The sequence below is a fragment of the Bubalus bubalis genome, chromosome 2, assembly GCF_019923935.1.
Source record: "Bubalus bubalis isolate 160015118507 breed Murrah chromosome 2, NDDB_SH_1, whole genome shotgun sequence".
Taxonomy (NCBI): domain Eukaryota; kingdom Metazoa; phylum Chordata; class Mammalia; order Artiodactyla; family Bovidae; genus Bubalus; species Bubalus bubalis.
In genome coordinates this window covers 179,919,328-179,991,416 of record NC_059158.1, presented here as the reverse complement: position 1 = coordinate 179,991,416, position 72,089 = coordinate 179,919,328, and positions in this window count along the sequence as shown.

The window sequence follows — 72,089 nt, the reverse complement described above, 5'->3', positions numbered from 1 at the left end:
GTTCCTCCAGCTCAGTGAGGGGCTCTTCTACTTGGAGGGGGTGGTACCTCAAACCCACTTGGCAGGGTGAGTAGCTGAGGAGTATTGATGACTAATCTTGGCCTGACCAGCACTGCCCAGAAAGCCAAGGTCAGCCTGTGGTTGGGGTCAGAGGTCAGCCCGTGGCTGGGATCAGAGATCAGCCTGTGGTTGAGATCAGAGGTCAGTCTGGGTCTGAGGTTTGTGGTTGGATCAGGGGTCAGTCTGTAGCTGGGCTCAATCTGTAGCTGGGATCAAAAGTCAGTTGGTGGCCAGGTCAAGAGTCAGTATACGGTTTGGGGTCAGTCTGAGACAGGGATAGAGTCAGCCTGTGTTCAGATCAAGACTCCATTCATCACCAAGGTCAAAGACCAGATGGGCCAAGGTCAGGGCTCAATCATGGCCAGAGCTGGGAGGGCAGGTCTGTGAAACAAAGCTGCCAATGGAGCTGCATTGAGCCCAAGGCTGACCTAAGAGCTGCTGCAGCTGCTGCTAAGTCGCTTCAGTCATGTCCGACTCTGTGCAACCCCATAGATGGCAGCCCACCAGGTTCCCCATCCCTGGGATTCTCCAGGCAAGAACACTGGAGTGGGTTGCCATTTCCTTCTCCAATGCATGAAAGTGAAGTCGCTCAGTCGTGTCCAACTCTTAGCGACCCCATGGACTGCAGCCCACCAGGCTCCTCAGTCCATGGGATTTTCCAGGCAAGAGTACTGGAGTGGGGTGCCATTGCCTTCTCCGGACCTAAGAGCTAGGCAGGGGCAAATCACTGGGTGCTTTGACCACTGAGCCCCAGCCACGCCAAGTGGAGTACTGAACAGAGGGAATGAATCAGTCCCTTCCAGCCCCCATGACAGCCTCAGCGAGTCTGGGCAGTCCAGCCTAAAGCCTCCCCCTCATCCTAACAGCTTGAGGGACTTGGCTGATCTTACACACCTACCCCTATCCAACAGATGAAGAAACGGAGCTCAGAGGTGGCCAGCATCTGTCCAAAGTCGTTCTGAGCAGAAAGATACAGCAAGGACCAGAACCCAACCTCCTGACACCCCTGGGCTTTCCTCATCCGAGCCTGGGGATGAGTCACCGCCTGCCCAGTCACTGCCTGGGGTGGGGTGGGGACAGATTCAAGTCACTGTGCAGGCTCCGTGGGGAGGCATCTGGGCAGAAAGGGGAAAAGCAAAAGCCACAATGAGGAATCAGGGGGTCTTGGGGTCTGTCCTTAAAGACTGACTCAATCTATGACTTCAGAGAGGTCTGTTTATTTGCTTGTTCTTGATTGGCTTCTTCAACAAATTAAAAACCGCAGAGAACTTCGCTGGACCTCAATTTCCTCATCTGTAAAATGGGCAGAATGCCCTTTCCAGGACTGTTGCGGGAATCACATGAGAAAACAGGTGGGCCACACAATTACTGAGCACACAGTGTGGAGGCTGTGGTGGGTACCGCCAATGCCCTCTCCACTTCCCCACTCTGAGCATGCCAACCTGACAGTCTTTAAGGCCCCACCTGACAGCTTTCCCTAATCACAGGTGGGGGCCAGGCCAGAGTGTCTGGCAGTTAGCGCGCCCCTGGGCGTGGCTCTTATTCGATGATTGGCAGAATCAGGTCCCGCCTCCCCGGCTGGGTGGATCTAAGGCTTGCCCTGCGCTGTCCCCAGACTCCCTGGCAGGCTCAGCCCTGTCGCCTCCAGCAGTAACTTGTTGGGTGATGCCCTCCTTGGTGACAGTCCCTTGCTCTTACTTCCTAACTCCCCTGCAAGGGCTCCCCGGGGCCCTGGCTTATGGCAGCCACCTGCACCTCAAGTTCTAGTTTCAGAGCCCGCGGCTGGATCAGCCGTCACAGACTGAGAGGTCCTTCTCGCTGCCCCATTCTACAGAAACCGACGCTCAGAAAGGTTAAGCCAGTACATGGCAGATCTGGGATTCCTCCCCAGGACTGTCTGTCTCCAGAGCCAACACTCAATCGCATTGTGATGCAGAGGCCTCCCTAATAGTGGAAGGACTCAGTATAGATGGAGGGAAGTGACAATGTTATCATACAGGTAATGGTCCCTCAGCAAGCTGAGGAGGCTTCACTGGGGACACGAGATTTGAGCTGGGTGCTGAAGAATACGTAGCAGTTGCCCAGGGGCTGATAAAAGAGAATACACTCCAGGCAGGATGAAGGGCATGCGCAAAGGCTCAGAGGCATGGGGGAGGACGTCATGCTTAGAGAATGCCAAAAAGCTACCGTGCCACCGCATCCAGGGGAGTGGTAGGAACCTTTGCTGCAGGGTGGGGACCTGCACGATAGGTGGTGAACTGAGGGTCACTGTGCTCAGAAGGCATGAGAAGGCCAGCAGGGGCTTGCATCAGGAGAAGGATCTGGTCGGATAAGTGGCTGGAGGAGGAAACGGCAAACCACCCCAGTCTTCTTGCCTAGAGAATTCCACAGACAGAGGAACCTGGCTGGCTACTGTCCATGGGGTCCCAAAGAGCTGGACATGACTGAAGTGACTTAGCATGCAGACATGTACTAACAAAAGTACCTTGATTCATAGTATATGCTCAACACAGATGTATGCTCCACACAGAAGATTAACTGTTAATGTTTATTTTATGATTCAAGCTTTTATATATTAGGGGTTTCCCTAGTAGCTCAGTTGGTAAGGAATCTGCCTGCAATGCAGGAGACCTGGGTTGGATCCCTGGGTCAGGAAGATCCCCTGGAGAAGGGAATGGCAACCCACTCCAGTATTCTTGCCTGGGGAATCCCATGGACAGAGGAGCCTGGCGGGCTACAGTCCACGGGGTCGCAAAGAGTTGGGCAACTGCAACCAACTTGCCTGCCTTGAGCTTTTATATATTGTTGTGAAAACCTCTACTGCAATGTCATGGATGAACATTTTCTTTTAAAAATTTCAAATTTTGTTCTTTCATATTTAAGACTTTATATCATCTGAAATTTATGTTTGTGTTTGGTGTGAGGTAGGGCTCTCACTTTACCTTTTCTATCTAAAGATTCAAGTGACCTAACACCATTTCTTTATTAAACAGCTTGCTCTGTAAATTTCTGCCATTTATTCAGTCCCGTTTGTAAGCAGATGTATTTGTAGGCTTGCTCTTCCATATGGAGTAATCATCCTTCTTTAGTTACTATAGCTTTATAATGTCATAATATCTAAAAAAAAAAACCAAGTCCTTCTTTATTCTTCAAAGCTGTGTTAGTGCATTGGTTTCCTATTGCTGATATAACAAATTTTCACAAACATAGTGCCTTAAACAACACAAATTTCTTCACTTGATGTCCAGGAGGTCAGAAGTCTGAAATCACTAATAAGAACCTACTGTATGGTACAGGGAGCTCTACACAGTACTCTGGAGTGACCTATATGAGAATCAGTTCAGTTGCTCAGTCGTGTCCGACTCTTTGTGACCCCATGGACTGCAGCACTCCAGGCCTCCCTGTCCATCACCAACTCCTGGAGCTTGCTCAGACTCATGTCCATTGAGTCGGTGATGCCATCCAACCATCTCATCCTCTGTCGTTCCCTTCTCCTCCCACCTTCAATCTTTCCCAACATCAGGGTCTTTTCAAGTGAGTCAGTTCTTTGCATCAGGTAGCCAAATTGTTGGAGTTTCAGCTTCAGCATCAGTCCTTCCAATGAATATTCAGGACTGATTTCCTTTAGGATGGACTGGTTGGATCTCCTTGCAGTCCAAGGGACTCTCAAGAGTCTTCTCCAACACCACAGTTCAAAAGCATCAATTCTTCGGTGCTCAGCTTTCTTTATAGTCCAGCTCTCACATCCATACACGACTGCTGGAAAAACCATAGCTCTGACTAGACGGACCTTTGTTGGTAAAGTAATGTCTCTGCTTTTTAATAGTCTGTCTAGATTGATCATAGCTTTAGAATCTATAAAAGAGTGCATATATGTGTATGTATAACTGATTCACTTTGTTGTACACCTGAGACTAACACAGCATTATAAATCAGCTATACTCTGATAAAAATTAACTAAAAGAAAAGAAATTAGAGGTGAGATTGAAGTGGGTGGAGGCTAGGCAGGCCATTAAGAGCGCTCAGCTCTGTGCTCTGTGATGACTGTAGGGGGTGAGAAGGAGGCTCAAGAGGGAGGATACACATGTACATGTATAGCTGATTCATGAAACAGTACAGTAGAAACTAACACAACATGTAAAGCGATTATACTCCAATTTTAAAAAAGAAAAAGACGAGAGGGGCTCCTCAACCCCATCAAGACCAGTCCCCTCTCAGGGTCTTTGGGAGGCTGGGCTCGTTGCCTAAGAAGTTCCTTCTGGAGGTATCAATCCACAGGGCTAACTTCCTCTCCAAGATGTTAGTGGTGGTCATGGTTTAGTCGCTAAGTCGTGTCTGACTCTTGTGACTCCATGGACTGTAGACCGGCAGGCTCCTCTGTCCATGAGATTCTCCAGGCAAGAATAGTGGAATAGGTTGTCATTTCCTTCTCCAGGGGATCTTCCTGACCCAGGGATCGAACCCAGGTCTCCTGCATTGCAGGCAGATTCTTTACCAACTGTGCTACAGGGGAAGCCCCTAAGATGTCGGCACATCCTGCCATCTGTGATGTAACTCCAGGTCACAGTGCAGAAGGTCAGTGGTCCTATACTTAGCTGGCACAACTATTGTGTTATCTTATAAAAATGCATTCATACAACATACTGGAAAAGCTGGCTAGCAGTCCAAACATACGGTTTCTAGTTATTGTCCTTTCTCCAACTCATGTGATTGTTTTTGGATTTTTTGGTTAACTTTTCTGGGTTCCTTTGAAAAATCAAGGGCTCTAAATGTATGATTTTGAAGATGTTTTTTTTAAAGTCTGAAATCAGTTTCACTGGAGTAAAGGCAAGGTGTCTCAGGACTACATTCCATTTTGGAGGCTCTGAAGAAGAATCCAGTCTCTTGCATTTTTAAGGTTCTAATGACCCCCTCTATTCCTTGGCTTGTGGTCCCTTCCTCCATCCTTAAAGGGCATCACTCCCATTTTTGCTTCCATCATCACATCACCTTTTCCTCTAATTTGACTCCTCCTGTATCCCTCTTATAAGAATAATCCAGGATAATCTCCCCACCTCAAGATCCCTAATCACATCTGCAAAGTTCTCAGGTATAGGTGGGACTCTGGATGGAATCCCTCCTGGGGCAAAATTCCCTCCATCTGTAAAAGTGGAAAACAAGTTCTCTGCTTCTCAAACACAAAATATGTGGTTACAGGCATACGATTCAGGGCTATTATAGACATTCCCATTGAAAATGGGAGAAAATGGAAGGAGATAAAGAGTTACTGAAGAACTAAAGAGCCTCTTACTCCTTGGAAGAAAAGTTATGACCTACCTAGATGGCATATTAAAAACCAAAGACATTACTTTGTCAACAAAGGTCCATCTAGTCAAGGCTATGGTTTTTTCCAGCGGTCATGTATGGATGTGAGAGTTGGACTGTGAAGAAAGCTGAGCGCCGAAGAATTGATGCTTGTGAACTGTGGTGTTGGAGAAGACTCTTGAGAGTCCCTTGGACTGCAAGGAGAGCCAACCAGTCCATCCTAAAGGAAATCAGTCCAGAATTTTCATTGGAAGGACTGATGCTGAAGCTGAAACTCTAATACTCTGGCCACCTGATGTGAAGAACTGACTCATTGGAAAAGACCCTGATGCTGGAAAGATTGAAGGCAGGAGGAGAAGGGGACAACAGAGGATGAGATGGTTGGATGACATCATTGAATCGATGGACATGAGTCTGAGCAAGCTCCGGGAGCTGGTGATGGACAGGGAGGCCTGGAGTGCTGCAGTCCATGGGGTCGCAAAGAGTTAGACACAACTGAGCGACTGAACTAAACTGAACTGAAAGAGTTACTAGTCTACCAATTTCAAAATCCAATGAGGCAAACTCCATTTGGCACCAAGGCCTGGGGAGAAAAAACCCTCTATGGTTTTCAGTTCTGCAAACTTTACCATATATGTATATATCTCCTCAAAATGAATTATAGACCTAAACAAGCATTGCTAAATGAAAAAGCAGACACAAAAGCGTATACATAGTGTCTGAGTCAACGTGCATGGTATTCTAGAAAGGACAAAGCTGTAGGGACAGAAAGCAGATCAGTGATTATCAGTGGCTGAGAAATGGGCGAAGGGATCTGACTGATTACAAAGAGAGGGAGACACCTTTGTGGGGTGTTGGAAATGTCCTGTATCTTGATTGGGGGTGATGCTTCACGACCGTAGGAAGAAAGAAAGAAGAAGAGAGGGAAGGAGAGAGGAAGGAAGAAAAGAAAGAAGGGAAGGTGAGGGAGGGAGGGAGGAAGGGAAGAGAGAAGAGAAGGAGGGGGAAGGAAGGGAGATGACGGAGGCAAGAGTCAAGTCTAACAGGCCCAGGGTGGGGGTGGCCTCCATCAGCCAGGAGTTTTAGCCCTGAACGTCTGGGATAGCCACCTTCTGCTCCCACTTTTCTAGAACAGAAAAGTGATCAGAACAGCTGGATGTGTGTCCCCGGACGTCTCATCAGGCAGTGGAGTCCCCTTGGCAAGCACTTCCCTCCTTCTTCGCCTCTGTTTCCTTGTGAGGACGGGAACTTACTGTAGTCTGGGACTTCACTGCTGGGCCCAACTCCAGCTGCGCCTGGGACATAGCACGTGCTCTGTGCACATAAGTGGTTCACGTTCTTCTCGTTTGGGGCACCCAGCCCGGCTCACTCAGGGGAGGGGCAGAACCACAGTCCAGCCTCAAACCATTTGTCCCCAAAGCCCAGCTGTCCAACCATCACATGGGCTGCCCCAGGTAGGGTCCCTGGGGGCTCAGCTCAGGCCGTCACCTGCAGAGAGGCAGGCCTTCGGTGGGCATTAACCCACAGCGGTGGCCGGTGGCTTCTGACTGACTGGTCAAGAGTTGCCCCTTCTCACCACAGACAGGCCTCTCGTGGGCCCTCATTTCCCCTCCAAGCAGGCGCCAACAGCTCAGGCCCTGGAGCCTGGCGGCCTGGGTTCAAATCCTGTCTCTGCTTTTTCCTGTCTGTGTGTCTTTGGGCAGGGACCTCAATCCATGCTTCCATTTCCTGGCTGTGGAAAAGGGAGAATGGTATTACCTAGTTCAAGAATCATCAGGATTCAGTGAGTGAAGCCGAGTAAAACGCTAGAGCAGCGTGTGGGCCCGATAAGTAAGTGTTGGCCGTTGTCACCGTTAATCACCAGCACAGGCGTCTGGTCCATGGTTTCCTCTGGTCCTTCCAAAGGCCCAGCCCGCCTCCCACCGACTGCAGGGCTCAGCGGAGCGTGAGTGCTTTCCCGGAGGGGTGGCCGGGCCCCTCCCGCCCCATCTCGGAGCCCTACCCACACAGGGGGCTCAGGCACGGTCCTCAATCAATACACCCAGCCTATTGTGGCTTTGGGGTCTCAACCACCAGCCATGGGAGCCCAGCTGGTCCAGACCACAGGTCCAGCCGGGCCTGGGAGCTGGAGGATGTCGCGGTGTGGAGTGTATGAGTTGGGTCCCCAGGTGGCCCAGGGCCACTGCTGCGGGGCCAGTAAGACTGGGCCTTACTCTCTTGACACCAGCCCCCACCCTGGGGGTGAGCGGAAGGGGACAAGGCAAGGATGGGGGCAGGCAGAGGGCGGGGTCCCACGACCAGTCTCTGCTGCACCAAAGCCTTGCTGGGCAGTCTTTGCCAGGCCACCTCTCTTTGTGTCTCCTTTCCTTCTGTAAAATGGGTGGATGGGAGTGGTGATTTTGAAATCCCAGGCCCCTCAGCCTCAAGCACTATTATGAGAGAAAAGGATCAGGGCTCTCTCTGGTGCTGAGAGCAGGGCCTTGCGCTACATACTTTACATGTACTGTCTCCTGACAGCCCATTTGGCAGATGAGGAAACTGAGGCTAATATGTTCCTAAGAGCTTTCTCTTTGAGGAAGTCAGTGACACTCTGAGACTCATTTCACAAGGCTTGGGAAAGTGACCGGCCTGGCCTACAGGCTCCTGGAAGAAGGTCCCAGTTTCAGGAAGAAATTACTTGGTTCTCAGGCCAACCTCAGCAAAGACTTTGCCCTGCTCAAGCCCCTTTCTTCACCTGGAAATCAATGTGGGGCTCACACCTGACAGCAAAGCAGCAATCCAGGATGTTCCGTGGAGTGTGTGGGCACCCACAGCCCACCTCTGCTGCGGCTGCACAGTTCTGCTCCCATCTGGTCTCCCACCGACCCTGGTATCAGGGGTAGGGGTTGTTTATAGACACCCTTGCCCAGCTTGAGCATCCCTCAGGGCAGCCACTTCTTGGCAAAGGCTTGACCCCTGCAGATTGTTTGGGAAAGGGGCTACAGAGCCCCCTGACCCCAGGGCTGGAGCAGGTTATTCAACATCACAACCTCAGCCCCTGAGCAAGGCTAGCTCTCACCCCAGCCCCGCTCTGACTACCTCCTGCAGTCCTGCACACGCCTCCAAACCTCGTCCAGAGTGACACCGGCAGGTCCCAGACCCAAACCCACAGCAACATGGCTTCCTGGGGCATGCAGCATTTCCTGGGCACCAGTTCTTCAGAGGACACTTTCAAAGTCCCCTCCCGGCATGAACCCCCGTCATCCCAACTTAGACCCCTGTGTGGCCACACATTTCTGAGAGACAACCCATAATACTAACATGGATAAGGGTGGGGGAGGCACGGCTATTTTTTCAGCCCTTAATAAAAATCAGTGCTGCACTAAGTGCTTTAAATGCATGGTCTTATTTTAATCCCAAATGAGCCTATGAGAGAGGTACTGCTACTCACCCCATTTTACAGATGATGAAAACTGAGACTCAGAAAGGTTAAGTAACTCATTCAACATTACTCAGTTAGAAAGAGGAGGGGCCAGGATTAGAACTCACTTGCTATAAGACCTTGACCCCTCCAGGCAGAGCCCATTGCCGCCCTTTTTAGAGCTCTCCCTGCACACAGTTCATCCTGCCCCCAAGAGACCTGTCCGGAGCAGCTGTGGCCACACTGGAGGGCACACATGGCCAGCGGTGCGGGGGGTGGTCACCTCTCCACCCAGCCCTGCCAGCCCTTCCTCCTCCCCTTTCCTTCCTCAGACCAGGACTCCCCGCTCCTAGAATAGGGCTATCTGGGTCCCCTCTTCACCCTCAAATCCCCAGCATCCATCCTGCCACTCCTAACTGGGCTGTCCATCCCAAGGTCCCCTCGGGATTCTGTTTGCTTCCAATTCCCAGGCCACCAGCAGATCTATTACTCATTGCATTCCTATGATTCATTTATTCAGTGGGTTTAGGGGCAGTCAGGAGGCCCTGGGGACTTGGGAGTCAATGGATCGGCTGAGGGGCAGGCCCAGCCTCTGTGTGGACACTAATGCCTCATCAGGGCTCCAGAAAGGTCAGCATTGTGGAGGCCTTAGGCTGCACGTGCCTTCTGTGGTCAGTCCTGGGGCAGGAGCCAGTGTCCAAGGCCATGTCTGCCTGCCCTGGCATTACCCCTGGTCATCAGAAAAGGCTGGGAGAGGAGGAGGAGGAGCTGGGAGTAGGTAGGTTCCTTGAGGGTCCTCTAGTTACCCAGAAACCCCAGAGACAGGCAGAAACATCCCACTGGAGAAATCCCCACATATGTATACATCCCTCCTTTCTTGGCCTCTGAATCATGGAAGTAGCAGGAAGGGTGGCAGAAGGACCCAAGATGTGACGTTCAACTGAGAACGGTCAGCCCCAGGCACCCCAGGACCATGACCATCTCTGAGGCCCATGGGCACCCACACCCCAGCTTGCTGCCCTGGCTGTTTTAATTTGCCACTCACCACCCACTCTCAGGGTCCCTATGTCTTGAAGGCAACCCAAACGTTGGGGGTTAGGAGTGACAGCCCCCGTCACGCCCTCCCTGCAAGTCCTTTTCCCTCCTCGGTGACCCCTGTGAGCAGCTCGGCATCTATTCTGCGGATCATTATCTGTGCATTTATAAAGCTCATGCAGGTATTATTCAGCTCTTCACATGCAAGGCTGACTTTACGGACCGTACCATATGTAGTTTTCTCTGACCTGCTCTTTTATGGGGTGGTGTGGCTGTCTTCCCGTATTTGTGCACACAGATCTACCATCATCATGACTAGCTGCTGCAGATTTTATACTGAAATCAAAACAAGACAGAAAGGCAAAAGCATCCATACACCATCGGTTCTTTCTGAAGCACATAAATTAAGAAGTAAAAGCCCCCGTGGTATGACTTGGGTATCCTTTTCCTAAAATTATTGAGGCACTGCTGTCCAGGAGGTATCCGCTCCTGCAGACTTGCACACACGCTTCCTTACAAAACAGAACCATGCTGGTCCCATGCCTCTGTGATTAGCTTCTCTATGTATCAGCGTGTCTTGGAGGTTTCTCCAGATCGGCGTGTTTCAATGTTACTTGCTGTATGGATATACCATGTCCTACCCACTATTTCCCTCTTGATGGGCATTTCAGTCAGTTCCCGGCCTTTGCTATTGCTGAGATGAATAGCCTCCCATGGATGTTGCCTCTGTGTCCTCCTTCTGAGGTCTGAAGTCTGAGGAGCTAGGGATGACTTGGGGCGAGAGGTCAGAAGGTCGGAATGTAAGGCCAGATCTCCCATCTCATGCTCATCCATAGCCCTGCCTCCTCTAGGCAGCCTGACTTTTAGCTGGCCAGGGACTCGGCAAAACTCTGGAGTCGACACATGAACAGGAGGGCTCCTGTGTCCACATTTAGCAAGCGTGTTACAGACTGCCTCGCCCACCGTGACAACAGCCCCAGCTTGGGGGCCGCAGAGCAAGTTCCATGACCCTCCTCTGACACTCCCTTCATCCAGCTGGCCCTCACTAAACTCCCTCCAGAAGGGTGGTCATCTAGAGAGAGAAGGGGAGCCACAGGCCCTGTATTGCCTTGACTACGTCTCAGAGGCCAATCTGACCAGTGTGGGGAGGGCTCCCAGGCATGGTCTCTGGGGTCTGGGCAGCCATTCAGCTGTTTTTCTGTCCAGTTGCGTCAAACTGATGCAAAGCTAAAAAGCTCTAAAATTGAAGCAGGAAAATTGGATCTGCTATTGATCCTCATTGCTGGGTGACTTCTGTGACCCATATCAGCCACAACCCAGCCAACAGCAAAGGCCCGAAGAGTGTGTGTAACGGTGGGGGTGGGGTGGGTGGGGAGGGAAAGAGACGAAGGTAAAGGCCAGGCCAAGGTGGGGAATGAGGGAACCTCTCCTTTGCCCTCAGAAAACTTTGCAGGAAAAGGATTATCTGGCAGGAAAAAGCAGTGGGAGGAGGGCAGCCGTGAGAAACCCTGGGACTTCCATTCCCACGGGTCTTGGGGAAAAGACCTCAGGCCGTTTATGGGGCTGTATCTGCAGTTCCAGCAACCAGCCTACTATGTGTAGGGCTCGGGGTGCTCTTTAAAGGGTATAACGTCCTGTGCATGTTAAAACTCATGTTCCAGAAACAGAATCCAGGACGGTCAAGCAGGGGCCTTGGAGAGTAAACAGGCCAGCAACAATCAAGCTGGCTCTGAGAACTAGGGGTTCCTGAGTCACCCTGGAGACTCTGAATCAGCATGTCTGGGCTGGAGCCTGAGCACATGTGCTGTGAAAAGGTTTCCAAGCTCAAGACCCTTCATTTCCAGCCTGGGTTCCCTGGAGTCTTGGGAGCAGCAGCGGGGTCCAGGGCTCCTGCGAGCGTGAGCAGGTGGGACTCCAGGCTCCTTAACTCTTCAAATGGGGGCCTCTCTCATCTTTCCTCCTATATCCCCCTGGGTGGATGACATCTTCAACTGATTGTAAGACACACCATATTTTTATGTCCCACAAAGAAAAGGATTGCCAGTAAAGCTTAGACAAATGATGGATTATAAAATGCATCTCACCTTCAGAGATATGAAAGGTTAAATGTATATTCTAGAATACACAAAATAGTGGTGTGGGACCACGCCCTTCGGTGACATCCTGCAAGTCTTAGGGAAGTGTTCTTACCTCCTCCAGGTGACCTTCAAGGTCCCAGGTGCTCTGGCCCCACCCACATCTCCAGCCACCTCCCCAAAGCCTTCTCCCCTTCAGCCACCTTCTTTCAGGCCTTTGTATGCTTCTTGTTCCCTCCAAACACAGGGCCTTTGTACAGGCTGTACACGCTTCCCTTAACCTGCTCATTCTGAAAGCAAAGCTCAATGGCCAGTTCCTTAGGAAGGCCTTCCCTGACCATCTCTGCTAGGCCTCCCTCCCACTCACACCCCCCGACTATCGTACTGTCTCAAGGCACCTCCATAGTCCTGGCCTCAGCTGTAATCTCAATTGTTGTGTGTAATTCAGTGATGAATGCCGGACTTCCCTGCCAGACTCTAAGCCCCGTGCAAGTAGGGACTGCCCCAGCTTGACTTGTTATGGAATCCCTTGCATCTAGCCCTCTGCCTGGCACACAGTAGGTTCACCGCACTCGAACAGGCTGCTACCTGTTCATGTTCCAGGTTCAATGCCTTGAAGGGGCAGAATCTTAGGGGGCAGCCTGGGAGAGAGGCTTCACTGTCCCATGCAGGCCTCATCCACTTGGTCATGGGGATGCAGATGCCTGTGTGGGGACCGTCACCCTGGGTCCTCTGTCCCAGCTTCCTTGCTGGGTCTCAGCCCAGCAATCTATGCTCAGCTGCCCTGTGGAGCTCAAGTCTGTTTCCTCATCCCCACCCCCACCTGCTATTCACTCAGGAAACCAAACCAGAGACAGACCAAGGACAGGGGCAAGGACCACCTGCCCATCTGTCCATCCAGCCAGCTGGAGAAGGAGGAACTTAAGACATGACCAAGGAGAGATGATTCTGAGATGCATTTTCAAGAGTCTGGGACTCAGAGTCAGGCTCTCAGGGTTTGAGTCACTGCCCAACGGGAACAAGTTCTTTCAACCTCTCTGAGCCTCAGTTTCTTCATCTGTCAAATGGGGATAATAACAGCAGCTTTGCAGGGTGGTTTTGAGGCTGCAGAAGTGATGGACCTGACAGAGCGCCTCCTCAGTAAAAGCGTCAGTGGCAGGGAAGGGCTGAGCACATGGTCTCACACGGCGGGCAAGCTGTCGCTACCCCATCTGGGGGCCAAGGTCAAGCCCCCAGGGCCTGCTGAGTCTTCATCAACCCGGCTGCCCTCATTGATCTGGCCAGGGCCCCCTCGGGAGCCCTTTCTACATGGACCTGCTACCCTCTGCCCCTGGGGTGGCTGCCCTTTGCCAAGTTCACGGTCTGGAGCAGCCGGCCAGCTGGGCCTCCTGCTAATGAGCCCCTCGCCCTGCCCAGACCAGCTTCCCCCACTCTGCTTCCCTCCCTGACCTTCCTGGGGAAGCTCCCTCCTTCGCTCCTTCCCCTGCTGCGGCTGCTGCCTGCCCTGGGCCCTCTTCCTGTCCTTGTCTCCAGCTGGACCTCCTCTGAAGCCCCTGAACCCTAGCCCCTTGCCATCTGACTGGTATGTTTCAGAGCCAGAGCTGTGGACTGGACCAGTGGTCTGGTTCAGATCTTGGCTCCGCCCCTTCCTAGCTAATGTTTGTGTCTCCTCCCTCCTCCCAACCCAAATTCATATGTTGAAGCCCTAACCCCTGGTGTGGCCATATTTAGAAAGGGGACAACTGAGGAAGTCATGATGGTTAATCGAGGCCCTGAGTTAAGGCCCTGATCCAACAGGATCAGTGCCCTTATAAGGGGAGACCCCAGAGTGCTAGTTCCTCCTCCCTCTCTTTCTCTCTCTCTTTCCCCTTCTCTCCATGCCCCTCCCCAAACACACACACACACACACACACATACACACACACACACAAACACACACACACAAAGCAGAGGCCACGTGAACGCACACAGGATGGCAGGGGCCTGCAGCCAACAGAAGGGGTCTTAGGAGGAAACCCACCTTGCCAGCCCGATCGTCTTGGACCTTCCAGTCTCCAGAACTGGGAGAAACAAGTGTCCTTTGAGGCACCCCGTGTGTGGAATTCTGTTAGAGCAGACTAGGACACTCGCTTTGTGACCTTGGGTTCGTTTCTCAGCCTCCCTGTGCCTCCGTTTCCTCAAAGGTAGCGCGGAGACTGGTGTAGGCCCAGGGGTTGACTGTAAGGTGTGTGATGCACTTGGCCTAGACGGGGACCATGCCAGTGCGTGTTACCCTGCGTCCCCCGGACATACTCTCCCCTCCTCTTGGGGCCCCAGTACACCCCTCCTTCCTGACCCATCTCCGGGGTCCCTCCTTGGCCTCCCGCCCCATCCCTTTCTCCCCAGAACAACTCAAGCCCGCCCCCCTCCACCCTGCATAGCGTGTAACTGAGCCTGAGCCCATGACCTGAAGGGCCTGGGATGTCTCTCTTCCCAGACAGGGGCCTCCTGCCTCTTCTCAACACATATGTGTGTGTGGGTACACACGCGCGTTCTAGGCCGGCCCAAAGTCCCACCGTGAGAAACCCACCCCAGGCTTTTGCACTGCACACGCAGCTGGCCTCTGTAGGGTCTCTGTTCTTGGTGAGAGCCTCTGGCTTTGGCTCTGGGCAGCCCAAAAGCCAGCGACGCTGAGTGCTCGTGGCTGTTTGACCCTACCGTGTGTATTCTTTGACGCGTCCTGTCATGTTCAATCCTGCCAGCATCCTCCTGAGGGCGGTACTGGACGATCCCCAGGGGATGAAGGCAGAAGGACCATGGGCTCAGCAAGGCGAGGTGAGTGGTGGGAAGCAGCAGAGCTGGGATAGGTGTGTGGGGGACGGACTGACCCCAGAGCCCACCTCCCACCACCACATCCCACCCTGCAGCACAGGCATGGAGCCCTGCCTAGGGTCTTCCAGGAGCCAAGCTTTGCCAAGAGCCAGACCAGGAACTGGGCCACTGGCTGGGTTACAACACAGATGCCCTGGACGGAGCGCCGTGCGGCGTAGGCATGCGCAGGAGAGGACGCCCTGCCACACTGTCCTCCAGGCGAGCCTGGCCCACCCAAGGCTCTCAGCACAGGCATCATCTCCCAGCTGCTTTCCAACGTCCCTTTCTCAGCTTTTGCCCATAAATGGAGTGAGAAGCAGCCTTGAGAACTCCTTTAGTGCACCTGTGGAGGGATGCTGAGGACACAAGCCATGCATCACTGAGCGCCCCTCCCCCAGAGAGCTGGACTGTCCCTGAGGAGCTGGTGGGCTTCCTCCTTTCTGACACCAACACTGATGTAACTGACCGGATGTTCCTTTTTGCCTTGGCTGCTGGGAAGCTCAAATTCAGATTTGGAACTCAACCTGAGCAACTATCTTGCCCTTCTCCGGGAGTTTGACCATCTATTTCTGTTTCTATGTTCCTGTTTCCTGACTGTTTCTGCCTTTGCTTCCCTCCCTCCTTCCTTCCTTCTTCCCTTTTTTCCTTCCTCCCTTCCTTCCTCACTGTGTGCTGTGTTCCTGCTCTTAGAGCCTGCTCTAGAGCAAGAAGGATAAACACATGAAATGAAGAATCCCAAACATATTTATATAATAAGATAAGGAGGATTCGGTGGCAGGACCACTACTACGGGCCTCAGGGTTTTAGAAAGGTTTTTGGAGCTGAGGTCTGAGGGGTGTGTAGAAACCCACGGGTAAGGTGTGGGGCACAGAGGGTGACAGCCAGCCCTGTTCTGGGAAGGTGCTAGTTGCCCTGGAGGACTGAAGGGATCAGGCTGGGGGCCTAGAGCACAGACATCCAGGGCAGAGTGGCTACAGAGCGGGGAGGTCAAAGATGTGGGCAGGGCCAACCTCACAGGGCCTGGAAGGGCTTGTGGTTTATCCGGAGAACAGAGGCTACAATGATGTCATCATATGATGCGTGACAAGGTGTGTGCTTTTGTGGTAAATAGCCCACAAAAAAAACAGGTAAAAGCCCCTGTTGAGATGAGGAATCTAGACAGGCAACATGATGCCTATGGGAGTGAGTCTTGTAGATTGCTTTCGTCCTGGGAGAAGCAGAAACCGGGCCTCCTTTGGCGGATGATGAAGACAGCTTGTCTGAGAAGGGTTGGGGTGGGGCTGGGGGAGTATCGCTGGGTGGAGAGAGCAGTCAGGAAGATTCTAGGGCTGCTTGGGGAAGTCCCATCGCCCTCTGAGCCTCAGTTTCCCTCTGTGGATGATGGCAGGGACTCCACAAGCCCCTCACCCCCACCCCCAAAGCTTTATGCCCTGACGGTGAAACTCAGAGCTGGTCAGACAGAGCCCCCTGACAAAAGGCCTCCTCGCCAAGTCCAAGATCAGGGTCCCCAGAGTGTTTCCACCCCAGCCATCCCTCAGCCCCTGACCCGCCCTCCTCAGAAGTGGGGAATGGCGACAGAGAGTCTTGGATAAGCCATTAGGGCCTGGGCTCCATCACAGATTTAATGATGCCGTGTTGCTTTAAAAGCCGGCCTTGCAATCCTGCCCTTGTGCTCCCTGGAGAGAACCCTGCCCAGAGGGGCAGGGCCCCATTTCCCCCACGAATGGGGGGTAGGAGGCCTCTCCAGCTGCCCCAGTCCCCAGGTCGGGTCTCTCCAAATGTGGCTTAAGCTAAGGATCTCTTCTGGGTCAAACACCTCCAGAGTCAGCATTGCTTCTTGAGGAGGCCGTCCTGACATTTGATCTCAATTTTGGATTGAGAGGGTGAAGCAGAGGGAGGAAGTGATGGAAGGAAGAAGTCTGAGTGCTGGAACTGGCTCTAGCTGAAATTTGCTGAGTGCCTTTGGCAAGGTCACTTCCCACTTCTAAGCCTCAGTTTTTCCATCTGTAAAATAAGAGTATGGGCCCAGTGCTATAAGCCCAGCTTCCCAGGTGGTGCTAGAGGTAAAGAATCTGCCTACCAATGCAGGAGACAGAAGAGGTCCAGGTTTGATCCCTAGGTCGGGAAGATATCCTGGAGGAGGAATGGACACCCACTCCAATATTCTTGCCTGGAGAATCCCATGGACAGAGCAGACTGTCCATGAGGTTGCAAAGAGTCAAACATGACTGAAACGATTTAGCACGGCACACATGATAAGCAGAGGCCAGGGGAGGGATTAGATGTGCAAATCTACTAGGGGAAACATCTGGGAAGCCTAACAGGGAGAGGGAGCAATAGGCAGGAAGGACCCTCCGAGCAGAACACAGGTCCGACCCCTCCGCTGGGCTCAGGTATGGTGTAGTGGGATCTGGGGGTCCTGGCCCGGTGCCAATACGGCGGTTGCTCCAGAGAGGTAGCAGCTGAGTCCCTGGGCACTGTGCTCCATGCGGCAGGACCTCCTGAAGGAGAACTGGGTGGGGTACATCTCCACAGCACCCGCAGCAGGGGCCCAGTCCCCGCCTGGCTCTACTGCGGGACTATGGCTGAGACGCCATGTAAACTGGGAAGTGCCGTCTGCACACGAGAAAGTGTGCTGATTATGTCACAGGAGCCAGTGTGGACACAGTCCAAGAGAGAATCCAACAGTGGGGATTTGGGGACAGGGCGGGGGCAGGGGGGCGCAGCCCCGTCATCAGCCTCAGAGAACTCCAGGGCCGGGCCCGGCCTTACACTGCCCATCAGGCCACACCGCGAAGGCACAGGGCGAGTGGAGGTCGGACCAAGGTGGGCTTGGAAGGTCCAGGTGAGGAGCTGGAGGAGGCTCTGCTCTGCGGACACAAGGGAGCCATTGAAAGGCCAGGCCGGCAGAGGTGGCCCTGGGCCTCAGGGAGGTTAGCCTGGCTTCAGTCGACCAGAGGACCCGAGCGGGGAGAGTTGGTGGCCTGGCCTGCAGGGGTGCAGGTGGCCATGCCGGGGCCCGTGCTTCCCACCCCCCAGGCCCCGCTGACCAGAGGGTTTTTCCACCTTGGGCTGAGCCTGTCTGGCCCTTCCGGGGAGACGCCTCTTACTTCTCCATTCCCGGCCGTCTTGCCAGCATGTGGTGGGAGAGTGGCCCCCCAGGCTGGGCTGTGGGATTCACCATCGTGGCCACTTTCTGCTTGCCGAACCCCAAGGCTGGTTCCCCTTCTGGAAGTCACGGCAGAAAGAAGGCCCAACTTCCTGAGTGTTCTCCCTCCTCCTGGGCCTTGGTTCCCCAAACATCCTATAAGCCCCTCAGGCCCTTCTGAGCCCCGCACCCGCACCCGGGAAAGCTCCTTGCTCCTTCTTCCTCATCACGGAAACCCTTGAAGGCGCCCTCACTGTGGGCCAGGGACCAGGTTGAATTGCGGTCCTGAATTAACTCCTTGAATTTCTATGCAACCATGTCAATGGTATCCTTTTCTTTCTATTTTGCAGATGAAGAAACTGAGGTCAGAGACCTGGGACTCTTGCGGCAATGCTGTAATGCCTGCACCTGGGCACATCTCTCTTTGAGCGACAAAATACAAAGAAACTGCATGGGACTAAAAGTAAATGTGCGCAGGCGCAGTTGGGGCAAATTCTGGACCCAAAAGATACAAAGAGACCAAACAACCCAACTGCCAACTTTTGAGGAGCCTGGAGCAAAGACAGGGTGTTGGGAGCAAAAGCAGAGCTCTGAGTGTGCCTCCTGCACAAAACGCCACCTAAGCGGGCGAGCAAAATACCTAAGCCACCCCTGCAGCCTAATCCCTGGACACACCACTCCCCTTACCCTCTGTGAAGAATAAGCTTGCCCCCTGCCTTGGGAAGTAAACAAGCAAGGGAATCTGTTGTTAGTTCTGGCTTCCCCTGAGGCATCAGTGGCCCCAATAAAGCCTTGCCTGAATTTCTTTTTTTAATTAATTTATTTGTTTGTTTTCATCTTCGCTGGGTCTTTGCTGCTGCGCAGGCTTTTCCCTGGTTGTGGTGAGTGGCGGCTGCTCTCTAGTCACAGTGTTCAGGCTTCTCATTGCAGTCGCTTTTCTTGTTGTGGAATCCAAACTCCAGGGCACACGGGTTTCAGTAGTTGAGACACAGGACTCAGTAGTTGTGGCTCCTGGGCTCTTAAGAATAGGCTCAGTAGTTGTGGCATACGAGCTTAGTTGCCCCACGGCACGTGGGATCTTCCCAGACCAGGGATCAAACCCGTGTCTCCTGCACTGTCAGGCAGATTCTTTACCACTGAGCCACCTGGGAAGCCCTTGCTTGAATTTCTTGTCTGGTCTCTAGTCAATTTCTATTGATTGGGGAAGACTGAGAACCCTGGTGGGCAACAAGAGGAGTTCACCCTCTTATCCACAAGTTTACGATCCAAAAGTTTACTAGTAAAGAAAAATTATAACTAGTCCTCAAATCTTTCCCCTCTTGACAGTTCTCAGGGACATTTTATTTCGACCCTAGATCAAGCTGGAGAAGGATATTATTCCCATTTTGCAGGTGAAAAAACTGAGGCTGGAGAAAAGTAATAGCCCAAAACTCACACACGTGATCAGGATTGGACAGGAAAGGCCTGGCCCACTGCCCTTTGCCACCACAGGCCAGCAACAGAAGATGGGGTACCATGACGCCAACCCCTCAGCTGCAGCAGCCCAATGGGTGCTGAGTGCAAAACAAAAAGCAAAGACTTTCCCTGTGACACTTTCGCCTTTCCCTCTGGGTAGGAATAGACCTGAGTCCGCCAGTCTATCACAGCAGAGGTGTCCTCCTGAGTTTGGGAATCCAAACTAGGGGAGGGGCCCTCAAGCCACGTTTTGAAGATTCTTTAATATCTTTTCATTTAAGAAACGTAGGACTTACCTGGGTAAGAATCTGCCTTGCAATGCAGGGGACGTGTGTTCGATCCCTGGTAGGGGAACTAAGATCCCACATGCCGCGGGGAGAGACGCCCAAGTGCTGCATCAAAAGATACCACGTGCTGCGAATAAGACCCATGCAGCCAAATAAATAAATATTTAAAAGCAAAAAAAAAAAAAGTATGCATTAAAAAATGTTTTTTAAAATGTTTCCTGTTTAATTACAAAAAAAGCACATGCTCTTTGTGACTGTTTCCTACTCTTGACCAAGCTGGTTGACCCATCCAACCAGCCCTCATCCCACCCCGCTCATCCTTCCTCTGAGAAACAACCTCAGCAGTTTGGTCTGGAATCTCCCAGCCCTATCAATACTTCGTGAAATGAGCATAATTTGGTTATTACTTTTTTCTCTCTAGTATTAACAATGGGCTTAGGCACGCAGCAGCACATTACTTTTTTCAGTTACTATTTCATTTCCATAGGAAATGTGCAGTTACAGTGAATAAATAGTCTGACCTCACTCTGTCCAACTGCCGGAAGGCTTGTTGGGTTGTTCTGGAGAGTGTGGCTGCTCCTGTCCGTGAGCCGTAACGTGGCTCGTTCTGGCTGTGTTGCTCTTACAAGCAAAGCTTCTGTGAATTTTCCAATACATCTCATCACACTCAGGAGAATATTTTTGAAGGTAGAGGCAGCATGTCATAGCAACTAAGAGCACAGATACAGGAGTTGACTCTGCACTTAGCGGCTGGGTGACCTTGGGCAGGTCAGCTGTCTCTGAGGCTCAGTTTCCCCATCTGGAAAATGGGGATAATAACAGAGCACCTGCTTCAGGGGGTCCTTGCCAGAATTCAGCGAGTGCATAAACATTAGGCTCTTAAAACTGCCTGCCACGGGGACAGTGCCAGTGGCTATTGTTATTTCTAGAGATGGCTGGGTCTCAGACTTTGTGCTTTTTTTTCACTTTTACCAGATTTTGCAAAAGAGGACTGCCCCAGGGGCCTCCTGCTCTCACAGCTTCAAGGATACTAGCCCCTCCCCACCTCCAGACACTAGTACCCCCCAGTCAGGGCAGCCTCTGCCTTCTGGGAGGTTAATCGTTAGAATTACACCCCTCTTTCTCTGGGCCTCCTACTGTAGTTTAGGCTCGCTTGTTCCCTGAGCTGCAGATTCCCGTGCACCTCCAGGCCCTGCATTTAACCAGACTCCACGCGTACGCAGACCCACAGACTCCATCTTTCTTCTTCTAGGGTCATCTCTCCACTCACAGGCCCTCCCTTCAAGTGGAAAGAGTCCCGGCCCAGAGCTCAGGGGAGACTGACCTTGGTGACCAACTCTCTCCCTCCCTGCTGAGAGAGCAGGGCAGGGCTGGTAGCCCCCCTCCTCCCCAGCCTTGATTTAGGGCCAGGGCCAGGGCCAGGGTGGGCCAAGCTAGGCCCACATGGGTGCTGACTCTCCATCCCGCTAGAAGTGCCAGGTTGATGCCAAACCCTGAACTAAACTTTACATTCGGGACACCTGCCTGCCTCACCCTGGTCCTGGCCCTGCTCAGTTTTCTTATCTGCAAAATGGGAGTCCTAGCTGCAGCCTAGAACCTCAGGCACTGACTCAGAGGAGTCAATGAGAGAGAGCTGAGCATACGACGGGCTTTATGAACTCTCGAGTGCTGGATTTAAGATTATCATGCAAGCTGGGTGTGAAGCAGGAGAGGGTGAGTCTGACTGTGGTAACTTGGAAACCCCAATCTAGGACAACTATCCCTGGAGGTAGGAGCATGACTCAGAGAGGATGCTTGAGGAAGTGTGCCCTGATAGAGGGCAAAAGAGATTCACTTGGAACCTCACTCCTTAAGACTTAGGAGAGCATCCTAAGCTCTTTATCTGTGGGGGAGCTGCATCCCTTTGGACATGAAGACCCTGCAGAAACCACAGCCATGGGGATTTCTGTGAGGTTTGAGGCCAAAGGCAGGGAAGTCAGAGATAGTACTGGGGCTCCATGCCCAGCTCCAGACCATGGGCAGGGCAGTCAACTGGGGCAAGCAGAGGTCCGGGCAGGCAGAGGAGGCCATGCCCTTTCTCAGGTAGGAAGCTTGCTCACTCCTCTCCAGCTCAAATTTATCTTTACTGACGTCAAGACAATCTTAGGAAGTCATATTATCACTAGTTCTATTGTAAAGACAAGGAAGCAGGTTCAGAGTGAGGAATTGTCTCCCCAAGGTCCTGGATCAAGAAACTCCAAGGATCTGGGCAGGTTGAATAACTTGTATTTGATTTTTCCAAGGAGATAGCTTAGGGTACCCTAGCTTTTCCTCCACCCCCACCCCCTACCATAAACCCCTGTGCTGACGGAAGCAGACCTGGCCCCTCTGGAGCACTGGGTGTGTGCTGGGCAGGCCAGGCTGCAGGACCCCGTCACCCACCCCACACCTGCCCCTCCCTCGGGCCCCAGCCCTTCTCCTTGATGGTGATGGTCACAGCTGGGCCTGGCCCCATTAGTACCATTTCCACTAACCACTCAGGGGCCTGGGGTGGGAGTGGTGCAGACGGGCTCCCCCGGGGCCCAACCCTCTTTGCTACACAGATTCCACCCTCCCCATCACAGAGGCCACAGTCTCCCCTGCCCCACTCTAAGTCCTCGATCCACCCTGAGGTCCTCAGGGTGGGGCAGCCAGGCTCCCACCTCAAAGCTGCTCCAATGATCTTGGCTTTGAGATTGGGTGTCAGCCCCAAATCACAATATCATCAGTAATAATAAAAGCCATCTCCTAAACTCTGGGAGTTGGTGATGGACAGGGAGGCCTGGCGTGCTGCGATTCATGGGGTCGCAAAGAGTAGGACACGACTGAGCGACTGAACTGAACTGAACTGAACAAGGGAAGGTTTTCAGAGTGGCCGATGGGGACACAGCCAGGCATCTGCAATGTCTCCTTTACAGAGGCTCAGAAAAGGGTAGCTACTTGCTCAAGGTCACACAGCTTGTCAGTAGCAGAGCCAAGATTTGAACCCAGGGTCTGTCCAATCCAAAATTTTAATCCCCATGGTAGGAATGGGACCAAAACCAAGGGTTGGATCTGTGTGATGTGGGCAGTTCAACTCCACCCTCTACCATGCCAAGGAAGACTTGCCCCTTGCCCCGGAAGATGCTGGGAGAGGCAGCAGTAGGCTCCTGTGTCTGAAATCCTACCTTGCCCCCATCCTGGCTCCTGGGATGTTGGGAAGCTCAGACAGGTTCATTCTGCCAGAGGGAGGCCAGAACTTCCTTGGACAAAGAAGGCAGACGATAAAGCCCAGGCCACGAGGGTGAAGGAATGAATACATGATGCAATAAGTCAACAGCATCTCAAAGCTCAAATCCTGTTAGAGTGCTCAGCCTTTCAGCTCCTCCTGCAATGCCACCCACCAGGCCCCACGAAAGACAGCCCCGAAGTCACCACCTACAGCCCACAGACAGCAAATGTGTCATTTTGCTTTGCATATCACCGTGCTATTAAATTTTTCAGTTTTGCCAACATTTAACAGCTGTGGAACCTCACATAAAAGCTCAAATTTTTAGCTTCACTTGAGAAAACAGAAGTTCTGGCAAAATGAGGCCCACCTTCCTGCACAGTGTGGTTGCCTCTTGGGACCAACTTGGGCTCTCAAGGCTGTCAGCCTCCAGAACTCCCTCTGCCCTCCCTGACACTGGAGCCAAAGTCAGTTGCCACTTTGCAGCTAGAGCTATGGCTTTAGTGCTACTTCCATGACCCCTGGAAGCCCAGAAATTTGAAAAGAAACTTTGAACCTGGAGTGCTAGGTTTTAACTTGCTGTGTGACCTCAAGCAAATCCCTCCCCCTCTCTGTGCTTCAGTTTCTTCCTTTGTGAACGGAGGGGCAGACAGATGATCTAACCGCCCTTCTTGCCCACAGCAGCCCAGGCTTGATAAGGGCCTGGGGAGTCAGGCAGGCCTTCCTTGGCACAGGCCCCTGGACAGATGTAGGACACGGTGGCAAAGAGATCAGATGCTGCTGACGCTCCAGAGCTGCGTCCAGGTGCTTGTGACATGGGGTCCACTGAACATTTTCCCTGCAGAGGATTGGGGGAAGGTGGCTGGCCCCTCAGATAAATGGCTGCCCGTGCCCGGGTTTCACAAGCATGTCCAGCAGGCCGGTGGCGGTAGAGGGGTTGGGCACGGTCTCTGTTTCCATGGGCCTTTACTGTCCTAACAGCAGCTGCACCAGAAAGAGCCACCCAGCAGAGTAGAATGGAATACCCAAAGTTGGCTTGAACATGCAGGGACCTATAGAAGGGCTGGGACACCCTGCAGATCAATCCCTGGGAAGCCTTGCAGGGGTTCAGGGCCAGGGATGGGGGCCAGGCCTGGGCCAGGCAGGCACAGAAGGCGGCTTGCTGTCTGGGGAGTCAATTCTGAGTCTAGGAAAATTCATCTCGACCCAGATTCTTCACGTGCCTCCTCTGTACCTTGGCACTGTGCTGTGAGCCCAAGCGCTCACTTCCTAAACAAGAGCAAACATTGCCATCATTTTTGCTATTGCCACTGCCTCTGTGGTTGGTGCTTTCCAAGCATATCTGGGAGACTCCACCTCTGTCGTAGGAATTACCTCCTTCTTGCTAGAGCCATTGTGAAAATCAAACAATAACAAATTTGCGTGGAGAGTTTTGGAGTGACCAAGCTGTTTGAGGTTTTTTTTTTTTTCATGAGACACTGGGCCTGAGAGGGCCCAGTCACCACACTCTAGTGCCCACCCCCCACCCCCCCAACTCACACCCATTTCCACACTCACTCCACCTGCCCGTCCCTGCCCACCCACCCTTCCCTCCCGGGCCTGAGGGGGCCCCAGCCTTGCCCCCACCCTCCTCCCAGTCCCTGTGGCTAGCCGCCTCCCGGCATGCCCTGCGGCCAGCCCCATGGCGCTCAGTTGGGCTCCCAGAAACCACAGCCTGCCCCGACTCCCACAGCCAAATCGAGTCAAAGACCAATTAATATTCTGATACCTGTGGCTGGCTGAAGTGATGTAGAGCTGATGATTTCTTTTTCCATTTTACTCCAACCGTGGTTTCATTTTTTTTCCCAGCCCTCCTTTGGTCAGTGGTTTTAGGGGCACTAAAGTTCACTTTTGTGGGTAACCTGCACTGTTAGCTGTTGATTTAATTAACTCAGCCTTTCTCTTCCTTGACCAGAACAAGGCCAGCCGGGCTGCTTTGCAGACACCCATTTGGACAGCCCACGGCCAGAGGCGTCTGGCGGGAGGGTGTGTGGTCCCTGGCAGACGCTCGCCAGCCCTGGCTGTCCTTCGCTCCACGTTTTCCAAAGCACTTCTGAGCCACTGTCTCATGAGGCTCCCAGGGGGTGGATTTCCACTGGACATGTGGGGAAACTAAGGCTAGGAGATATGAACCCGATACCCTGGGGGCACAAAGCAAGCCACAGGCAGAGCTGGGCTGGCTTGCCAACTTTGTCTATTTCCATGGTCCTCTATTTCAGAGAGACTGTTTATTCCTGCCCAAGGGCCCCCTTGAAGGGGAGGAAGGAAAAGGCTGGAAGACCCAGAGGGGTGCTGGAGAAGAACAGGAGGACAGCAGCAGGGGGCGGGGGAAGGATGCTAGTTGAAATCTCAGTCTCCTGGCCTCACTTCCTGAGGTCCTTTCTCTTGATGGAGCAGACTAGAGTCTTTCATCCTCTGAGAAGTTTCCAGAATCCTAGCACAGATCTCTCAGTGGCCAGGTGAGGGGAACATTCCGCCCTCAGCATTCTGCCCTCAAATTTCCCTGTCCAGAGGATGCCTAGTGTCCCAGCGGGCCATTGGGGGCAGAGAAGCCTGGAGCAGGAGGGAGCGGCAGAGAGCAGAGCAGACATCTGAAGTGGCTCTAGAAGGAGAGCTTTCAACTGCGGGACGTGCCAGCAGCTGAGGCCAGGGAGGGGAGAATTGCCAGGAGACTCCCTGTGTGACTTGACCCAAGCCCCTTCCATCTCTGGTTCTCAGATGTATTCACAGATGTTCACAGCCAGCCGTGCTGCCCTTTCAGTCCGTGCAGCTGGAGTTTTAGGGAACTCTGGCTACTTGACTGCTAGACTAGAGAAGAGAGGTCTCTGGGCTTGCACACAGACCCTCCTCTGCTCACCGTCGTTTGCCGCCTCCTCCAGGAAGCTCCCCACCCCTCACCCACACCCATTCCTCAGTTCTCTGTTCAGGGCTCTGTGGACTTTTTTTTTTTTTTTTTGCCACCAGGGTGAATTGTCAATTGATTTGTTATTTATCCCACTGACAACAAAGAGAGTGAAAAGGTAATAATTCTGGGCCCTGGGGTAATTCAATTCCTGTAGCACCGTCAGCTACATTAACTTACTTCCTGGATCTCAATTCAATTAGAGCAACATTCCCCAGCATTAATAAATCAATACTCATGCCATTTGGATATATTTTGAATGTCTTTCATTATACATTGTAGGTCGGGGATGGCTGTTGAATTGGAAGTTAATGGGACAGGACAGGGCAGGTGGGGCTGCCTGGGGAGAAGCTGCCAGCCGTTGACTCTAATTGCCTCTGCTGCGGAGGAGACCGTTAGTAAAACAGGGGCCTGGTTAACTGAGCGAGCCCACTGGAGTTACTGCGAGCCGCAGCTCCAGTCTGGGTGGGCGGAGGTACGGTGGTGGGAGAGACTGTGTTCACCCATTTTTGTGTGCATTTGTTCGTTAGTCCACTCATCCACCCTCCCATCCTTCCTCCCATCCCTCCTCTCACCCCTGCTCTCAGCCTTCCTCCCCCAGGTCCTCTCACTCTCCTCCCATCTCTCTTCATGCTTCCTCCAGGCTTTCTTTCCATCTTCCTTCCATCCCTCCCTGATCCTCCCCCTGGTTCCTCCCATTGCTCCTTTTATCCCTCCTCCTACTCCTTCTCCCACTCTTCCTCTCATCCTTCCTCCAAATCATCTCCCCATCCCTCCCCTCATCTTCTTCCCATCCTTCCTCCTCCTTCCTTGCAGTCTCCTTTCCATCTTTTTACCAGTCTATCCATCCAGGACCCTGGACTGAGGGCCTCCTGGACACTAGGCTGCAGAAGAGAACACAGGGACCCATAGTGACTTCTGGACTTGTATAGATGTATATCGAGCTTCCCTGGTGGCTTGGCTGGTAAAGTGTCTGCCTGCAATGCAGGAGACCTGGGTTCGATCCTTGGGTTGGGAATATCCCCTGGAGAAGGGAATGGCTCCCTGCTCCAGTATTCTTGTCTGGGAAATTCCATGGACAGAGGAGCCTGGCAGGCTACAGTCCACTGGGTCACAAAGAGTCAGACACGACTGAGCGTCTAACACACACCAACAACATATAGATGTATAGCATGAATGTTCTTCAACCTCAGAGACTCAGAATCTAAAGAAATAACTACAACGCAATGTCCAAGAACCACAGCACGAGCAATCAATAGCACTTTTGTTGCCAAAGAAGCCAGAGCAAGGCTCAGAGGAGAGCCAGTGGACAAAAAGTCTGACTCTTGGGATTGGGGGAGCGTAAGGGAAGGCTCCCCAGAGGAGGTTAAGCCTGGGGCAGACTTTGAGGATGAATAGATCTTGGCTAATTGGCTCTAGGGAGATTAGGAACTGCAGGGAGCCTGAGGAGACTGAGGGCTGCAGGGCAGGGGCGCACAATCTTGTGTATGGATCCAAAGCACCCAGCAGGTAAAGACAAATACAACTCCCAGGATCCTCTCTGGGGAGTCTCATCCAGGAGGTCCAGGAAGGGTCAGGAATCATGGTCAGCAGCCACAGCCTGCACCTCAGGCTGGCCCTATCTGACTGTGCGGCCAAGTCCCAGCCCTCTCTGAACCTTCCTAGGTCTGCAATTAAGTTTCTCATTGGACAATGTCCCTTGAGACAGGCAAGAGAGGTAGTGTTTCCTCCTTTTGACAAAGGAGGATACTGAGAACCAAACAGACAAGGGCAGAGCCCCTGATGGAGTCTCTGCCTTCCTTGCCTGGAGGCCCAGGGCCTGTGCACCTGCTGTCCCCTCTGCTCGGATCACGCTTCTTCTGGGTATCCTTGTGGTTGGCTCCTCCCCTTCTTATTTATTGCTGTGTAACACATTACCCACAAATTTAGTGACTTAAAACAACAAACACTTATTATCACATAGTTTTTGTGGATCAAGAATAAAGGAGTGCAGACTCTCTGAGGAGGTTGCAGCTAGCATGTCAGTAGGGCGGAAAGCTTGACTGGGCACCAGAACTAGAGAATAGCCCCCAGTTGCTGCAGCTGGAGGAAGCCCGCATGCAGCAATGAAGACCCAGCGCAGCCAAAAGCAAATAAATAAAAAAATTAAAAAGTGAGTCACCAAGTCCAGTCCACACTCAAGGGGAGAACAGTTAAGCTGTATTTCTTGAGGGAAGAATATCAGAGAATGTGTGGCCATATTTTAATGTCCCAATATCTTCCTTTGGACCTCACTCAAATGTCACCTTATCAGAGATGCTTTATCTGATACATTTGTCGGTAAAGATGCCCTGCCTCTTGCTCTCTTTCTCTCTCTCTCCCCTCTTGCTCTTTTTTTCCCCCTTCCATGGAATTTCCCACCACCTGTTATCCTATCTATTTTAATTATTAATCTCGCCTGCCTCCCCCCACATAGCCTGCTGCTGCTGCTGCTAAGTCGCTTCAGTCGTGTCCGACTCTGTGCGACCCCAAAGACGGCAGCCCACCAGGCTCCCCCGTTCCTGGGATTCTCCAGGCAAGAACACTGGAGTGGGTTGCCATTTCCTTCTCCAATGCATGAAAGTGAAAGTGAAGTCGCTCAATCGTGTCTGACTCTTAGCAACCCCATGGACTGCAGCCCACCAAGCTTCTCAGTCCATGGGATTTTCCAGGCAAGAGTACTGGAGTGGGGTGCCATTGCCTTCTCCGCCACATAGCCTAGACTCTGTAAAATCAGATACTTGTTTATGGCTGTCACCCCACCACAAGAATGGTCCCCAGCACATAGTAGGCATTTAATAAGTCATTATTGAATACAAGGATGAAGATGGAGCTGAAGGAAGAGAGGGCAGTGTTGACTCATCCTGGGTCTTTCCTGTCCCTGGAACCTGGCCTTGTCAGGTGACTTCCCGGTCACCAGAAACTTCATCCCGTGACAGATTGGGACAGCTTGGTCTGAGCATCAGTTCTGGTCCCAGATCAGCCACTGGCCTTCAGTGTGACGCCAGACATGTCCTCTGCTCGGGCTCAGCCTGGGTTCCTCCCCTCATAGAAGTGTACCGGATTGCTTCCATTTAATGAGTATTGTCCCAACACCTACTAGGTACCACAAGTGTTCTGGGCACCAGACAGACTCAGCACCTGCCCTCACAAGGCTGAACCTCTGGGATAAAACCACTGAGGGTCTTTCCAGCTCCAATATACACCTGTTCTGCCCTCAGGCCACTGGCAGATGCTGCTGTATATTGAATTATGTCCCCACAACTTCATATATTGAAGCCTTCATATATTGGAGCCTTGGGGGGATAATTAGACTTAGGTGAGGGCTGGAGGGTGGGGCCCTTATGGTGCGGTTAGTGGTTTTATAAGAAGAAGAGAGAGATCACTCACTCTTTCCTCTCTCCACCATGTAAGGACTCCATGAGAATGCGGCTGTCTGAAAGCCAGGACAAGGGCCCTCATCAGGGATTTAATCAGATGCCACCTTGGTCTCAGACTTTCCAGAACTGTGGGAGATCAATGTCTGTGATATTTTGTTCTAGCAGCCTGAGCTAACTAATACAGATGCTGATGGCCGATTGCTTGAGTTCAGAGATCCACAGGCTCCATATTATGCTGGGATAGTTAAGAATCCTGGTTTCTAAATAGCCTTTCATAGGAAAGGGTAGAGAGCCACTGAAGGGAGGGGTGTCTTTAAAGCCAGTAAGAGGGGAGCTGTGGAGAACAAGCTTTTGCTCACCACCGGGCCTTTGTACATGCTGTTCTTCCTGGTCTTAGCTTCCATGTCAGCTCCACCGAGAACATGTCTCTAAGTCTGGGTTAGAGGCCCTCTGCTGGTTCCCTGGACATCCTATATGAGTGTGTTCTCACTGGCACTGGCTCCAATTCTTCCTTCATTGCCTGTCTCCACTCAGCATCTTTGGTGAGCACCCCAAAGACAGGACCCCAAGCTGGGATCCTCAATAGTGGCCCCGTTTCTGGATGGGGATCCAGCTTCCACAAGGTTAAGTTCTTTGCCAAGATCACACAGCTGGTGATTCTTCAAGTTGTGGCCCAAACCCAGGCCCACCTGATTCCCCAGTGTGTGAAGCATTGCCCCAAACACTTTCTCCAGTATCTTCATAGAAAAGGAGTCAGCTCACATCTCAGATGGAGAAACTGAGGTCCAGATCTCACCCACCCCCAACCAGCCATGAGCCCAGACCCACTCACCCACAGGACATCTTCGGCCTAGAGATACATCAGCTGTCTTGCAGGAAGATCTTATGCTGTGAGATGCTCAACTGTGCACTTCTGTGCACTCTGCTCAGACACCTGGAGAACGTTGTCGTCAGTCCACTGTCTGGATGAGAAAACATAGGCTCAGAGCCGTGAGGTCCCTGGTTTACTACCCTCAACTAGTGAGTGGCAGAGTGGGGATTTCAACCCTGCTGTGCTTTGTCTCTGAACACTAAGTCACAGGGCCCTTCCGAGTGCAGAGGAAGGCAGGTCAGCGTTCCCTCATTTGTTCATTCACCCACTCACACATTCATTCATTTATTCAATAATAAAAGAGATGCCTGGGGTGCGGGGCAGGCAGATGGATAACACACAAATCAGACACATAAACAAGGTGATTTCAGAGAGGGAAGTAAGGGGGATGAGATGGTTGGGGGGATATCTTTCATTCAGGGCTCCTCTCTGACAGGGTGATGCTTGGGCTACCACCTGAGTGTCCAAGAGCTGGCGCCTCAGAGATTCGGGGGAAAGCCCTGGGGTGGGAAGACGTGCAGCATTTTAATAAAAAGTAAGCAGCTTGGAGGGGCAGAGACTGGGAAGGGGATGAAAGCCCCAGGCCACCTGTCTCATGGGCGGGGGACCCCACGGGGCCGTGGGCTCAGCCAGGCCCTATCAGTGCTGCAGGGGCCTCAATTCAGGGGTTGGGTGGCTCAAGGTGCCAGGGAGAGAAGGGGACCGTGGGCCGCCACGCTGGATGAGGCCTCCAGGGTGAGATTTACTGAACAAAGGCAGCATGTCCGCAAGACAGAGTTGGGCTCTGTGACTGTGCCAGCTGTCTATGCCACTGCTGGCTGCCTCCCTGGGCCTGAAGAGGACGCGAGAGCAACAACACATAGCCATGCCAGCCCTGGCATCCTCATGGGCCACTGGGATGGTGTTGCTCACAGGGCAGGGGCTTGGTTTCAAGGCCACATAACTCAGGCACGAGGCCAGGGACCAAGTGCAGGAATCAGAGGCCTGATTGCCTCCTCCTAGAGTCAGGCCCAGGCCAGACCAATGCCTCTTGTCTTCTCTGCAGGTGCTGGGGAGAGAGGCCTACCCAGGGATGAATTAGATATCCAGAGCTGATACCCTAGGCCTCCCTTCTGCCTGTCTTGGCTGCCCTCTCCCTGGCCACATCCCCTCCCTGCCTCTCCTCCAATCTTTGGACAGAGACCGAGCAATAGCCTCCATCAGTTCAGTTCAGTCATGTCCGACTTTTTGCAACCCCATGGACTGCAGCACACCAGGCTTCCCTGTCCATCACCAATTCCCAGAGCTTACTCAAACTCATGTCCATCAAGTTGGTGATGCCATCCTCTGTCGTCTGCTTTTCCTGCCTTCATCTCATCCTCTGTTGTCCCTTCTCCTGCCTTCAGTCTTTCCCAGCATCAGGGTCTTTTCCAGTGAGTCAGTTCTTCACATCAGGTGGCCAAAATTTTGGTGCTTCAGCTGCAGCATCAGTTCTTCCAATGAATATTCAGGACTGATTTCCTTTAGGATGGACTGGTTGGATCTCCTTGCAGTCCAAGGGACTCTCAAGAGTCTTCTCCAACACCACAGTTCAAAAGCATCAATTCTTTGGTGCTCAGCCTTCTTTATAGTCCAACTCTCACATCCATACATGACTACTAGAAAAACCATACCTTTGACTAGATGGACCTTTGTTGGCAAAGTAATGTCTCTGCTTTTTAATATGCTGCTAGGTTGGTCATTGGAGAAGGCAATGGCACCCCACTCCAGTGTTCTTGCCTGGAGAATCCCAGGGACAGAGGAGCCTGGTGGGCTGCCGTCTATGGGGTCGCACAGAGTCGGACACGACTGAAGCGACTTAGCAGCAGCAGCAGCAGCAGGTTGGTCATAGCTTTTCTTCCAAGGAGCAAGTGTCTTTTAATTTCATGGCTGCAGTCACCATCTGCAGTGATTTTGGAGCCCCCAAATATAAAGTCACTGTTTCCACTGTTTCCTCATCTATTTGCCATAAAGTGATGGAACTGGATGCCTTGATCTTTGTTTTTTGAATGTTGAGTTTTAAGCCAGCTTTTCCACTCTTCTCTTTCACTTTCATCAAGAGGCTCTTTAGTTCTTCTTCACTTTCTGCCATAATGGTGATGTCATCTGCATATCTGAGGTTATTGATATTTCTCCCGGCAATCTTGATTCCAGCTTGTGCTTCAGCAGCCCGGCATTTCGCATGATGTACTCTGCATATAAGTTAAACAAGCAGAGTGACAATATACAGCCTTGACGTACCCCTTGAGAACAAAGGACAGGACCTACCTGGTCACTTGATGACACTGACATGGTCTTTGAGATTCAGCGTGGTGGTTGGACCCCTGGGCTGAGCCAGCCCCGAGGCCCCGGAAGAACCACAGAAGGGGCAGTTGTCCTGTGTCTGCTTACATTTCTCTCTGAGGCCCCTGAAGGGACAACCCAGGACAATGGGAAGCACATAGGCTTTGAGATTTTATTTAAAAACCCAGAGGGATGAGATGGGGAGGGGGTGCAGTCATGTATACCCATGGCTGATTCATGTCAATGTATGGTGAAAATCACCACAATATTGTAAAGTAATTAGCCTCCAATTAAAATAAATAAATTTTTTTTTTTAAAAAAATCTAGGTTTAAATCCTGGGTCCGCCTTGTGTGACCTTGGGCAAGTCACCTCACCTCTAAGTCTTCAGTTTCTCTTGAAAACTGGGGGTGAAGGGGGTACCACCCAGCCTGGTTGGAGATTAAAGGAGAAAATGCAAATAAAGAGACCATTGCCCTAGGCACTCATCAAACATTAACCTCTTCCCATCACCCACTTTTTCTTGTTTAAATTTATTTTTACGTCCCCACTCTCTGTCTACCTGTGTCACTAATTAGCTGTGTGTGATCCAGCATAAGACTCTTCATCTCTCTGGCTTCATAGAATTTGATAGCTGGAGGGACTTCAAGTTTCATGTAACAATCCCATGTTTGTGTGTAATGATAAATCAAGGTCCAAGATCAATGTCAAAGTGGAACTTTGGTCTCCATGAGGCCACAGCTCTACTGTCAGAATCCTAGCCAGGGGCTCTCTGCAGGTCCTGGCCCTCTTCCCCATTACCCAGATGTGAGACCTGAGTGAGTCCTGTCCTCTTTCAGGATGCTTGCCTCAGTTCAGTTCAGTTCAGTCACTCAGTCATGTCTGACTCTTTGTGACCCCATGGACTGTATCACGCCAGGCTTCCCTGTCCATCACCAAACTCATGTCCATTGAGTCAGTGATGCCATCCAACCATCTCATCCTCTGTTGTCCCCTTCTCTTCCCACCTTCAATCTTTCTCACCATCAGGGTCTTTTCCAATGAGTCAGTTCTTCACATCATGTGGCCAAAGATTGGAGTTTCAGTTTCAGCATCAGTCCTTCCAATGAATATTCAGGACTGATTTCCTTTAGGATGGACTGGTTGGATATCCTTGCAGTCCAAGGGAGTCTCAAGAGTTTTCTCCAACACCACAGTTCAAAAGCATCAATTCTTCGGTGCTCAGCCTTCTTTATGGTCCAACTCCCACATCCATACATGACTTCTGGAAAAACCATAGCTTTGACTTGAGGGACCTTTGTTGGCAAAGTAATGTCTCTGCTTTTTAATATAGGTTGGTTATAACTTTTCTTCCAAGGGGCAAGTGTCTTTCAATTTCATGGCTAAAGTCACCATCTGCAGTGATTTTGGAGCCCCCAAAAATAAAGTCCGACACTGTTTTCATTGTTTCCCCATCTATTTGCCATAAAGTGATGGAACCAGATGCCATGATCTTTGTTTTCCGAATGTTGAGCTTTAAGCCAACTTTTTCACTCTCCTCTTTCACTTTCATCAAGAAGCTCTTTAGTTCTTCTTCACTTTCTGCCATAAGGGTGGTGTCATCTGTCTATCTGAGGTTATTGATATTTCTCCCAGAAATCTTGATTCCAGCTCGTGCTTCATCCAGCCCAGAGTTTCTCATGATGTGCTCTGCATATAAGTTAAATAAGCAGGTAACAATATACAGCTTTGACGTACTCCTTTTCCTATTTGGAAGCAGTCTGTTGTTCCATGTCCAGTTCTGACTATTGATTCTTGACCTGCATACAGATTTCTCAGGAGGCAGGTCAGGTGGTCTGGCATTCCCATCTCTTTCAGAATTTTCCACAGTTCGTTGTGATCCACACAGTCAAAGGCTTTGGCATAGTCAATAAAGCAGAAATAGATGTTTTTCTGGAACTCTCTTGCTTTTTTGATGATTCAACAGATGTTGCCAATTTGATCTCTGGTTCCTCTGCCTTTTCTAAATCCAGCTTGAACATCTGGAAGTTCTCGGTTCACTTACTGTTGAAGCCTGGCTTGGAGAATTTTGAGCATCACTTTGCTAGCGTGTGAGATGAGTGCAATTGTGCGGTAGTTTGAGCATTCTTTGGCATTACTACTTTCTTTGAGATTGGAATGAAAACAGACCTTTTCCAGTCCTGTGGCCACTGCTGAGTTCCAAATTTGCTGGCATATTGAGTGCAGCACTTTCACAGCATCATCTTTTAGGATTTGACATAGCTCAACTGGAATTCCATCACCTCCACTAGCTTTGCTCGTAGTAATCCTTCCTAAGGCCCACTTGACTTCACATTCCAGGATGTCTGGCTCTAGATGAGTGATCATGCCATTGTGGTTATTTGGGTTGTGAAGATCTTTTTTGTACAGTTCTTCTGTTTATTCTTGCCACCTCTTCTTAATATCTTCTGCTTCTGTTAGGTCCATACCATTTCTGTCCTTTATTGAGCCCGTCTTTGCATGAAATGTCTCTTGGTATCTCTCATTTTCTTGAAGAGATCTCTAGTCTGTCCCATTCTATTGTTTTCCTCTATTTCTTTGCACTGATCACTGATGAAGGCTTTCATATCTCTCCTTGCCATTCTTTGGAATTCTGCATTTAGATGGGTATATCTTTCCTTTGCCTTCCACTTCTCTTTTTTTCACAGCTATTTATTTCTAAGGCCTCCTCAGACAACCATTTTACCTTTTTGCATTTCTTTTTCTTTGAGATGGTCTAGATCCCTGCCTCCTGTACAATGTCACAAACCTCCATCCATAGTTCTTCAGGCACTCTATCAGTTCTAATCCCTTGAATCTATCTCTCACTTCCACTGTATAATCGTAAGGGATGACTGCCTGATGGTTTTCAAATCACCAGGGGTTAAGACATGTCTTTTGGTAGGTTTTTTGTTTTTTTTTTTCTGTTTTTCTTTTTTTTGGCCACTCCATATGGCATGCTGGATCTTAGTTCCCCAACCAGGGATTGAACCCAAATCCCCAGCAGTGGAAGCATGGTTTCTTACCCACTGGACTGCCAGCAAAGTCCTGAGACGTGTTTTTTGAAGAACCTTCTTATTCTGTCTCCACATTCAGTTCCAGGAGTCTCTGACCTGGATTAGCAGAGTTGCCGCTTTGACCACTTCCTGAAGCCACCATGTTGACTTATCCACTTCCTTAAGCCACCAAGTGGCTTAGTTTCCTGCTCCATGGGTCACACTTCCATGCCTTTGCCTGGCTTGGTGTCTGTGCCCGGAACACCCTTCCCACCCTGGCAATCACCTGTGTTTGAACCCCAGACATTCATTACACACCATTAAAATGTCGCTTCTGCTATCAAGCTTTTCCTGCTTGCCAGTCCCCTGTGGAAAACTAACCTCCCCCTCATGCTCCCCAGGCCCCAAGTACACTCCTAGCATTAGACCCACAGCACTTGCTCTGTTGCCCTTATTTTTGTATGTGTCCTGAGAGCTCCTTGAGGACAGGGGTGGGTCTGATCCATTTCTGTATCCAGCATCAGGCCTCGCATACAGTGGGCAAAGTAAGAACTTATTGAGTGAATGAATGAATAAATGAGTGAATAAACGATGAGTCACAGTCCAAGGCAAGTGGCAGCCAAGAGTCCTTGCTTCTGTCTCTTGCTGAGAGTCTGTCCCCTGCCCGGTCCAGCTACCCAAGTGAGTAGCCCTGGCCCACCTGGCCATCAGAGTCACTAATGAGCATTGATCTTGATCAGTCCCATCCATCAGGCTACTCGAGGGCCTTTCCTTAAAGAACATTAGGGAGCAAATGTATCATTGGTGACTGGAGACCCAATAAAGCAGGCACCTTGCGAAATTTAGTATTCAACTCTTAAAGGCCTTAAAAGCATTTTTCAATTATGAATGGCCTGGGGGGAGTCATTCTTTCTTCGCCGGGGGATGAATAAAGATGGAAAATAATAGCATATCAATATTGTTGCAACTTAGCAGGATTAATCTGGAAGAGTTAAAGTCATCGCTCTCCCCGGTGCCTGCGTGCTCAGGTGCACCGGGAAGGACTTGGTCAAGGTGACCCTCACCAGGACCCCTGTGGGTAGAGCTGCCCCCTAACAGATCAGCATCTCAAGTGCCATGACCCTCTCTTTACCGCCCTCGGGGCCTCAGCCGGGATATTCCCTGGCTCTGAGCCATTCTTCTTACCCACACGAGGCCTCCAGGGCCAGCCTTTTCATGATGATCTCGAACATCTGTACCACGGTTAGGCTTTAAAAGAGGTCTTTATACCAATTGGTGATGGTTGCTCAAATCTATCCATGTGGTAAAATGTCATAAGACAAAACAAGAAAGAAAGAGAGAAAGAGGAAGGGAGGGAGGAAGACAGATAGAAAAGAGCAAGAAAAAGTCAAGTACAAGTACACTTTTGTACTGTCTCTGAAATTTCCTGGGAATTTTAAATTACTTCAAAATAATACAATTAAAAATGTAGTAAATAAAATGTAAACAGTGGTTCTTATAGAAACAAAGGGAGTGGGCCTACGCTATGCTGTGCTGTGCTATGTCACTTGTGTCCAGCTCTTTGCCACCCTTTGGACTGTAGCCTCCCAGACTCCTCTGTCCATGGGATTCTCCAGGCAAGAATACTGGAGTGGGTTGCCCTGCCCTCCTCCGGGGGATCTTCCCGACCCAGGGATCGAACCTGCACTGGCAGGCGGTTTCTTTACCACTAGCGCCACCTGGGAAGCCCCAGGCCTATACCAGCGGAAATATAAATAGGCAAACACTTAGAAGACAATTTGCATCATCTAGTATAATAGCAGGATGATTTACCACTACCACCAACAGATGTCTACATCCTAATCTCCAGAACCTATGAATATCTTAGGTTACATGGCAAAGGGGAATTAGGATTGGAGATGGAATTAAGTTGTTAATCAGCTGACCTAGAGATGGACATATTATCCTAAATTACATGGGTGGACCTAATGTACTCACAGAGTCCTTATAAGTGGGAGAAAGAAGCCTCAGAATCGGGGAGAGACTTGAAGATGTTACACTGTTGGCTTTAAAGATAGAGAAAAGATCACGAAGCAAGCCCCTAGAAGTTTGGAAAGACATAGAACTAGATTCTTTCCTAGAACCTCTAAAAGGAACACAGTCCTGACAATACCTCTGTTTTAGCTTAATGACCACACAGACCACAGCCTTGTCTAACTCAATAAAACTATGAAGGACTACCCAAGATGGACAGGTGATGGTGGAGAGTTCTGACAAAACATGGTCCACTGGAGAATGGAATGGAATGGCAAACCACTTCAGTATTCTTGCCTTGAGAACCCCAAGAACAGTATGAAAAGGCAAAACGATACGACACTGAAAGATGAACTCCCCAGGTCAGTAGGTGCCCCATATGCTACTGGAGATCAGTGGAGAAATAACCCCAGAAAGAGTGAAGAGACAGAGCCAAAGCAAAAACAACACCCAGTTGCGGATGTCACTGGTGAAGAAAGTAAAGTTTGTTGCTGTAAAGAGCAATATTTCATAGGAACCTGGAATGTTAGGTCCATGAATCAAGGTAAACTGAAAATGGTCAAAGAGGAGATGGCAAGAGTGAACATTGACGTTTTAGAAATCAGCGAACTAAAATGGACTGGAATGGGCAAATTTAACTCAGATGACAATTATGTCTACTACTGTGAGCAAGCAGAGAAGGCAATGGCACCCCACTCCAGTACTCGTGCCTGGAAAATCCCATGGGCGGAGGAGCCTGGTAGGCTGCAGTCCATGGGGTCACGAAGAGTGGGACGTGACTGAGCGACTTCAGTTTCACTTTTCACTTTCATGTATTGGAGAAGGATATGGCAATCCGCTCCAGTGTTTTTGCCTGGAGAATCCCAGGGACAAAGGAGCCTGGTGGGCTGCTGTCTCTGAGGTCGCACAGAGTCGGACACGATTGAAGCGACTTAGCAGCAGCAGCAGCAGCAGCACTGTGAGCAAGAATCCCTCAGAAGAAATGGAGTAGCCATCATAGTCAACAAAAGAGTCCAAAATGCAGTACTTGGGTGCAATCTCAAAAATGACAGGATGATCTCTGTCCATTTCCAAGGCAAACCATTCAATATCACAGTAATCCAAGTCTATGCCCCGACCAGTAATGCTGAAGAAGCTGAAGTTGAGTTGTTCTATGAAGACCTACAAGACCTTCTAGAACTAACACCCCAAAAAAGATGTCTTTTTCATTATAGGGGGCTGAAATGCAAAAGTAAGAGGTCAAGAGATACCTGGAGAAAGAGACAAATTTGGCCTTGGAGTAAAAAATGAAGCAAGGCAAAGGCTAACAGAGTTTTGCCAAGAGAACTCACTGGTCATTGCAAACACCCTCTTCCAACAACACAAGGGAAGACTCTACACATGGACATCACCAGATGGTCAATACCGAAATCAGACTGATTGTATTCTTGCAGCCAAAGATGGAACAAGACCGGGAGCTGATTGTGGCTCAGATCATGAACTCCTTATTGCAAAATTCAGACTTAAATTGAAGAAAATAGGGAAAAACACTAGACCATCCAGGTATGACCTAAATCAAATCCCTTACAATTATACAGTGGAAATGACAAATAGATTCAAGGAATTAGATCTGATAAACAGAGTGCCTGAAGAACTGTCACAGAGGTTCATGACATTATACAGGAGGCAGTGATCAGACCATCCTCAAGAAAAAGAAATGCAAAAAGGCAAAATGGCTGCCTGAGGAGCCCTTACAAATAGCTGAGAAAAGAAGAGAAGCGAAAGGTAAAGGAGAAAAGGAAAGATATACCCATTTGAATGTAGATTTCCAAAGAATAGCAAGGAGAGATAAGAAAGACTTCCTCAGTGATCAATGCAAAGAAATAAAGGAAAACAATAGAATGGGAAAGACTAGAGATCTCTTCAAGAAAATGAGAGATACTAAGGGAAATTTTCATGTAAAGATGGGCACAATAAAGGTCAGAAATGGTATGGACCTAACAGAAGCAGAAGATATTAAGAAGAGGTGGCAAGAATACACAGAAGAACTATACAAAAAAGATCTTCATGACCCAGAAAACCACAATGGTGTGATTACTCACCTAAAGTCAGACATCCTGGAATGTGTAGGAAGCAACACTACGAACAAAGCTAGTGGAGGTGATGGAATTCCAGTTGAGCTATTTCAAATCCTGAAAGATGATGCTGTGAAAGTGCTGCACTCAATATGTCAGCAAATTTGGAAAACTCATCAGTGGCCACAGGAGTGGAAAAGGTCTGTTTTCATTCAGTCCAAAAGAAAGGCAGTGCCAAAGAATGCTCAAATTACCGCACAATTGCACTCATCTTACACGCTAGTAAAGTAATGCTCAAAATTCTCCAAGCCAGGCTTCATCAATATGTGAACCATGAGCTTCCAGATATTCAAGCTCGATTTAGAAAAGCCATAGGAACCAGAGATCAAATGGCCAACATCTGTTGGATCATCGAAAAAGCAAGAGAGTTCCAGAAAAACATCTACTTCTGCTTTATTGATTACACCAAAGCCTTTGACTGTGAGGATCACAACAAACTGTGGAAAATTCTGAAAGAGATGGGAATGCCAGACCACCTGACCTGCCTCCTGAGAAATCTGTATGCAGGTCAAAAAGCAATAGTTAGAACTGGACATGAAACAACAGACTGTTCCAAATTGGGAAAGGAGTACATCAAGCTGTATATTGTCACTTTGCTTTTTATTTAACTTATACACATAATACATCATGCAAAATGCCAGGCTAGATGAAGCACAAGCTGGAATCAAGATTTCTGGGAGAAATATCAATAACCTCAGATATACAGATGACACCACCCTATGTCAGAAAGCAAAGAATAACTAAAGAGCCCATTGATAAAAGTGAAAGAGGAGAGTGAAAAAGTTGGCTTAAAACTCAACATTCGGAAAATAAGATCATGGCATCCGGTCCCATCACTTCATGGCAAATGGGGAAACAAAGGAAACAGTGACAGACTTTATTTTGGGGGGCTCCAAAATCACTGCAGATGGTAACTACAGCCATGAAATTGAAAGACGCTTGCTCCTTGGAAGAAAAGTTATGACCAACCTAGACAGCCTATTAAAAAGCAGAAATATTACTTTGCCAACAAAGGTCTGTCTAGTCAAAGCTATGGTTTTTCCAGTAGTCATATATGGATGTGAGAGTTGGACTTTAAAGAAATCTGAGTGCCAAAGAATTGATGCTTTTGAACTGGGGTGTTGGAGAAGACTCTTAAGAGTCCCTTGACTGCAGGGAGATCAAACTAGTCAATCCTAAAGGAAATTAGCCCTGAGTATTCTTTGGAAGGACTGATGCTGAAGCTGAATCTCCAATTTTTGGCCACCTGATGCGAAGAACTGACTCAACTGAAAAGACTCTGATGCTGGGAAAGATTGAAGGTGGGAGAAGAAGGGAACTACAAAGGATGAGATGGTTGGATGGCATCACCAGCTTGGTGGACATGAGTTTGAGCAAGCTCTGGGAGTTGGTGATGGACAGGGAAGCTTGGTATGCTGCAGTCCATGGGGTCGCAAAGAGTTGGACACGACTGAGTGACTGAACTGAACTGAGCTTAATGATACTCATTTTGGACTTCTATCTCCTGAATTATAAGATGATAAACTTATTTCTTTAAACCACTAAGTTTGTGGTAATTTGTTACAGCAGCAATAGAAAACAAATACACCTAATAAATCATGTTTTTTAATGAAATATGCACACCCTAAGATCTAGCAATTTTACTTCTAAAAAAATTAGGTCATAGCTGTGGTTTGGAGACATTTGCAAGAATGATCATAGAGCATTATTTGAAATAAGCCAAATAGAAATGATGCAAACATCCATCAATAGGAAATGGGTAAATTCATTGTCATCTGTTTCTACTGTGGAATATTATACAGCAGTGAAAATGAATTACAGGTACACACACACACACATACAATGGACTCCATAGTGCTATGATGAAGGAATGGAGCAAGTCACAGAAAGAGACATATATAGTAGAATGAATTTATATAAATCTCAAAAATAAGCAAAACTTAAAAAAAAACTCTTAAAAGATATCTTTTTAAGGAGTGAAATGAAAAATAATGAGGAGAATAATTAATATAAAATTCTCTTGGGAGAAAGGCAAGAATCTGTCAAGACTCAGAAGGAGTCTCAAAGGTATAGTAATCTCTTGAGCTGGGTGGTGTGGACACAGATATCCATTTTATAATTATTATTAATTATATCATATTGTTTTCTATTATTTACAATTATTATTACCTAAACTGTATGTGCGTGTTTATATAAACTTTTGAATGGATGTGATAGGTCATAGTAACTATAGTCCATAGGCTGCATAGCACACCAGCTCCTCTGTCCATGGAATTCTCCAAGCAAGAATGCTGGAGTTGGTTGCTGTTCCCTTCTCCAGGGATCTTCCTAACCCAAGGATGGAACCTGGGTCTCCATAATTTCAGGCAGATTTTTTACTGACTGAGCCATTGGGGCTGCCCTTATTAATTATATTATATTGCTTTCTATTATTTACAATTATTATTTTTTCAACTCTATGTGCGTGTTTATATAAACTATTGAGTGGATAGTATAGTTCATAAAAGAAAAAAAAAACTGTCTTTAAGCGTCCTTGTTTTGAGCGTTCATTTGAGTCTTCATCACTACGCTGTGAGCAGGCAGGATTGGTATCTTAACTTCATTTTACAACTGGGAAAGTTGAGGCTCCGAGAGGTTAAGCAACTATCTCAAGCTCACCTGTCTGCTTCCAAACCTTCATTTCTAACCACTCATCCCATCTCTCAATGCTCTGACTTGACTGAGTTCAAGGAAGCAATGAGATAGCAGAAAAAGAAAATAGAAGTCTCTTTTGATTTACAAAAAGGAAAATCAAAACCTTAGGTCATGGAGAAATTCTGGAGATTATGTACGGAGTGAGAGCAAGCTACCTCATCCCTCAGATTATGTAAAGATTCCTGAGCTGATGCAAGTGTAAATGAGTGTGTGTGTGAGTAGCAGGGAGGCATATGGGATTTGGGGAGAGACAGAAGTAGTGAAGAGTGGTGTAGAGATTATAGCTCTCTGTTAAAGGTGGACCCTACACTGTATTTCCTGTAGGCCAAGTGTTATAGGAGGGCAATAGAAAGCGTCATAGGCTCTGAAAAAAAAAATCAATGCATCTTAAGTCCAGGGAAAACCAAAGGAGGCAGCAAAACCCCAGAGTGAAAAAGCCTGGGTTGTATGTAGGTTGGTAGCCTTGGATAGCTTCACTGAACTTCCTAAAGCTGATTTCATGTAGGAGAAGGTGTAAATAACCAAAATGTGAAATATAAAAGGATATATCACTACAGAGCTTACAGATATTCAGTTCAGTTCAGTTCAGTTCAGTCGCTCAGTCGTGTCCGACTCCTTGCGACCCCATGAATCGCAGCACACCAGGCCTCCCTGTTCATCACCAACTCCCAGAGTTCACTCAGACTCACGTCCATCGAGTCAGTGATGCCATCCAGCCATCTCATCCTCTGGCGTCCCCTTCTCCGCCTGCCCCAAATCCCTCCCAGCATCAGACTCTTTTCCAATGAGTCAACTCTTCCCATGAGGTGGCCAAAGTACTGGAGTTTCAGCTTTAGCATCATTCCTTCCAAAGAAATCCCAGGGCTGATCTTCAGAATGGACTGGTTGGATCTCCTTGCAGTCCAAGGGACTCTCAAGAGTCTTCTCCAACACCACAGTTCAAAAGCATCAATTCTTTGGCTCATCCTTCTTCACAGTCCAACTCTTACATCCATACATGACCACAGGAAAAACCATAGCCTTGACTAGACGGACCTTTGTTGGCAAGTAATGTCTCTGATTTTGAACATGCTATCTAGGTTGATCATAACTTTCCTTCCAAAGAGTAAGAGTCTTTTAATTTCATGGCTGCAGTCACCATCTGCAGTGATTTTGGAGCCCCAAAAAATAAAAAGATATAAAAATTAATTTTAAAGATATTATGTAGAGTTTGACAATAATAAATGATAATCTAGATGAGCTGGACAAATTTCCCAAACAATTCAACTAACATAAACTGACATGAGAAGAAACGGAAAACCTAGTTGGTCACATATACTTTCAAGAAAAGATATACGTTTAAAAAAAGAAGTATCAGAAAAAAAATTTCAGATACAGTTGGTTTCAGAATTCTTCCAAACATACAAGAAGGAAATCATATCATTCTTACACAAACTATTTCAAAGAATGATTCTTAAATTGTATTTTTAATATATTTTGAGGTCAACATAACCCTGATACCAAAACATTGCAAGAAAAGAAAATTATTAACCAATCTCTTGTGATTAATTAATTACTCTAAGATTCAGTTGTTTATTTGTAAAGTGGAGATTATAAGAATTATCTTCCTTGCACAGTTCTTGTAAGAATAAAATGAGATAGATGCATAAATCCTTACCAAAATACAGGTAGACCAAATCCATGTGTATATAGACTATTATGGTCACAACCAAGTTGAGATTTTTCTCCTTAGGAATGAGAGGTTTAGTTTAACACTTAAAAATCAGTTATCTAGCAGATAAAAATTATTACATATAAAATAGATAAATAACAAGATCCTACCATATAGCACATGGAGATTATATATATATACATATATATATGTGTATATATATATGTATATATATATACTGAATAGTGAATCACTTTGCTGTACGCCAGAAACTAATATAATACTATAAATCAATTATACTTCAAAAATTTTAATCAATTATCATAATCTATAGAATAAAGGAAATATATGGCAAAAATCAATCATCTCAATACATGCAAAAAATCATTTGATAAAAGTTAACATCATTCACAATTTTAAAACTTTTAGCAAATATTTAGAAAGAAAAATTTCCTTATTCTGACAAAAAGTATCTACATGAGACCACAGCAAACATCATCAGTCGGTCAGTTCAGTCGCTCAGTCGTGTCCGACTCTTTGTGACCCCATAAATCGCAGCACACCAGGCCTCCCTGTCCGTCACCAACTCCCGGAGTTCACTCAGACTCACATCCATCGAGTCGGTGATGCCATCCAGCCATCTCATCCTCTGTCATCCCCTCTTTCTCCTGCCCCCAATCCCTCCCATCAACATCATACCCAAGAGCAAAATTTTAAGAACATTCCTCTCAGATTTCTTTTTAAAAAATTATTTATTTGGCTGTGCCAGGTCTTTAGTTAGAGCATGTGGGATCTAGTTCCCTAACCAGGGACTGAACCCAGGCCCCTGCGTTGGTAGTGTGGAATCTTAGTCACTGAATCACCAGAGAAGTCCCTCTTCTGAGATTTCTAATAAGAAAATTGTGTCTACTATCACTACTTCTAATTATACTAAGGATCCTAGCCAGAATAAGAAAAAGGCATAAAGATTATAAAAGAAGAAAGAGACAATGTGGTTGTGTTCACAGAAAACCTAAAATAATGTACAAATAACTTAAATGATTTGACAAATTTAGCCAATGATTGAATTATTTTTCTATATATTAATTATAATTTTAAAATGAAATATAAAAATATACTATTTATAACAGAATCAAAAATATCAAATAGCTAATAATAAATCTAAGATGAGATGTTAAAAGGCCTCGATATAGAAAACTAGAAAACGTTATTCAACCAGGTTCGATGCACGATACTGGATGCTTGGGGCTGGTGCACTGGGACGACACAGAGGGATGGTGTGGGGAGGGAGGAGGGAGGAGGGTTCAGGATGGGGAACACATGTATACCATTACTTTTCCAACAAAGGTCCATCTAGTCAAGGCTATGGTTTTTCCAGTGGTCATGTATGGATGTGAGAGTTGGACTGTGAAGAAAGCTGAGTGCCAAAGAATTGATGCTTTTGAACTGTGGTGTTGGAGAAGACTCTTGAGAGTCCCTTGGACTGCAAGGAGATCCAAGAAGTCCATTCTGAAGGAGATCAGCCCTGGGATTTCTTTGGAAGGAATGATGCTAAAGCTGAAACTCCAGTACTTTGGCCACCTCATGCGAAGAGTTGACTCATTGGAAAAGACTCTGATGCTGGGAGGGATTTGGGGCAGGAGGAGAAGGGGACGCCAGAGGATGAGATGGCTGGATGGCATCACTGACTCGATGGACGTGAGTCTGAGTGAACTCTGGGAGTTGGTGATGGACAGGGAGGCCTGGTGTGCTGTGATTCATGGGGTTGCAAAGAGTCGGACACGACTGAGCGAATGAACTGAACTAAACTGAACTAAAATTGCCCATCAGGAAAATATTGCTTTGGTCACTTTTAAAATGAGTAAACCTTCCCTTCTGAATTGTCATGAAGATTAAACAAGGCAGCTAGCACTTATCACAGTATCTGGTTTATAGTATAATTCAATAAATGGTGAATTTGGTTATTACCAACAATAAGCAGGATCCTTTGTCCTGGAATAGGTCTTCTCAGCATGCCAAGTCTTGCCCTGTCCATCCAGCAGGTAACTTTTGGGGGATATTCAGGTGTTTCCTGGCTGATGCAGAAAGCACTAGAGACCCTTCTCCCATCGTGGCCTGTGCCTTCTCCCCTGACTTTGCCTACAGAGCAATTATCCCTGGAGTCTTCAGCCCGCCTCCTCCCAGGATATAAAGGACAGCAAACTTAGGCGGCTCCATCCAGGCTTCTGACCATCAACCCCAAAAGTAATTACAGTCCTCATGCCATATGCTAGCCAGCCCTAATTTCAGACAAAGACATTGGTGTTTTTACATGAGGCAGGTCACTAGATTTGGAGTTGGGCAGCCAGTACCTCTGTCCCTGGGTGACAAAGGGAGCCCAGCGCAGCCAGGAGACTGAGGCCCAGGTGCCCCAGAAAACAGGCTCTGTGGTTCCTGTAGACTCTGAGGCAGAGAAGAAAACTCCCAACTTGTCCCTCTGACTCCCAGTCAGGGCTAAACTTCACAGAAAGCTAATGTTGAGAAGAAGGTCCCCACTCCTCTGCTACCTCCTTGGACTGGACCACCTCATCTCTCACCTCAACCAGAAGGATGATCTTCTTGGTGGTTCCTCCACTTCCATTTTTGGCCCCTGTATTAGTCAGGTCAGGTTAAGCGATGCTGCAGTAACAAGTGATCTCCCTATCTCAGCAACTTAAAGGAATAAAGACATATTTGGGTCACACTGCCTGTTCACTGCAGTAAGATGCAGCTCTGATCCATGTCATCTGTAGTCTGTACCTGGGTAGATGGAACCACCTCCCTCTAGAACATTACAAGTTGTTCTGGAGGAAGAAAAAAAGACATTGCAAATCACAAAATGCCTTAAAGCTTCTCCCCCATAATGGCACATGTCACTCCCATTCCCATTTCATTGGCCAAAGCAATTCATAGAACCAAACTGGAAGCCAGTGAGGCAGAAATGCATGCTCCTCCCACCAAGAGAAGTGAATGATTTAGAAGAATAATACAACCCACCCCCATACATACTACCACCCGCTGTACACCAATCTGTTTTCAGTTAAGCAGATAGAGTGATCTTTAAAACATAAACCAAATCATGTCCCCTTCTTCAGGCCCTCCTGTGCTTAGTCACTCAGTCATGTCTGACTCTTTGCGACTCCATGGACTGCAGCCCGCCAGGCTCCTCTGTCCTTGGGATTCTCCAAGCAAGAATACTGGAGTGGGTTGCCATGCCCTCCTCCAGGGGATCTTATCAACATAGGGGTTGAACTCAGGTCTCCCACATTGCAGGTGGATTCTTTACCATCTGAGCCATACCCTTCATCTTTAGAACAAAATGCAAATTCCTGGCAGGACTGGCCCTGCCTCCCTCCCACCTCATCTTCAGTTAAACTGTGAATGCACACTTGGTCCATTGACACCGGCCTTTGAATATGCAAGGGCTTTGCTACCACAGGCCTTTACACTTGCCATTCCCTAGGTCTAGGTCAAGGCTTTAATCCAATTCTTCCCAGGCCTACCTCATCTCACTTTTTAGGGATCAGCTTAGATGTCACAGAAGAGAGACTTCCTCGACCACTACATGATGCTCTCTCATAATACCCTGTTTGCATCCTTCCTAACACTTAGAAAGCTGGAATTATCTTGTGTACATAATAGTATATTTTATATATTTATAATGCATAATAGTATTATTGCTCATTGCCTGTTTCTTCCACACACACACTGGAACCTCAGCTTCTTGGGAGTCCATGTGTCTGTCCTGTTCACCGCTGTACCTCTAACTCAGTAGTTCAGCAAATGATAGAGATATGAATAAAAGAATCAGATTGAGACAGAAGGGGCAAGCCTGGCCCAGATATTCCAGTGCACGTAAGTATCATGAAACCTTCCAGCCCTGAGACACATCCCCAGGATGTCAAGGTAGGGCGGAGCCTAAGCCTCACCCCCTCCTTGTCCTTGCCATCCACTTCAGCCCCCTCAGAACCAGAAGGCAGGTTTTATGCTGCCTAAAAATTAAAGCAGAGGTAACCATTTATTATGGAGAAGGAAATGGCAATCCACTCCAGTACTCTTGCCTGGAAAATCCCACGGGCAGAGGAGCCTGGTGGGCTACAGTCCATGGGGTCGCAAAGAGTTGGACACAACTGAGCGACTTCACTTCACTTCAACCATTTGTTGAGCAGTTACTCCAGACTGAGTAACCCAGTAACCCAGTAACCCAGTAACCCCAGACTGGGTTCTGTGGTCTGCACTCTACCAGCAGCATCTTGAGTGTTCTCTGCAAGCCTGTGAGGTGGGTGTTATGATCCTTGATTTACAGATGAGGAAACTGAGGCTCAGTGCAATTGACCGATTTGCCAATCAGCTATGCAGCTCATGGTTGAGGAGCTGGGATCTGAACCCAAGACTGGCTCCAAGCAAGGCCTGGGCAGGACTTCTGTGCCACCTAAAAGTTCTGGAAGAAGGCACTGTCTTGACACCTATAGTGACAGAAAGTACTGACCCCCAAAGGGGCCCATGTCTCAGTCCCTGAAATCTGTGATGTGCAAAGGAACTTGCAGGGTCTGCTTAAGCTCAGGGTTGGACATGGAGGAGTATCCTGGGTTACCCCTTGAGGCTCCTTTGGGACCATGTGGATGACCATCTGGCAGGAGTGTCAAAGTCACAGAGAGGACTGGAAGATGCTGGCTGATGGATTTACACATAGAGGAAAGAGGTCACGAACCAAGGACTATGAGTGGCCTCTAAAAGCTGGACAAAGCAAGGAAACAGATTCTCCCCAGAGCCTCCAGAGGGAATACAACAGACCGACACCTTGACCTTAGTCCAGGGACATTGCTGATCTACAGCACTGCAAGAGAACAGTTTTGTGTGTTTAAAGCCAGTGAGAGAGCGGTCATTTGTCACAACAGAGACAGGAAGGTGACACAGCCCCTCACTGCACTGGGCACGTGTCCCACCTCCCCCGTCTCCCCAGGTGAACTGTTGGTTCTCCTATGGCAAGGGTGGGGTATACAGGAGACATTCAGTAACGACTCAGAGAGGATAGTTCAGTGGCAGGCAGGAGTGAAAAGGATTCATGAGAGTCCAAGAGGAGGGGAAGGAGGGACAGCTGGTGAGACAAGGCAGGTTGTCGGGGAGGTAGGTGGGATGCTGGCTGGAGAAGCGCCAAACACCAGTCCCTGAAGCACGGCACAGCCCTAAATTCCACTGCTGGAAGGATCCACCAAGCCAGGACAATCACTCCCAGTTTATACGTGCAAAGGCCAAGACCCAGAGAGAAGAAATGACTAAGACCTCTAAGCAAGCTGGTGGTCAAGATGGGATAAGAAATTACATCACTGACCCCTGTCAATCTTGTTCCCATGCCTCTGGCCAGCCCTGCTCCACCTTGGGTGGTAAAGATGTCCCTCATCTAGGGGCCTGGAGTGGCAGATTACTGACAGGCCAGAGGCTGGGGACCAAGTACAAGTGGGGTAGGGGAGAGGTGTGGAGAGGACCAAGGCAAGCTCCTTTCCCCAGAGCTCCATCATCACATCTGTTCTCTGGGAATCAGAGACCCAGGTTCTAGGCCCAGCTCTGCCACCTTGGGACTTCCAGCAAGCTTCTCTCCTCTTTGAGCCTCAGTGTCCCCATCAAGGGACTGAACCTGACCTCTGAGACCTGTACTGGCTCTTGTGAGGTTTGATCTGCCATCAAGCCTGCCTTGCTCTTAGCCCCCTGTGCCCCCAACTCCAGTTGGAGCCCCATGGCTTCTCAGCAAGTTCACATCCTCTCCAGACTCTGCCCAGCCCTCACCCAGGGCTCAATAATAGGAGTTTCTAACCCTGTCCTGGCCTTTACCCCTCCCCACCCCTTTTCTCCCAACATAGTTGAGTTTGCAAGCTACTCTGCTCTGGGGTCCTAGCCCCAGAGAGAGAGAAGAGGGGCTCAGATTATTACGTGGGGCAAAAAGGCATCCAGTCCCATGTCTGAGTCTCTCCTGCTCCCAGCTTCCCATCACGGGCCTTCCCTACCCTCCTTTTAGACCTGCCATGGCCACTCGTTGCCTACACCCCAGACTTCGGTCCCTGTGCTATGAATAGCTGGACTTTCTCCTCAGGCTTCAGAAGCCTTCAAACTCCTCCTAACCCCAATATCTTGGTATCCCCAGAGACTGTCCAACTCTCCAAACCTCTTGGATTCCATTCATAGAAAGGGGAAGTGAAAGTCACTAGATCATGTACGACTCTTTGCAACCCCCCTGGACTATACAGTCCATGGAATTCTCCAGTCCAGAATTCTGGAGTGGGTAGCCTTTCCCTTCTCCAGGGGATCTTCCCAACTCAGGAATCAAACCTAGGTCTCCTGCATCACGAGCAGATTCTTTATCAGCTGAGCTGAAGCAAAGTCCAAGAATACTGGTGTGGGTAACCTATCCCTTCTCCAGGGGATCTTCCCAACTCAGGGATCAAACCCGGGCCTCCTGCACTGCAGGCGGATTCTTTACCAACTGAGCTGTGAGGGAAGCCCGTCCGTGGAGAGGCTTACAAAGGAATGAATCCTAGCATGAAAATCAATGCACAGAGAGGGTCAGCAATTGCCTAGAAGACACACAGCAAAGGCACTGAGCCCCCATATTCAATTTCTTCAACTGGAACTGCTTTCCAGCACCCCTGCCACTGCCCATCAACCCCCTTCAAGAGCCTGAAGGACAGGGAGAGCAGCCAGCCCCGTGACCGATGGCCAAGCCCACAGCGATGCTATTCTTTCCTCGAGTGAGCTCCACCCACCCTGAGCCCGATTTAGCTGTTTAATGCAGCCAGGCCTGCTCTGCCCCTGCCTCTGAGATTAGCTCTGGAACGGGGCTTTGAATGCCTGCCCAGAGATACTCAGCTTAAAACACCAGGAACCAGAAAAAAAAAAAAATCGACCACATTTAATGGAGCCGTTAGCGGGTGGGTCTGGGCTGTCCATTATGCGGCCCTGCCAGTCCAGGGAGCCCAGCCACGTGGCCGCCTGACCACAGCATTAAGGCGACATTAGCCACAGGCCAGGCTCAGCAGGGAGGGAGGAGCTGCCAGAGCCCAGGCCTGGGCCCTGCCCCTCCCACCCTCCAAGGCCCAGGGCCTCAGGGATTCTTGGTGCCACTCAACAGGCAGGAGGGAAGGAGACCTCGCTGGATAAATCAACCCTTTCTGATCTTCCCTGGGTGGCTGAAACAGTAAAGAATCCACCTGCAATGAAAGAGACCCGATTTGATCCCCGGGTGGGAAATATTCCTTGCAGACGGGAATTCCACTCCAGTACTCTTGCCTGGAGAATCCCATGGACAGAGGAGCCTGGAAGACTACAGTCCATGGGGTCGCAAAGAGTCGGACACCACTAAGCCACTTTTACACACTCATTCTCTCTGATCTCGGGACCCCCATGCTGGAACAGCCCTGGGCATGGCCCTTCAAGGCCTAAGATACCCAGAAGTACTGCCGGTCTGAGCTCTATTATGGTGAAAGAGATGGTATCCGCAAGGCGTCCTGGGGCCCCCTGCCCCAAAGGGTGCCCTGACTCCAGTCTAACATGTCCCTATGGCTGCTGCTCTCCTTTCACTGTTTAAAAACTGCCTTCATTAACATCCACGCTGCTCTCAGACACTATCGCCCAAAATGTGATCCAGGAAACATCAGTCTCTCAAGATGCTCCATAGAAGACAGGAAAGGGAGAGAAGATTCAGCAGTCAAGTAAGTTTGGGAAGTACTGCAAATGCCAGTTCCATTCCGGGAGAGCTACAAGGCTAGAGTAAATACTCTGAGAAGTCCTGCGATACAGTTTGATTTTATTTCAACCATTTCCCAGACTGATTACAGAAGCCTCCCCCTTTATCTTGGCAGAACCCCCGTTAATATACCGAAGGCCTAGTGTTCCAGGGAACACTCGTTGGAAAATGACACTTTTCTCCTTCTTCAAGCCCCAGCTGTGGGGCCTCCAGTTATGAGGCTGCTCAAAGCCTGTTTGAAGAGAGCAAAGAGATGCTGACCTTCAATTACAGGTGGATGCAAAAGCCAGAGTCACGAGGTGGGAACTGAGAGCCACCTCTCCAGGAAGGAGGGCCGATGTCACGTGGCAAGAAGAGCACTTGGGGTGCCTTTCCTCCCCCACCCCACCCTACTCTGATAGAGGGGGGACTCAGCCCTGGAAGGAAGGGCTTGCCCTTGACAGAGCTACTTCACACTCACGCCCGGGCTCCCAGGAGATCTCTTCTGCAGATTCACGGGCTACCCAGTGTCCTGGCAGGAGCCCCAAGCAAGACAACAGAAGAACTGCATTCTGCTCCTGCTTTTCCTGATGGTTTGCTGTGTGACCCAGGAAAGGTCTCTGACCTCTCTGTGCTGGTGGCTGCAGATCTGAGCCCAGGGGACCCTCTGCAAGGACACGCGGCTTATGCCACTGCCCTCCCCCCGCAGCCCAGGAATACTGGGCTGCTCACGTACAGTGCTCTGAGATCCCACAGCCCAGGCTTGCCAAGCTCCCTCTCTGCCTCAGTCCTACACCTGGTGCTGGGGCCTCAGCTAGCCCCATGTCTCAAGGCCACGTTATCTTAACTGTGGGTGGATCTGGAGCACCGGTTGCTACAGTCTTCAGTGAAGAAAAGCAGTTTGGTAAACATGGATCTCCCAGATGTGAGAGAAGAACGCAGATGGGACATCAAAGCTGCTTTTATGTGAACTTCCCGGGCCACAGAACTCATACAGCGTGACAGATGTATTTTCCAAATGACTACCATGACAACCTTCATCCACATGTTCTTTTAACACGGTGACAACCACCCTCTCCGCTCTTTCCCTTAATCTGGGTGGGCCTAAGATAATAGTGTTAGTGATACTATGTGACTTCTAGGTGACTTTGGGACAGGCAACACAGCTTCCACTTGCCCCCTTGGGACCCTCCTTCTTAAAACTCAGATGCCATGCACTGAGGACACCCAGGGCCCGCCACACCCTGTCCCTCTCTTTCTTCTGTCCTCTGCGGAACCAGGCCTCTATCATCTGATGATGGTGATCCACACCAACACCAGCTCAGACATTACAGAGTCCATGCCCTGAACACCTACTGCTTGCCAGGGTCTGATGTCCACTCCTGTCTATACCACTCATGCCAGCTGGATGTCTTGAGCTGTGTTTTATGGATGAGGAAACAGCTCAGATAGGTTGAGTGACCTAGCCAAGGCTGCACAGCCACTGTAGGGAAGTCCAGGATTTGAGGCAGATCCCATTGGTGACCCTTCTCCAGCTGCCTCTTCTCTGTCTCTCTCCCCTAGAGTGGCCTGAGCAGAATGGTCCATGGAGAGCCACCAGGCCTAGGTCCCATTCTGACTCTGCCTCTTACTAGCTGTGTCCCTTTGGGCAGCTTTCTTTACCTCTCTGAGCCTCAGATTCCTTATCTGTGAAACAGGCTACAGATGCTTCGATGATAACAGGAGTGAAGATGTGATGATGTCTTCTTTGAAAGGAGGAAGTTCAGTGACCAAGGTCAGCCTGACACTTCGTTAAAGATCTGGCCAGTGGTCTGGACCCCAGACAAGATCGGGGACCACAAACTCAGCCCCCATGCCTCGACCAGCCCAGCCCCAGCCTCTCAGCATGGAGCCCTCTCACCAGATGTAGAAAGCCTCCACCAGGCAGATGTTCGCCTCTGGCTAAGTTGGCTGCACTGAACACATCTGCTGGAGGCTCCCGGAGGAGAAACTCCAGTGCCTTTCTCCTGGTCAATTTGCTTCAACAAATATTTACCATCAACCAGCTATGCTGTCTCTTCCAGTCACCCGGCCGAGTCCCATTTCTGCCTTCTCTGCCCTAATCTGGACCCAAGAGACTGACTCACACGGGGGCATCAACACACCCCTGAGCCCTGTGGCTTCCAACTGAGAGCCAGAGGAAGGAAGGAGAGAGGAAAAGAGAGACAGACTCACAGCATCTCAGGCTGATAAAACTGGAAGGGGGCTTGGAGTTGGAACCCACCTCCTCAAGTGAGGATTCCAGGGCCCAGAGAGGAAAGGGGACATGCCCAAGCTCACACAGCGAGTAGGTGGCTAAATCTCAGTCTAGTCTACATATGTGGGTGGGAAGCATGGAGAGGCAGCAAGAAAGATGTGGGTTTGCCCCGCCATGTGCTGAAGAGCACCTCCCCCTGCATTTCAAGGGCCCCCTCTCCAGCCACTCCATACTCTTCAACAAGGACTCAGACCACACCCCTGCCCCTTTCTAACCCCAAGCTGTTATTCAGGGTTAAACCTCAGCCATCAGGTAGGACATTGGTGTTTGGAGTCTAAACTCTAGAGCCGGTCAGCCTAGTTCAAGTCTTTACTTTACTGCAGACTGTGAACTTGGGCATGCCACGAAGCTCTCTGTGCCTCAATTTCCTCACCTGTAAACACTGCCTGCCTCACGGGACTGGGTGGGGATTAAGTGAGGTAATACTTTTTAAATTCCACAGTCATTCCAACAAACATCAGTTGTTCCTAAGACCCACCCCCATCCCCAGGCATTTTCAAATTGGAAAAGCTTTGGGGTCTTAGTTTGGTCTGTTATAACAAAATATCACACACTGGGTGGCTTCTAAACAACAAATTTATTTCTCAAGGTTCCTGAGGCTGAGAAGTCCAAGATGAAGGTATCCGCATGATTGTGTTCTGCAGCAGACCCTCTTCCTGGTTCACGGCTGTGCCTGCTTGCTGTGTCCTCACACGGTGGAAGGGACCAGGGGTCACTCTGAAGCCTTTTATAAGATCCCTCATCCCATTCATGAGGACTCCACCCTCATACTTCAATCCCAAGCCCCACCTTCTAATACCATTGTCTTTGGGGATAGGTTAGGATTTCAACATGTGAACTTGAGGGAGAAAGCCACATTCTGTCCATGGCATGGCCCATCCAGTCCACTCTGTCAGGACAGATGAGGAAACGGAACTCTTCTCCTGGCCACCTCCCAGCTCCCTGCCCAACATGTGCTCTTGATGTGTGGTCGGTAGAGGAAGGAGGGGTTCTGCTTCCTGGCCCCCACTCCTATCTCTTGGCTGGAGCCACCTCCTGAGACAGCCTTAGCAGCTTCTAGAAACTCCTGCAGCCTAGAGCTCAGGGTTTGCGCTCCAAACCCTCAGATTCCTCCCCATTCCCCTCTGCTTCCTATGCCCACCACCAGCCCACATGACTGTGGCCCAGTGCCTTCATTTACTGAGCTTCTATCATATGCAGACCCTGCATTGGGCACCAAGGAGGCTTCCAAGTGCAGAACATGGAGAGCAGACAGATGAGAAAACAGATGGGTGTAACCTCCCCAAATCAGAATATGATTATGATATGATATGATATGATATCACTAGAATATGATCCCCTGGGGTGCTGAGGAAGTACCTGACCCAGCAGAGGAGGGCACGGCGACTGGAGGGGTGCGGGACCAGGAGAGTGGGTCAGAGGTCCCTAGAGGAGGGGATGGCTACCCTAAGACATAAAAGATGACTTGGATGTAACAGATTCTTTGAGTCAACAAATTTTATTTGAGCACATACTATGAGCCTAGCGCTGTTCCAGGCACTGTGGAAGTTGCAGTGAACAGGTGGAATGAGGTTCGTGGGGGCTGACATTCCAGGATGGGGGAGACTTTGATGACCCTGAAAGTCGATTAAAATGTCAGACGTTGCCAGCACAGGAAGAAAGATGAACCAGGGGCACGGTGGATGGTGGAAGGGAGTGGGGAGTATGGGCAGAGGCTGGTTGGAAAAGCGTCTTGGGAAGTGAGGAGGAGTCCCGTGGGGATTTAGAGAAGGGTGTCCCAGGCAGAGGGAACGAGCCAGGGCAAAGTCCTGGCGTGAGAGGGGCATGGTCTCCGGGGGGCATTGCTGGATTTGGTGTAGCTGGAGCCTGGGATGCAGTGCTGAGGGGCTGAGGCAGGAGATGGGGAGCAATTGACACGGCAAAAAGAGGACTCTGTGTTCCCTCCCGGGGACCTAGGGAGCTGTTGGACAGTTGAGCAAATGCGCATGCTCAGCTCCTTCATGCCAAACAGCCATCCTTGCCGCGAAGTCCTTGTTTATCCACCCTCCAGTGTCTCACCACCACACTGGCCTGAGCCCAAACCGGCCCCTTGGAGACCAAGCGTCCCCGCAACCCCACCCCCACCCCCCAGCCAAGCCTGAACAGCTCTGAGAAGCACACAGGATAGAGCCAGGCGCCAGCCCCCAGGCCAGGGTCAGCCCCTCCAGGGGGGCGAGCAGACCACCCCCCGAGGTCTGGGGCGACGATGCCGCGCCCCACCTTCGAGCAGAGCTGACGGAGCCTGGAGCCCTGGGTCCTCTTCTGACCCTGCCGCCTCCCTGTGTGATGTGGGGCGAGCCTTTCCTCGCCGTGGGCTTCAGTGTCCCCTCAGAATCCCTCCAGCCTTTCGGAGCCACAGCCCTGTCTCAGGGGCGGACTTGCCTCTGGGTTTAGCATCTCCAAGTGCCCCCCTCCTCAGAGCCTCTAGAAGCAACGCTGACCCCAGGGAGGCCTGGGGCCTCTTTTAAAGAGCCGCACTCCAGAGACCAGCGTCTCCCCGAGGCCGCCAGACCCCAACTCTCCGCTCCCTGCCGACCGCCCTCCTCCCCTTGGGCTCCAGCTGCCAGGAGGCGGTGGAGGGGTTTGGTCGTGGGGGATGTGCTAATTCCACTGGAGGCCCAACCCCACACTCATTTATTTCAGACATGACCTTTGATTTCTCGGGTAGAGTGTAAATTACATGTCGCCAGCATAAAATATTAAATCCAATTTATACTTAATTATTGATGCTATTATGTATTCTATAGTAATGGCAACAGAATCGCAGGCCCCCGTCCGTGCCCAAGTAAATAGCTTTTTTGCATTAGAGCCTCCTTGAGGTAAGAAATCTTGCTCCATCCCTTCTTAACCGTATGATTGATGATTATGGGGAAGTTCGTAAATAGTCTTCCAGAAATATTTCTCGGGTGCGTCCATAGCTCCGAAGGAAGGCGGGGGCCGCGCTAATGATCGGGGGCGGCCGGGCGGATGCACCGCCATTTAGAGCCGGTGGGTTGAGGGTTGGCGAGATGGGGACGGTTTAAGCGAAGCCGTGCTGAGTGGTTTAAGAGAGAGAGAAGGAGAACCACAGCGGTTTTCTGAAGGCTTTAAGTCACATGTAATCTTCACATGGACACTGGGGTTTTGTTTTTTTATTGAAACATTAATAATTCCGGTTTCTTGTAAAATATTCATGGTTCCTGTTGCTGCCTTCAAACCCACCCTTCGGACGCCGCTTTTAATTTCCAACTCAGCCCGTGCAGGCCTCTGCTGTCGACCACCCAATGCTCCCCTGCAATTCATTAAGTGGAGGGAACGGTGGCCATCGGGTGGTCAGAAAAATCGAGCTCAGGGTTTCTCTGCAGCTACTGCTCGCAAGCCAGAACGGCCCCAGGGTGGGCAAGGCTGCTGCTGGGCAAATGGGATGAGCACTGTGGCCCGGAGCCTCTTTCCCGCCCAGTGGGTGTTGAAGACGCTGGGCCGGTAGGGCTGGATTGCTGGAGGCAGCCTGGTGGGGTCGACAGAGGCAGAATGGAGGGGACACAGGGAATGAGGAGGGAGGGAAGAGCGTGCTGGGAGGGTGGGAGGTAATGGTACAGGGTGGGGGACAGCCCAGCAGTAACAAGTGCAGGCTCTGGGGACAGGAGGCCAGGGTTCGAGCCCCAACTCTGCCTCCAATTAGTGGTGCAACCTTGATGAGTGAATTCACCTCTCTGAGCCTTAAAAATGGGCCTTGAGGCCACGCAGGTGTGGGGTATCCAGCACATTACCTCTTTCTGGAAGATGGCAGCCATCGTGGTTGGTTGGCCAGTGCCACAGGGAGGGCCCATGGGTGGCAGAGCTTGGAGAGATCATAAGACACCTGGAAGTCCAGCCCTTTGGACAGAAGAAAGGCGAGGCCCAGAGCTCACAGTCCCTTGTCCTTCTTTGTGAGTAGGATTCAACACTGTGCCCAAACCTGAGCTCTGGAATTCAGTGTCTTTAAAAACAGTCAGTGATTTGGGGATCACAGTTGCCTGAGTTTATCCACGGAGCCCTGACCCATCCCTAGCCTCGACCACCACAAAGAGCCATGAGTAAAAGGTTCGACTGTCATTGAACCTGGGGTCCTGTCCCCACATCTCCCATCAGGGTCCTTCCATCCACTGAGATAGACTATTTCTGCTCAGGAATGCCCTTCCGTTTCCCTGGGCTCCAGCTAGGAGCACAGCCCATTCAAGGCCAGTTGAATCCCAGGAAGTCAGCTCTGGAAGTGACTTTAGCCATCCGTTTCCTCTGCTCCCTGGCTTTGTGAGTGAGGAAACCGAGGCCCAGAGAGGTTAAGTGGCTTGCTTAAAGTTGCACAGACATAAACAGAACTCAAGCCCCTCAACCCTTTAACCTTCAGAGGGCTATCCATGTTGATTCCTCCTGTGAAAGTGTAGGGAGGGGAGAATAGCCCCAAGCCTTCAAGCAGGAGTGACCCTAAGGTCTCAGCACACCCGGGGAGGTGGACCCCCAACTGCTCCAGCCATTGGTGGTCCACTATCTGCAGGTTCTTTCAAGCCAGATCCAGCTCTCTGTGTATCTGTCCGTAATCAGAAATGTGTCTGTGCACAGCTGGACACACTCAGATTCAAGTGTCCAGAGGTTCTGTGCCCAAATGCAATAAACAGCCTACAGCCCCACTCCTGAGTGTCAGCGCGGGGGGCCAGGAAGTGCCAGTGCCCCCAGAGGGGCGGGGCCTCCTCAGTTCTCCAGGAAACAGGCAGAGACCTTGATTGGCCGACCTGCCCCAGGGGCAGAAGAGTGCCCACCAGTGCCAGCCCCAAAGCTGGTGATGCAGCAGGGACTGTCTGAAGCACAGATTCCCCAGGATCTCTGCTGGCCCTGGAGATGATTTTTCCGACCTTGGTCCTAAATTCAAATGTAACATTATTAGTCATACAGAAAACAAAGGGAAAAAAAAACAAAACACTATGTCTGACTCTTTGTGGCCCCATGGACTGCAGCCCACTAGGTTCCTCTGTCCATGCAATTCTCCAGGCAAGAATACTGGTGTGGGTAGCCTTTCCCTTCTGCTGGGGATATTCCTGACCCAGGGATCGAACCCGGGCCATTGCAGGCGGATTGTTTATTGTCTGAGGCATCAGGGAAGCCCCCATGAGAGATGAATCAGAACAGAATAGAAAGATTCTTCCATTATTTTGTGTGTGAAGTCAGCTTCAACTTTGCTTCAGGTTTTTTTCCTTCATATGAGACAGTAACAGACCATACCCTCCCTCCTGCTTAGTTTACAGGCAGCTGCAGCGTCAGACTTTCACAACCAAGCACATTGCAAAGGATGACGAAGCTGGTCTCATTCTCTCTCTGTGCTTCAGTTTATCTTCTGGGCCAGGGGTGACCTCCACCCCACAAAGCCTGTGGCCTCCAGACTCTGAGGGCACCCACATGAGCTTCTGGGTTTCTCCTTGATTCTCCAAGGCAAAAATTAAAAAAGCTGAATGCTTGCCATGGAGTCAGCCAGCGGGACTTGATCCTTGAGGAAGTAGACCCCAGACATGCTGGGATCTCACCCAGGCTGTGGCCCAGAGTAGTTTAAGAGTCCTGGCAGATCTCAGATCTGAGATCTACTTCAGGTTTTGCTGGTCACAAGATGTGTGACCTTCCTCTCCAGGCCTCAGTTACTGCCCTGGGAGCTTATTTTAAAAATAGGGATTCCGCCCCCCACCTCCACCCCTACAGAGATGCCGAGTATGTACGTCTGAAAAGAACTAGCCTCCAACCCATCAGCCCCAGGGTTCACTTCAGTCAGAGGGAATAGACCCTATTGAAAAACTTGATCCAAGATAAAGAACAATTTCATGCAATGGATGGAGACCAGGAGAGAGGGGCTCTGTACAGAGGAGGCCCAGGGCCCACCTGCTCTGCAAAGGAGAGGAACTAGTACTTGGGACCATTGGTTAGTAACTGGGAAAGGGGAGAGAAAAACAGGAGAGACTATTTCTTTGGAAGTTAAAGGAAGGATACTGCCACCAAAAAAACCTCTGCTGGTAGGGTGTGGCCAAGACATTTCTAGAAACGTGATATCTGGCATTGATTTTTAAACTTGTCCCTGTTCTTTGCTGAAATTACCCCCTGCTGTGCCCCAACCTTCAGGAAATACCTGCTACACACAAAAATCTTGTGCTAAGGTGCCTCACAAAGATGAAGGCAGAGGCCTGGTGTCCAGTGTGGGGCAAAGAGGCTGACAAGAGAAGAGTCAGGAGCAGGAAGCCAAAGGTGAGGGTCAGGAATAGGTGGTAGCAGGGGTGTCTAAGCCCACAGCACAGAGGATGCTAGATAAGCCAGATAAAATGGCTGGTTCCCTAAATGTACCAGAGGATGGAGACCTTCACAAAGGAAGAGGGGAAACATTTGGTGTATCAGTTAAGACTGGTTTTGACTGCATATTGAAAAACCCAGTAACAGTGACTTAAATAAAGGTTTATTTCTCATGTAAGTCAGGAAGAGCTGGAATAGGTGTGGTAGCTCTACAATGATCTTAGGATCTCTGGTTCATTCTCTTTCATCTCCACTGTCCTTCACACGTGGCATCCTCATGGTTTTCTAATGTTCCAAAATGGCTGCTGGTGCTCCAACCATCAGGTCTGCATCCCAGATGCAAGCAAAGAAGGAGGGGAAAAGGTAAAATGGCATATGCCAGCTGTCTGAAACCCATTTAAGAGCTTTCCCAAAAGTGCCGTGCAACAATTTCCATATGGCCACAAATTTAGTCACATAGTCACATCTAGCTACAAGATAGACTGGAAAATGTGATCTTTTAATGACACAGGGATGCTCTGAGTAAAACTGGGGTTCTGTTACTAAAGAAGGAGTAGACAGTTGAGAGAGTAGCATTGAAACATATATATTACCATGTGTAAAATATAGAGCTGATGTATATATAACACAGGGAGCTCAGCCTGGTGCTCTGTGACAACCTAGAGGGGTGGGTTGTGGGGGATGGGAGGGAGGTTCCAGAGGGAGGGGATATGTGTATACTTATGAATGATGCACATTATACAGCAGAAATGAACACATTATAAAGCAAGTATCTTTGAATTAAAAATAAATTCAAAAAAGAAGAAGGTGTAAGCAACCCATGGTCTCTGGCATGAATGGGTTCCACTTAAGTAAGCAAAAACTTGTTTCCCTCTAACTTCTACCTGTGGGTCTTGGTACTGCTATTTGTAACATCATCTGTAAGTATAGAGCCTGCCTTCTAAATGACAGACTTCCTCTGAGCCTCCCCTTTTCCAAGTTAACTATTCCCAGGTTCTTCGACCACTTTTCAGGACATCGGCTGACATAAGCCCCCAAAACTCCTTTCACTGATTCCACAGGTAGTCAGCATGCACCTGCTACCTGCCCTCCACACACAGTAACACATGTGACAGACCCTGGAGCTTTCAGTTGGGATGGGCAAGGAACCAGTCCTGGCCAGGGAGATGCTATCTTCACACAGAAGAAGAAGGATGTCCAGAGTCAAGGCCTCCCTGGAGGGGTGACATTTAAATTGAGTCCCAGGAATGAGGAAGAGTTGCCTGGGAAACCAGGGAGGGATCAGTATTCCAAGTGGAAGGAACAAGCAGGGATGAAGGCACGGAGCTACCAGAAGTGAGCGGAAGACTCAGGGCAGTTCAAGGAACTAACACAAACTGGGGAATGGCGAGAGCTTCGGGATCCAGAAGAGAGGGCTCACGGTGAGGCGTACCCATCAGGCACAATCTTTGGGGAGGTTCCTCTTCATGCTCCATCTGCTCTCGCCACCACCTAGGCTGCTCATCAGATCAAAAGGAAAATAAGTCAGTTTGGCAAAACTTTTCTCCCAACAGTTGTCATTTTCAGCATCTGTTGACTGGTCTGTTCTAGAATATTACAACAGGGCAAGGCAGAGCCTCCTGGTGGGTCAGTGATTTCCCTGAATCTGCCGGTTTCTCTTTTTTGAAAATGATACAAAAGCCCTCATCTCCCCGCTGCTAGGCTTCCCACACCTCGTCAGTTATCATTCCTCGGGGGTGACAATGGCTGTCACTCTGGAGGTTCCTGTGGTTCTAAAAGATAGGAATTCATGTACGGAAGCCTAGTATTGTCCTGAAGTGTCCTTTGGCTGCCATTTCTTTTTAACCATTTTTGGTCTTTACATTGTCAAGAAGCCACGTAGAGAAGAATCAGTATAGTTTGGGTTAAGCCCCAATAGGGTGTAGACAGCAGCCAAATTACTTCCTTCTTCCTGTAAGATTTCTGCTGACCTCTTAGCCCAGAGCAGACTTGAAGAAAGTTCCACACAAGCTCACCAGAGAGCCTACCCCCATCCCTCACCAGGAACCTTACCTAATGCTAGACCTTGGGCTCTTTCTGTAGGAAAGATGATAGAGCCTTTGTCTCTAGAAGAAAGAGAGGAAAAGTGACGCCACTTAGGAAAGCCAGCAGGAAGCCATCAACAGAGCATGCTGGAAAACAGACCGGGGAGGAAATATGTCCTGAGCCTCACAGCTAACACGGCCCCAGTCATGTCCACCTTGGGAGGATAATCATATTAAAAAGTGGGGGAATGCCAACAACAAGTTACAAATATTAAAGTCTGTTTAAAATATTTACATATAGTGAACTTAACACCCAAAAATTATACTGCAATTTGTGGAATTTCCAAGATTGCCCCCAGATGTACTTTAATACATATGAATATGTAACTTGCTCCATCAGCGAGGTGTATAAATGGGGTATGGGCTCTGTATAGTCAAGGGTCCCGTAAGATAGGTAAGTAGTCTCATTTGACGAGAAAGTCAAAAATGTGTATTTGAGGCACTTTGATAATGGAATTCTTTCCATATATCTGGAAGTAAGACCGCCCCTTAGATCAGTGGTTCTAAACCAGGAATGATTTTGCCCCATTCCCACAGAGGACATTTAGCCATGTCTAAAGACAGGAAATGGCAACCCACTCCAGTGTTCTTGCCTTGAGAATCCCAGGGATGGGGGAGCCTGGTGGGCTGCCATCTGTGGGGTCACACAGAGTCGGACACGACTGAAGCAACTTAGCAAAGACAGTTTGATGCTGTGAAAGTGCTGCACTCGATATGCCAGCATACTTGGAAAACTCAGCAGTGGCCACAGGACTGGAAAAGGTCAGTTTTCATTCCAATCCCAAAGAAAGGCAATGCCAAAGAATGCTCAAACTACCGCACAATTGCACTCATCTCACATGCTAATAAAGTAATGCTCAAAATTCTCCAAGCCAGGCTTCAGCAATACGTGAACAGTGAACTTCCAGATGTTCAAGCTGGTTTTAGAAAAGGCAGAGGAATCAGAGATCAAATTGCCAACATCTGCTGGATCATTGAAAAAGCAAGAGAGTTCCAGAAAAACATCTATTTCTGCTTTATTGACTATGCCAAAGCCTTTGACTGTGTGGATCACAATAAACTGTGGAAAATTCTGAAAGAGATGGGAATACTAGACCACCTGACCTGCCTCTTGAGAAGCCTGTATGCAGGTCAAGAAGCAACAGTTAGAACTGGACATGGAACAACAGACTCGTTCCAAATAGGAAAAGGAGTACGTCAAAGCTGTATATTGTCACCCTGCTTATTTAACTTCTATGCAGAGTACATCATGAGAAACGCTGGACTGGAAGAAGCACAAGCTGGAATCAAGATTGCCAGGAGAAATATCAGTAACCTCAGATATGCAGATGACACCACCCCTATGGCAGAAAGTGAAGAGGAGCTAAAAAGCCTCTTGATGAAGGTGAAAGAGGACAGTGAAAAAGTTGGCCACCTCATGCGAAGAGTTGACTCATTGGAAAAGACTCTCATGCTGGGAGGGATTGGGGGCAGGAAGAGAAGGGGATGACAGAGGATGAGATGGCTAGATGGCATCACCGACTCGATGTATATGAGTCTGAGTAAACTCCAGGAGTTGGTGATGGACAGGGAGGCCTGGCGTGCTGTGATTCACGGGGTCGCAAAGAGTCGGACACAACTGAGTAACTGAACTGAACTGAACTGAAAGAGTTTTAATGGCCATGACTGTGGGGGTTGCTAGTGGCATCTAGTGGGCAGAGGCCAGGGTGGCTGCTAAACAGCCCACAAGGTAGAGGATGGCCCCCACAACAGAATTGCCAGCCCAAAATGTCAAAAGTGCCAACATTGAGAAACCCTGCTCCTGAGTGGGGCTATTTCATACCCTCTCTGCCAAAACCTAAAACAAGCCTGGATAAAAGCCACAAGGAAGAAAGAATTTGGAGGCTGAGTCCCAGCATATTAGAGGGGCTTGGGAAAAAATTTGAACTTCCTCAGCTCTGCCTTAACAAGGTATAAAACCAAATTCACACAAGTTCAAGATGATAGGCCAGTTATTGAACTACCTACGTTCAGTTTAGTTGCTCAGTCGTGTCCAACTCTTTGCGACCCCGTGGACTGCAGCATGCCAGGCCTCCCTGTCCATCAGCAACTCCAAGATCTTGCTCAGACTCATGTCCATCAAGTTGGTGATGCCATCCAACCATCTCATCCTCTGTCGTCCCCTTCTCCTCCCGCCTTCAATCTTTCCCAGCATCAGGGTCTTTTCCAATGAGTCAGTTCTTCGCATCAGGTGGCCAAAGTATTGGAGTTTCAGCTTCAGCATCAGTCCTTCCAATGAATTTTCAGGACTGATTTTCTTTAGGATGGACTGATTGGATCTTATTGCAGTCCAAGGGACTCTCAAGAGTCTTCTCCAACACCACAGTTCAAAAGCATGAAATCTTCAGTGCTCAGCTTTCTTTATAGTCCAACTCTCACATCCATACATGACCACTGGAAAAACAATAGCTTTGATTAGACGGACCCTTGTTGGTAGAGTAATGTCTCTGCTTTTCAATATGCTGTCTAGGTTGGTCATAGCTTTTCTTCCAAGGGGCAAGCATCTTTTAATTTCATGGTTGCAGTCACCATCTGCAAAGATTTTGGAGCCCCCAAAAATAAAGTCTGTCACTGTTTCTGTTGTTTCCCATCTATTTGCCATGAAGTGATGGGACCAGATGCCATGATCTGAGTTTTCTGAACGTTGATTGAATTACCTAATTTAACATAAATCAACAACATTCAGAGGAAGATAAAAGAATGTAGACTCTCTACAAAGAACAATCCATAGTGAAAAAAAAAAAAAGGAGCAATTTGTAGTTAAAAAAATTATCAGACGTGCAAAGTAGTAAGAGAATGAAACCCAAACTCAGCAGAGGGATTGCAACTAATTTTAAAAGACTCAAATAGAAGTTCTACAACTGAGAAATACAATAATGGAAATGAAAATTTTACTAGACGGACTTCACATTAGATTGGAGATGGAAGAAGAAAGGGTCAGTGAACTTGAAGACGGATCAATAGAAATTACCCAATAGAAAGAACAGAGAGACAAAAAAAAAAGATTGGAGAAAAGTGAATAGAGCCTCAGGGACCTTTGGGAAAATAATGAACTATCTAACGTATGTGTAACTGGAGTCCCAGGAGAAGAAATTAGTGAGACTGGGGCAGAAAATAGTGTTAGAACATAATGCTGAGATTTCCGAAACTGGAAAACCTGTATGCAAGATCCCACAGAGAAGGTCTGGAATTGGAATCAGGTTCTGTTACCTTGAAGGGTGGCCTGTGTTCTCTGCTACAGGCCCCAGAGGGGACCAACAAGGTCCCATCCTAGCCCCAAATCCAGTGATCCTATGAGCCTCTTGGTGAAAGAGGCAGGCCAGGGGGATAAGTTAGACCCATGTAGGACTGATACACCATGTCTGCCACCAGGGGAGCCAGGAAGGCAGTGAAGGATAGCCAAGCCAAGGTCAGATGCCACAGCTGGGTTCCTTCCAAAGAAATTAACAGATCCAGTAAGATCAGAGCCCAGGGCTTCCCGGGGACAGTCTTCTGTCTTACAGCATTCTTAACAGATAGGGGCTCCTTATTGCAGCTCTTGAAGAAAGAAGCTAGGTAGAATTCTGCCCAGAATTTTTCCTGGGCAGAATTCTCTGAGCACCAACCCTTCCCAAGGCTGTGATACAGCAGAGTCTGCCAGGAAGCCCACAGCCACCAGAAGCAGGCAGAGCTGGCTTTGGCCTCTGCTGAGGAGAAAACCTCCTCCATGAGGGCAGCTGGACGAGCCTAAAGTGTTCTCCCCGACTCAGCACCTGAAATGCCACTGTCAGCGCTGTGCTAAGGCTGTGGCTGCCACATGGAAGTTACTTGAGAGGAAAAGCATACTGAACCACTGTTAGGCAGCCACACTTCCGCTGGAACCTATCGCTGTTCTCTGCTAGCGTGCTGAAAGCACCAGAGACTCAGAAAAATATTCAGAGTTGGGTGAGTCCTCAGCACTTTTCCTTTCTTTCTTTCTATTTTTTTTTTTTTTGGAGGCGGGGCCGGGGGTGGTGTTGGCAGCGCGGCCTCTTTGTTGCGATGTGAGGGCTTCTCTCTAGTTGTGGCTCGTGGACTTAGTTCCTCCACAGCCTGTGCGGTTTTAGTTCCCTGACCAGGGGTCAGACCTGTATTGCCTGCATTGGCAGGTGGATTTTAACCCCTGGACCACCAAGGAAGTCCCTCTTTCTTGTCCAGAGAGCTGCAGGAGAGGGCAATGGCTAAGACTCAGTTTCCATAGCCAGGGTTTGAAACTGGTATGTGGACTTGGAATTACTTCACCTCTTTGTGCCTCAGTTTCCCTATCTGTGAAGTGGGGATTTAGGGGTGGTTGTCTAGTAGGGCTCTGATGAGGTTTCAGTGAGATGGCGCATAGCATATGGTATTTGTTATTCATGTGGCTTGGAGCAAGTCCCTTCCTTTCTCTCTGGGTCTCAGTTTACCTTATTTCACCTGTGAAATGGCTAGGAAGCTCTGAGACAAATTTTGGGTTCCGCCAGATTTTCTGGTACAGTCATCTCCTCAATTCCATTCACTGCTCTGGTTCACTCTGAATTAATGTTTCTAGTGTCTACATGTCTGTTTTGGTCATCCTTTCTGGAGTCAGGCTAACCCTAACCAACCCCCAGAAGGGTTCTCTTCCCAGTTCCAATGTGAAGCAACCTGTGACTTACAGACTGAGTCAGACCCACCAGGAGTGAGCTGCAGCTGGATGGTCACTCTCCTGACCTTGGTCTGAGCCAGGCAGAGTCCTGGACCCTACAGGGGCACAAAGAAGCCACCCTCCCCCCAACACACACACAGAGCACAAGACACGGGTGGAAATGGGGCCACACGGGAGGCACACAGACCACATGGAAGGCAGGGAAGGGGCAGGTGCGACTTCACTGGGCTCCCGGAACCTAATCCCATCTTTTCATTCATTCATACATTCACACTTTCACTTTAAACCTTTATGGAGCAGCCGCCATAGGCCAGGCCAAGTGACTGGCAGAGTCTGAGTCAGTGCAGACAAGGATGGCAGGAGAATATAGCAGGCACTTCACGGGTAATGTAAAAGGTGAGCTGCCTGGCTGGTGAGCATGGCATTCATTCATTCTTTCATTTATTCTGCCAGTGTCTATCATGCACTATCCGAGGGAGTACAGCTGGAGAGATCTGGGGCCACAGAAAGGTGGGCCCCTGAGCCCACGCGAGGACTCTGGGACTTTCATAGGCCTGGGGAGCTACAGCAAGCTTCCTGAGCAGAAGAATGGCAGGATCAGTGGGTCAACCTGGGCTGCAACCTGACCAGGGCCCCAGCCAGCACTTCCTGGTCACAGGTGTGGGCTACCTCAGCCTTGGCCTTCTCTGCAGCTCCCTGCCCAAAGCCCAGGCCCTCCCTCTGCGGTGCCCAGGGGCTCAAGAGATTAACAGCCTCCTGAAGCTTGGGCGCCCCCTGGCCTTCCGTTGAGCCTATTAGGGTTGGGGTGCGAGCACAGCTCACAGATGACACCGTGTCCACTCACACGTCATCCCAATGAATTTAGGTTGGTGGGAGCTGCCCTTCCATCTCCAGTATCACCTGCCTATAGCTGCTCCACCCAGAGCTGAGCCAGAGAGGAAAGGTAAATAGGAAGGCCTTGACAATTCTCTGAGGACTGGGGCTGGGCATCTGGCGGAGACCTACTAACGGTGGGGGTCCAGGGAGGCCCTCAGTTCAGTTCAGTCGCTCAGTCGTGTCCGACTCTTTGTGACCCCATGAATCACAGCACGTCAGGCCTCCCTGTCCATCACCAACTCCTGGAGTTTACTCAAACTCATGTCCCTCAAGTCGGTGATGCCATCCAGCCATCTCATCCTCTGTCGTCCCCTTCTCCTCCTGCCCCCAATCCCTCCCAGCATCACAGTCTTTTCCAATGAGTTAACTCTTTGCATGAGGTGGCCAAAGTATTGGAGTTTCAGCTTCAGCATCATTCCTTCCAATAAACACCCAGGACTGATCTTTAGAATGGACTGGTTGGATCTCCTTGCAGTCTAAGGGACTCTCAAGAGTCTTCTCCAACACCACTGTTCAAAAGCATCAATTCTTCAGCGCTCAGCTTTCTTTTAAATTCTCTTTCTTTTTTCTTTTAATTTCATGGCTGCAATCACCATCTGCAGTGATTTTGGAGCCCAAAAAATAAAGTCTGACACTGTTTCCACTGTTTCCCCATCTATTTGCCATGAAGTGATGGGACCAGATGCCATGATCTTAGTTTTCTGAATGTGGAGCTTTAAGCCAACTTTTTCACTCTCCTCTTTCACCTTCATCAAGAGGCTTTTTAGTTCCTCTTCACTTTCTACCATAAGGGTGGTGTCATCTGCATATCTGAGGTTATTGATATTTCTCCTGGCAATCTTGATTCCAGCTTGTGCTTCTTCCAGCCCAGCATTTCTCATGATGTACTCTGCATATAAGTTAAATAAGCAGGGTGACAATATACAGCCTTGACGTACTCCTTTTCCTATTTGGAACCAGTCTGTTGTTCCATGTCAAGTTCTGACTGTTGCTTCCTGACCTGCATATAGGTTTCTCAAGAGGCAGGTCAGGTGGTCTGGTATTCCCACCTCTTTCAGAATTTTCCACAGTTTATTGTGATCCACATAGTCAAAGGCTTTGGCATAGTCAATAAAGCAGAAATAGATGTTTTTCTGGAACTCTCTTGCTTTTTCAATGATCCAGCAGATGTTGGCTATTTGATCTCTGGTTCCTCTGCCTTTTCTAAAACCAGCTTGAGCATCTGGAAGTTCAAGGACCCAAATTTGAAACTGTAAGGCTACAACAGGAAAGAAGACAGTGGTTGAATTACAGTGGCATTTCAGGCAATAGGGCAACCCAGGACTGACCAGTGTATCCAATTTTTATACATACACAAAAAAGGGAGGAAAAGAAAACAAAAACAAAGCAAAGCCAAGGCTAGCAGGGACGTGCACCAAAGCCGTTTTATAAGCTATTATGCTTCTTTCTGCTGGGTCTGTGCCTGGCAGAGGGTGGCTTCCTTCTGCCTCATGGCACAGACCATCGGCTCCAGGAAATCTGGACTCTTTTTGCCAAAGTCCTTCCCAATTGATGTTGACATGTTCACCACTTGCTTCCTGCTCTGCCAGGGCCACTCCCGGCAAGGGATGAACGGGAAGGTGGGCTCTGGGCCCTGCTGTCTGCACACAGTCCCGAACCAGAGACAGGTCCAGTCTCAGCGTCTTCCCCTCCCGGCCCTGCTCACAGCAACACCTCCCCCCCAGCCCACAATGACACCAGCTCTAAGGGCACTGCCTCCTAAAACAAGCCCTAAGGCACACATGAACATATAGGCATGCAAGGCAGTCACTAATTTGGAGAACTATTCAAGTCAATATGGTACAAGATCACTCCAGCATTAAACACGCAACCATCAAAGAATATTTAATGACAATGGAAAGACGTACACAATAAACCAAGTCAGTGGTTCTCAAACCAGAAAGCATCAGAATCACCTGGAGGATGTGATAAAACTGCTGGCCCCGGCTCACTAGAGCCTCGGATTCAGTAGTGGGGCCAGGGGGCAAGAATTTGCATGTCTAGCACGTTCCTAGGTGAAGTTGATATGCTGTGATCAAGGATCACTCTTCAAGAACCACTGCACTAAGCAATGAAAAAGACAATTCAGGGACTTTGCTGGTGGTCCTATGGTAAAGAATTTGCCTTCCAATGCAGAGGACTTGGGTTTGATCCCTGGTCTGAAGCTAAGATCCCACGTGCCATGGGGCAACTAACCCACACCTCGCAACTGCTTAGCTCTCCCACACAGCAACGAAGACCCACCACAGTCAAAAAAAAAAAAAAATCAAATATATACAGCATGTATTTACGTATAAGTACAGATTAGATGGGGCTTCCCAGATAGTTCAGTGGTAAAGAATCCGCATACAAATGCAGGAAATGCAGGAGACATGGGTTCGATCACTGGGTTGGGAAGATCCCCTGGAAGAGGAAATGGCAACCCACTCAAGTATTCTTGCTTGGAAAGTCCCATGAACAGAGGAGCCTTAGTTCAGTTCAGTTCAGTCACTCAGTCGTGTCCGACTCTTTGCGCCCCCGTGAACTGCAGCACGCCAGGCTTCCCTGTCCATCACCAAGTCCCAGAGCTTGCTCAAACTCATGTCCATCCAACCATCTCATCCTCTGTCATCCCCTTCTCCTCCCGCCTTCAGTCTTCCCCAGCATCAGGGTCTTTTCCAATGACTCAGTTCTTCGCATCAGGTGGCCAAAGTATTGGAGCTTCAGCTTCAATATCTGTCCTTCCAATTAATATTCAGGACTGATTTCCTTTAGCACTGACTGGCTTGATCTCCTTGTAGTCCAAGGGACTCTCAAGAGTCTTCTCCAATACCACAGTTCAAAAGCATCAGTTCTTCAACTCAGCTTTCTTTATAGTCCAACTCTCACATCCATACATGACTACTGAAAAAGCCATAGCTTTGACTAGATGGATCTTTGTTGGCAAAGTAATGTCTCTGCATTTTATATGCTAAGTTGGTCATAGTTTTTCTTCCAAGGAGCAAGTATCTTTTAATTTCATGGCTGCAGTCACCATCTGCAGTGATTTTGGAGCCCAAGAAAATAAAGTCTGACACTGTTTCCACTGTTTCCCCATCTATTTGCCATGAAGTGATGGGACCAGATGCCATGATCTTCGTTTTCTGAATGTTGAGTTTTAAGCCAGGCTTTTCACTCTCCTCTTTCATTTTCATCAAGAGGCTCTTTAGTTCCTCTTCACTGTCTGCCATAAGGACAGTGCCATCTGCATATCTGAGGTTACAGTCCATGGGGTCGCAAAAGAGTCGGACACAACTGAGCGACTGAGTACACACGTGATTAGGATGTTGACAGTAATTATTACTGTGTAATGAGACTGATTACAGGGTTTCTGTAATTTTGTTTCTTGTTTTATTATATCTTCCAAATTGCAATAAATATGTCTTCACATTTAAGCAACTCCTTCCCAAGGCCTCCCCAGGCCTCCCTGATGAGAACTGGCTGCCCTCCCGTCTCCCTCTGCTGCTGGCACCTCTGACACACCCTTCCTCCTCCTGCTCTGTGTTTGTGCCACACTGTCCTGCACTTGTCCTCACCAACAGGCAGTGAGTGCCTTACACAAGAACTCTGCCTCAGGCACCTTCATACCCCCCAGCAGGGCCCAGCATGGCACCCTCCACCCATCTGAAGTCAGTGGAAGCTCAGGAGGCATAGGATGCCATGAAATGAAGATGGGCTTCCCAGTCCAATGGCCTGGGTCAGGCCTGAGCTCTGCCACTGCTTGGCTGCTCTTTGGCCCCTATTATGGGCACTCGAATGGTCCATCCTGCCCAACTGGTCACCAGCTTAGACCTCTAAGTACCCAATATCCTTGCATGACAATATGGCAATATATCTGGTGCTCTCTCCCACCATCAAGCATGCTGGTTACCACAGTGGTCATTGCTGATGGCACCAATGTCCAGAGAGTCCCTGCAGGCCCGGAGATGCAATTTCTTCAGGCCCAGAAACCTGGCCAGCCAACTCAGTCACACAGTGTACATTGTCTTGACTTTATGACTTGCCAGCTGCGTGATCTTGTACATGACCTTGTACATATAAACTTGACATCTCTGAGTCTCAGTTTACTCAATTGTCCAAAATGAGGTTGCATTGAGAAGAGACAGCAAATACCTGATACTCGTGTGTCCCTCCCCAACCTCACCCTGACAGACATTGCTAAGTAATCACAGTATTCTACCCTCCTTAATTGGGATGCAGCCTC